General features: G+C 44.0%; 1 protein-coding gene across 3 annotated transcripts; it reads right to left on the bottom strand.

The window, feature by feature from the left end:
* Positions 1-13,299: 13,299 nt before the first annotated feature.
* LOC144823893 (uncharacterized) lies at positions 13,300-56,183 on the bottom strand. Of its 3 annotated transcripts, XM_078682806.1 has the most exons (9): positions 55,981-56,183; positions 55,259-55,395; positions 54,673-54,820; positions 52,491-53,458; positions 27,880-27,975; positions 21,369-21,473; positions 20,704-20,799; positions 18,732-18,821; positions 13,300-14,841 (listed from the first exon to the last, which is right to left on the bottom strand). In XM_078682806.1, exons 4-9 carry the CDS (start codon positions 53,146-53,148, stop codon positions 13,499-13,501), a joined length of 2,388 nt encoding a protein of 795 aa, XP_078538932.1. In that variant the 5' UTR covers positions 53,149-53,458; positions 54,673-54,820; positions 55,259-55,395; positions 55,981-56,183; the 3' UTR covers positions 13,300-13,498. The 3 variants fall into 3 exon arrangements, with proteins under 3 accessions (XP_078538932.1, XP_078538923.1, XP_078538913.1); XM_078682797.1 differs by lacking the exon at positions 55,259-55,395; XM_078682787.1 differs by lacking the exons at positions 54,673-54,820; positions 55,259-55,395.
* Between the last annotated feature and the right edge of the window lie 15,906 nt (positions 56,184-72,089).

Here is a 72,089-nt window from a genome sequence, read left to right as displayed (position 1 = left end):
GGAAGTCTGCGAAGGGCATTTCCTGTAGGCAGTCAAAGCAGCAAGATGAACCTCAATAGAATGGACATTAAGGCCAGACTGCGCCAACTGTAGAAGATAAGGAAGGATGACATCTTCCTTACAAGTCGTCGGATCATAGTTCTTAGACTTGCACCAGATACAAAATCTCTTCCACTTGGAAGCATAGGAAGTCCTAGTGGAAGGTCTCTTAGACTCCTTCAGTATGTCCATACACTCTGCAGGAAGATTTAGATGACCATATTGTACTAACTCAGGAGCCATGCTGTCAAACTCAAAGACGAGAGGTTGGGGTGCAACATCAGCCCCCCGAACTTCGTGAGAAGGTCCAGCCTGCACGGCAGCCGAATGTGAGGAAGGAGAGACCGGTGAAGCAGGTCCGTGAACCACCACTGTCTGGGCCATTCCGGGGCAATCAGTATCATCCGCGCCCTGGACTGGGACAGCTTGATGAGAACCGTCGGAATCAGGGGAATGGGTGGAAAGGCGTACAGAAAGCTGTTCGGCCAGTCGATCCATAACGCGTTCCCCAGCGTCCCCGGCTGGTAGTACCTGGAGGCGAAGCCTCGGCATTTGCTGTTTTCGGCGGTGGCGAACAGATCTACGTCTGGAGTCCCCCACCTTGCGAAGACTTCTCCTAGTACTTCGTCGTTTATGACCCATTCGTGGTTTTCCTGAATCAGTCTGCTCAGTGCGTCTGCCTGAACATTCTGCACACCTGGCAGATGGGTAGCCGTTATCGTCAGTCCTCGAGCCAGAAGCCAGCGCCAGATCGCCTGCGCCTCCTGCGACAGAGTGCGTGACGTCGATCCTCCCTGCTTGTTGAGGTAATACATCGTGGTCGTATTGTCCGTTTGCACAAGTAGAGAGTCGGTCTGGAAGGACGGGTGAAAGGCCTTCAGTGCCAAGTGAACAGCTCTGAGTTCCAGGAAATTGATGTGGTACGTGGACTTCATCGGGGACCACGTCCCCTGAATCTGAAGGTCTCCGGAATGCGCTCCCCAGCCCTGGAGAGAAGCATCCGTCACGATACCCTGAGTGGGAATGTCCTTGTGGAAGGGAACCCCTCTGAGGAGATTCTCCGCTGAACACCACCACTTCAGAGACTGAAGAGCATGCAGAGATAGACGTATCTTGTCATCCCAAGATCCTCTCCTCTGATCCCATTGATCCTCCAAGCACTCTTGCAACGGTCTCATGTGCAGCCGTGCATGTGGCGTCAGGAAGATACAGGAGGCCATCGATCCCAGTAGAGAAGACACCGTCCTCACTGTTGTGGATGGAGCGGTCATGAGAGCCCGAGCCTTCCGAAGCAGTGATAATCGTCGCTCCTCCGAAGGAGACACGCTTGCTGACAGCGTATCGATGGAGGCTCCCAAGTACTGAATGCACTGGACTGGAGTCGGAACCGACTTGGACATGTTGATGTGCAACCCCAGCTTGTTCAAGAGAACGCACGTCTTCTGGAAGTGTGCTTGCGCTTCCGTGAAGGAGGAGGCCTTGATCAACCAGTCGTCCAGGTACGGGTAGACAAACGCCTTGTTCTTCCTTAGGTGTGCTGCTACCACCGCCATGCACTTTGAGAATGTTCTCGGCGCAGACTTCAGTCCGAATGGCAGTACTGTGTATTGATAGTGATTGGCGCCGACTTGGAACCGCAGGAACTTCCTGTGTTTGTGTGCAATGGGCACATGGAAGTAAGCATCCTGGAGGTCGATGGCACACAGCCAGTCTCCCCGTTGCAGCTGAGGATAAATCTGATGCAACGACAGCATGCGAAACTTTTCTCTGCGAATCCACTTGTTTGCTTGTCGCAAATCCAGAATGGGCCTGAACTCGTTCTTGTCCTTTTTTCGAACCAGAAAGAACCAGGAGTACAGACCTCTTCCCCTTTGAGACAGAGGTACAACTTCGATCGCCCTTTTCCTTAACAGGATATCGGCCTCCGCCTGGAGCTCGCGCAGCTGATACTGCGAGCCGACCGGGGGATCGATGGAGGAGGGCTGGTGAACCGAAGACTGTATCCATTGCAAACAATATTCAGCACCCACTTGTCCTGAGTAATTTTTCTCCACTCTGCCAGAAAAGATTGAATGCTTCCCCCCACCGGAGCGGGTAACAGTTGTCGGGGAAGTAAGTGCTCAGGGCCTAGACCCGGCCTGGCCCTTAGTCGCTGGTGCCAACTGATGGCCGCTTCTGCCCCTCTGGCGCTTCTGGAATGGTCTTCTGAACTGCTGCTGTTGTTGTTGCTGCTGTTGTCCAGAAGACTGGCCACGCCCTCTGCCTTGACCACCGAACCGGCGTTGGAACGGACGGTATGTCTTCTTGGTCTCCTTGGGCTTCTCCAAACCCACCGCTGTGAGCGTTTCAGCTTCCGCCTTCATGCGGGCCATTTCGTCATCAGCGTGCTTCCCGAACAGGGTGTCGCCAGAGAATGGCAAATTGGCAACCCTCTGCTGAGCGTCCGGTTTCAGAGACGTAAGACGGAGCCATGCATGTCGTCGCTGGTTTATTCCGTGGCAGAAACCATGCGCCGCCAGAAGAGAAGAGTCGGCTGCAGCGCTGATGACTTGATTCGCCACCAACATTCCTTCGTTAAGCACCTCCTGGAAGTCTTCCCGCTTGTCCCGCGGAAGGAGCTCCACAAATTGTTGAAGGGATTCCCAGAGGGCTCGGTCATACCGACCCAACAAGGCAGTGGCACTAGCTGCCTTCATTGAGGTCGCCGAGGTCCCACAAACTCTTCTCCCAGATGAATCCAACCACCTAGATTCCTTATGTGGCGGAACTGTGGAGGAAGGCGTGGTGGCATGCTGTTTGCGCGCCGCCATCACAATCACCGAGTCTGGAGGGGGCTCCAGCCTTAGAAAGGCCGGGTCCGAGTCCGGAGCCCGGTACTTCTTCTGCAGTCTGGAAGGTGCCGCCTTAGTCACCGCTGGAGTGAGGAAAAGATCCAGGGCCGGTTCTTCCAGGCCCGGCACCAGCGGCAGTAACGGCCGAGACAAATGCTTCTGATGGAGCGTCTCGAAGATGACCGAAGTCTTTGGAGTAGGTACCGTCAAAGTAATGCCCAATTTCGCCGCACCCCTTAACAGCACGTCCTGGAAGGACACCAGATCGTCGACCGGTGAAACCCTCGTGTCCGGCGAATCTGACAAGGTCTGGGAGTAGTCCCTGGTCCCAGACGACCTGGTCCGTGAACGAGACCTGTGTCTCCTGTGGCGCCGTCTAGATCATGTGGAAGATCTGTGACGCGAACGTTCCCTTCTCCTGGAGCGGGAGCGCGACCTCCCAGCACGTGGGCGCTCCACCGGTTTCCGTGGAGGCGTCTTCCGTGGCTCATCCTGGGGCTTCGTGTAGGCGTACCCTTAGGAGGTGTCGGAAGCAGAGGCAGTGACACCGACCTCGGTGGCCTATGAGGAGGGACCGGCGGTGGAGGATGCCCCGCAGGAGACGGCGGAGGCAGGGAGGGGAGCGGCGGCTTAGCTGGAGGAGCCTCCTTTGGTAGAGGAGGAGGGGTCATAGGCCTTGGCGGTGTATATACCACCGAGTACACCGTGCCCGATGACTTGTTCGAGGGAGGGGCCTGTGATCCAGACCCTCCAGAGCGTGAGCGACGCCTCCTACGTCCTTCACCAGATCCAGCGTGACTTTTGGCGCCAGAATCCCTCCTGCGCCTCTTAGAGGAGGTTGAGAACCTTGGTGACGCTGATCTCTTCCTGCTCGACGTCGAGCGTCGTTTTTCAGGCGTGGAACTCGACTCTGGCGTCGAACGCCGTCTCCTCGACGTCGAGTGTTTCTTCCTCGACGCCGATAGTCGCCCCCTCGACGACGAGCGGTCAGACCTCGACGGCGAGCGTCGACTCTTTCTCCTCGATGACCGTTTCCTCACGGTCCTCGACGCCGAGGAGCCCCTCGACGTCGAACTGGTCGACGGCGACCGGCGGTGTCGCTTCGACGGCGAGCGCCGGTGTCTTCGTCGACGGCGATGCCTCGACGACGACGTCGGCGGTGACTTAGACGGCGGCCTGGCCAGGCCTCTCGACGTCGATCTTCCACGCTGTCTCGACCCGGAGCCCCGGGGAGAAGGGGAACACACTGTCGTCATCCCTCTCGACGTCGTCGTCAATGCTATCGACGTCGACGGAGACCGGGACCTTTTGCTGGTCTTCCTGCCTCTGGGGAGCCCCCCAGAGGCCTCAGCAGGGGCAGAGGGAACCTTCCCAGCCTGCCCAGACCCACCTGCAGCCTGCAGTCGCCTTTCTTCCAGGCCTTGGAGCCTAATCTTCTGCCTTTCCCTCAGGGTCCTTGTAGAAAAGGCCTGGCAGATTTCACAATCTCTGTCTGAATTTTGTTTGTGCACATCGCGCTTCCTGGAAGAAGCTACTTGCTACAGGGATTTTTTAATCATACCCTTTTCTCTTGCTTATGCTGTTTAATTCAGCCGCTTTTTCCCCCGTTTTAAACAACTGTTTAGTATTTTAAAATAACGGTCCCCGCTTCCTTACCTGGGTCCTAACCTCACGGAACGCTTTCTTGCACAGCGGTATTACGCCGCAAGCACCGCCATTAGGGCGGGCCGGTCCCCGCGCTTTGATTACTAGGGGCGTCATCTTGGGTGGGGTGGAGTGAGACTCCTCAGCTACTCGCTGAAGCCAGTCACGCGGACTGGCTAGAGGCCGTTCTCCTGGGCCTTACTTATCACGGGTAGGTGGAGAAGCTCACTCTCTGTCTGAATTTTGTTTGTGCACATCGCGCTTCCTGGAAGAAGCTACTTGCTACAGGGACTTTTTAATCATACCCTTTTCTCTTGCTTATGCTGTTTAATTCAGCCGCTTTTTCCCCCGTTTTAAACAACTGTTTAGTATTTTAAAATAACTGTCCCCGCTTCCTTACCTGGGTCCTAACCTCACGGAACGCTTTCTTGCACAGCGGTATTACGCCGCAAGCACCGCCATTAGGGCGGGCCGGTCCCCGCGCTTTGATTACTAGGGGCGTCATCTTGGGTGGGGTGGAGTGAGACTCCTCAGCTATTTGCTGAAGCCAGTCACGCGGACTGGCTAGAGGCCGTTCTCCTGGGCCTTACTTAACACGGGTAGGTGGAGAAGCTCACTCTCTGTCTGAATTTTGTTTGTGCACATCGCGCTTCCTGGAAGAAGCTACTTGCTACAGGGATTTTTTAATCATACCCTTTTCTCTTGCTTATGCTGTTTAATTCAGCCGCTTTTTCCCCCGTTTTAAACAACTGTTTAGTATTTTAAAATAACTGTCCCCGCTTCCTTACCTGGGTCCTAACCTCACGGAACGCTTTCTTGCACAGCGGTATTACGCCGCAAGCACCGCCATTAGGGCGGGCCGGTCCCCGCGCTTTGATTACTAGGGGCGTCATCTTGGGTGGGGTGGAGTGAGACTCCTCAGCTACTCGCTGAAGCCAGTCACGCGGACTCGCTAGAGCCCCTTATAAAATAATGGAAACGACGCGCAGCGTGTACGCGCATCGTGGGCGCCGCAGTAACGCCGGAGTCACGCCAGAGTCCAGCCCGTCTGCGCCCGTCCGCGCCGAGGACGCGCAGGACGCCTGGACTCTGGATTCTGTCGATGCTACATCTTCTCTGCACAGCTATTCCCGCCAGGAAATGCTGCGACTGAAACCCCGTAGATCTGGATGTATGCATTCTTTGGAACCAGACAACCTACTCCTTCCCTTACGTTGTGGCTGCTTCCCTAACCCTAGGCCTTCCAATCTCCTACGCAGGTCTTCTCCCGGGTTCCCTGGCGCTATTGGGCCTATAACTATGATAGCAGAAGGTATTCTGGTCAATGCCCGCTCTCTTGTTAAAAACAAGATCATGTTTAGGGAAATGGTCTTAGATAGAAATCCGACCCTAGTGTTCATTACTGAAACCTGGGCCAAAGATTCATCGGGCCCTGATCTAATCGAAGCGGTCCCTGATGGGTACTGCTTGGCTAGATTTGACAGACAGGGTCGAGTGGGAGGTGGTATAGCGATCCTCCATAAAGACCACCTTCAATGTCATACTTCATCTATTTTGGACTTCCCGGACTCTTTTCAAGCTCTTTATTTTTCCATTAGGGAAGCACAGTGTCCCCTCTTCCATGGAATTTTAATATACCGACCACCAGGTCCCCGGACTGATTTTACCTCTAAACTTCTTCAGGCTCTGGAACCACACTTTGGCCAAGAAAACTTTTCCATCCTGGGTGATTTCAATTACCACCTAGAACAACAGGACACTCCTGATACCTCAGGACTTATTGAGGCTCTGGCTTCCTGTGGGCTTACGCAGCGCGTCAGCGGTGCCACTCACCGGGCAGGCCATACGCTGGATGGAATTTTCTCGAATGACAGTCGTATAACCACTAAGGACCCAGTGCATCTATCCTGGTCCGATCATTTTGCAGTTCCATTCCATCTGGAATATTTCCGGAGAAATGATAGTAAAAAAGGGAACCATGCAATGGTTACGGCTAGAAACCTTAGGGACATTAGCAGCCATTCTTTTGCGCCCTGGTCTGCTAGCCTTTCTATTAAAGGCAAGGACAACGTACAGACTGCAGTTGGTCATTTCGAACGAGTTGTAACTGAAGCTATGAATGAGCTAGCTCCTATACAGACCCGACGCCGAGCAAGGAAGAGACCTTCGGCTCCATGGTTTTCCGACTCCCTTAGACTCCTCAGGCAAGAAGTAAGGAGGAAGGAAAGGCTTTGGCACTCTAGCTGGGATTTTAAGAATAAAGAGGCCCACAAACTCCTTGTCAGGAGATATAAGGCCGAGATCGTGCAGGCGAAACAAGACTACTTTGTTTCCCTGACAACCTCGCTGTCCTCTCCGAAGGAGCTTTTTACAATCGTTGACTCGTTAGTCACACTACAATCCCCGGACCCTGTGATTCCTTCGCAGGATTTATGCGATAAGATTGCCTTATTCTTCCACACTAAAATATCTGATATCCATCTAGCTCTTGAGAAGCAAAGAGCTTGTATTAGTGTGCCCACTACCCTGGTCTTACCGAATGTACCAGCTCTCGACGCCTCCCCTTTGGACATCTTGGATTCTTTTCCACCTCTAGAATTGCAGGATCTTGAAGCACTGCTTAAAAAGATCAAGTCTGGCTCCCCTTTGGATACTTGCCCTCTGAAAGTCATCAAGCAGTGTGGGGAGGTCCTTCTACCACCATTGCTAGACATTATGAACCTAGCAATAAGAGATGGTGTCTTCCCCTTGGAATGGAAGAAAGCAGTAGTAAAACCTCTGCTAAAGAAGGCCTCCCTGGATCCGGAAGTCCTGAAAAACTTCCGACCAATTTCGCTGCTTCCCGCCCCTGCGAAGATGCTTGAGATACATCTAAATAAGCATCTCGCTGCCTTTGTAGAAAGCTCGGGCTGCCTTGACTCTTCTCAGCATGGATTCAGGAGGGAACACAGCACCGAGTCGGCCCTCACTGTCGTGCTTGATAACATCCGCTCGACAGTGGATAGAGGCCAGACCACCCTCCTGGTCCTGCTAGACCTAACGGCCGCCTTTGACACCCTCTCTCCCTCAGTTCTTTCATCTCGTCTGAGGGAGGTGGGGGTGAGGGACGCAGCTCTGGACCTTCTAACCTCCTTCCTTACTGGGAGGGAACAGAGAGTCAAGTTGGGTGAGTTTCTATCTCCATCCCAGTCTTTGCTATGTGGGGTCCCACAGGGGTCGGCTCTCAGTCCGACCTTATTTAACATCTACGTGACCCCACTGGCCAGACTCATAAGAACTTTTGGGATGGAGGTAGTTTCCTATGCTGATGACACTCAAATACTCGTCTCTCTCTCCCATTCAGATATGCAGACCGCCTCCAAATTTAGATCATGTATGGAGGCGGTTGGTCACTGGATGATACAGAACTCCCTTAAACTGAATGGGGAGAAGACTGAGGTGATGGTGTTCGGCGGGAACGAAAACATCTGGTCTTCTAGCTGGTGGCCTGACTCTCTTGGAGTGTGTCCCTCCCCCACTTTATCCGCAAAGAATCTTGGGGTGATGGTAGACCCTGCCCTGGATATGAGCAGACAGGTGAGTAGGACCATCTCCACCTGTTGGGGCCTTATCCATACCCTGCGAAGGATCAGGAAATATCTTTCTGCGCAGTCCAGAAAACAAATAGCCGTTGCGCTCATCAGCTCTCGTCTGGACTACTGCAATGCGCTGTATGCGGGGCTAAATAAGACCCTCATGCAGCGCTTGCAGGTAGTCCAGAATGCCGCGGCCAGATTTGTCTTGGCTGTTCCAAGCCGCTCATCGGCCACTCTGGCCAGAAAAACGTTGCATTGGCTCCCGGTAGAGTACCGAGTACGTTTCAAGGTCCTGTGTATGACATACAGGGCTATTGCCAGAAACTGTGTCTCTGGAGTAGGTTCTATCATCTCCCCCTACATTCCTGGAAGGAATCTGCGTTCCTCCGGGAAACTGCTTTTGTCAGTCCCTCGGGTGCGAAGAGCAAAATGGGGTGGTAGGGCTTTTTCCACTTTGGCTCCGAAATGGTGGAACGACCTTCCCCTGGATCTAAGGTCCTTACCCTCCCTGCAGACTTTCCGCGGTGCCTTAAAAACTCGCCTTTTTCTGAAAGCCTATGTGTAAAGATGATTGATTCAGACTTTCGATATTATTGTTAGGCGCCTTGATACCTGCGGGTTATTGTTATTGCGCAATATAAATTTTTATCAATCAATCAATCAATCACAATCTTCAGGGACATGTTCATCAGGAAGGCAAATAATGCAGACGTCGTGTGGATCAGTCTTGGCCTTCTTCCTTCCACATGCTGGGCACTTGTCGAATAAAGCAGGCATTTTAGATCCCTAAAAGCCTGAACAAACACACAGAAGTGAAAAGGAAACACCAAGAATCAAATGAGAACACTTTTAAATCCAAAAAGTGTAACAAATCCAATAAACCCTTGAAAAAGGGAGAGCTCAATGCACAGGGTCCTGTAAGCAGGAGCCGGAAAAAAGAACTGAAAGTAAGTTGGACCTGCTATGCATTCTGGGATACTGGGAGAAAGTTCTGGAAGGTTCTCTTAAAGGCACAGTATCCTATATAATGGCAGCCTATGGGGCTTGTCTGTCCATGCCTTCCTCTCTATCATTTTTGAGGGGTTTTGCAGTAAAAGCAAGGGAAATCTGGACAGGCTTTGCTGTTTGTGGATTTTTGGTGGAATTTTCTAGATGAAGTACTGGACAGTGTAGCCTGTGGATATAGGCTGCATTATTTGTCTTTAAATTTTCTCTTAAGTGTCTTTGCAGTTCTGCTATTTTTTGACAATTTAAGAGATTATTTTTGATTGCCGGGGTCCTCGCACATGGGCGGGACTATTCACTAGATTATGACTATACACAGAGATCCCCTACTACAGAAACTACCTGATCGGTGTGATTCCTATCGCCCGCTATCCCTCATAAACACGGATGCAAAACTCTTGGCAAAGATAATGGCTACGAGACTCACACCATTGATGCCCCTTCTAGTGTTGCCGGAACAGTCCGGCTAGATAACCGAGAGATCCACGTCGCACAACCTTCGTATGCTGTTTGCAATGTACCACATTCTCAATCCCGATATTCCAGCTGCGATGCTCGCTGCTGCCCAAGCCTTCGACTCCATAGAGTGGAGTTAACTTTTTAGTATCCTTAGACAGATAGGTTTTCCACCACTTTTTTAATAATTGGATAAGACGTCGCTGCTTCAGCAAGGATCCGTATTGAAGGCATCACCTCAGGCTCCATTCCCATTCACAGAGGGACGAGGCAAGGCTGCCCCCTTTCGCCGCTCCTCTTTGCACTAATGTTAGAACCACTCGCATGTATTATCCGGCAGCGGCATAGAGCGGCTGCGCTCCAATTCGCTCACCGCCCTGTGAGCATCTCGCGGTATGCAGACGACATGCTGCTGTTTGTAAGGGAGCCACACACTTTTCTATCCACGGTGCTTAGAGAATATATCCGCTTTGGCAGTTTCTCTGGGCTCACCATTAACTGGTCAAAGTCACTCGTTGTTCCACTCACTGTTTCCACTTCGCCTCATGTGCTGGAATTCCCTTTATTGTGGTCAATAGAACCGGTGAAATACCTTGGAGTGTGGGTCCATCATGACCCAGATGTTGTGATTCGAGAAAACTATGGAACTGCTTGAACGAAGCTAGAACAACAAGTAGATGGGTGGATTCGCCTGCCGTTGTCACTTGCCGACCGTATGGCACTTCTAAAAATGCTCATTCTACCCAAATTCCTTTATCTTTTTAATAATATCCCCATAACGATGCCCACCACGTTGTTCAAAACGATTCGTACACTCCTAATTAAATTGATTTAGGCTGGTAAACAGGCACGAGTGAGTTTGTCGACCCTTATTTTGGATAATGATAGGGGTGTTTTTTAGTGTCCCTTACACCTGTACCACCTGTGTGAGCAGGCTCAGTACGCATACTACTGGTACCGTACCCACGATTGCATACCGCACGTGGCTGTGGAAGATGGCGACGCTCACCCGGTCCCTTTAAGTTCTATACTTACCCACACACGCAGAGGTAATCCCCACTCAGAAATCAACACCATTGACACCACTATCGTTCCTTGGCAGACACTGGGCCGTAGAGAGGGCAAGCTCCTGCTGTATTCTCCACTTATACCGTTGGAACATCACATAGGAGATGGGGGCTATGCGAACTCTAACCCTCACCGGCATTGATAAAATGCAAGATCTGTTCCCAAACTGCAGCTTTATGCAACCAACAGATCTCAATTATATCCGAAACCAGACACCTCTCTTTGTCTTTACTATCTATAGGCTTAGGAAGGCACTACAGGTACACTACCCCACGTTTCTGGCAGAGCCTCCAACACTGCAGCCCCTACATGCTTTGCTTGCCAGCAAGACAAAACATAAGTTAATGACTAAACTATACTGAGCAGCGCGGGATGACACCCCACTCCCGCACAATAAGAGTCTGGAGCACTGGAATAAGAAGCTAGACCCTCCACTAACACTACAAGATTGGGAATACTGTTGCCAGCTCACCAAAGCACTCACATTTAACATCAATCAGCGCATAATCCACTTCAAGTACTTACATCAAGTCTACCACACACCCTACAAGCTCCATAAATGTGGATTTAGAGACCATGATAGGTGCAAGCGATGCAACGTCCCGGGTGCGGACTTCTAGCATCTGGCGTGGGAATGTGGTGTTGTGGCGGAGTTTTGGAAAGCTGTGATCACCATATTACATGACATGACCAACCTTGCCCTAGAGTGGTCCCCACAGGTGTGTTTGCTGGGTCTGGTTCCATCTCTGCGAGGGGTGCTGAGCAGATTTATCAAAATAGCGCTATTACTAGCTAAGCGCAGGGTGGCACGTGTTGGGAAAGTTGAATTCGCCCTTCAACCACACTATGGATAAAAGACTTGGTGTATTGTCGTGAAACTTTGACCTTATACACTGAAGAATTGCCCGCTACGTCTCGACCCAAGGATATTTGGGAACCGTTATCAAACTATCTTAACTCGCAGGCCACTGCTGCAGAATCGGACTCAGAGACATAGAATGGCCGCCTAACATCATATTATCAGCACATGTAACCGCATTTCACGGTTCATCGATTACATTGCATATATGCATTACTGTACCTTTTTCTGAATGCCGCATTTTTTGTTTTATTTCTTGTTTGACACGATTCATAATGCTTTGTATGTATGTTCCAAGCATCACTATCAATAAACTAACAAAAAAATAATAATAATAATTCACGTCAAAATGGCAGAATGCATTAGATACCAAATTCCCTACGTGCTTAATGATGGAAGAGTCCATTATCCACATTTTGTTTGTATGTCCTGCATACAAGTGCCCTAGACATAAATGGCTTAAGACGATCTGTCTAAATCTCGGCACAAGATCATGCCAAACAGCGCTGCGTATTTTGAAAACTGATACTCGCGAAGATTTAGCAATAGCAATGGCGAAGGTCCTGAGTTGGATGTGGGACATCCGAAGAAATAGCTTGAAGGTTATAGCCAATATTGCTCCGCAATAATTAGTCATGTTTCATATTTAGTGAGGGGACTTCAGTGTGCACTGATTCTGTATCAATAATCCATTTATTATGCTGGTGTTTTACATTTTATGGACATAATAATCCTAGTGATTACTTGTGTACTATCATCCAATGCCATTATTTTTAACTTTTATAATATTTTTAGCATACTTAATCTTACATTTTAACAAGAAAAATTCTTTAATATCATTGTTTGTCTTCTAAGGAATCCTAATTGTAATTACATTTTATGCACTGTTATTGTGTCTTTTATGATTGAAAAATATCGAAATAAAGACTAAACTTGAAAACTTGAAGGTACACTATCAAATACAAAACTGCAGCAGTTGACAACTATCTTTGGGCAATAATGGCTAAGAAGGTTGTCATCAACAAAAGAGTACAAAAAATTGGTGGATAAAAGCTGCTCACAACTGGTATGCGTCTGTACTGTTTTCAAGTGTCAAAGACACATACATACACTATATTAAATCTTAATATGTACAAGAATCCCAGACTAAAATGTTTTCTGCATAGGTTAGCAAGAGCAGTTATCAGTAACCCATGTTAGACTCAGATTGTGAAGTACTAACATATCTGTTTTAACAGTTATGAGTTTTAAAGGAAAGAAATACCAAGTACTGAAAAATGCAACCCAGGATTTTAGTTAGGATAAATATTTATGGGGCTGAAAATTACTATACTGTTTCATTTTTACATGTTTAAACATGTAATTGATTGTTTTTTTAATTTTCAATTGTTTAAAGAAAATCCAAACATAAAACAATGACAATGATAATATACTTTATACAACTAGATTTACATTTTGTTAAAACTTTCAACAATGGCAATACAATGCGCGAGATCAAACCTTTTGTCACAGACAAGTTTCTAACTCTAAATTAGTTTGAGACTTTGAATCCATTATAGCGTCACTGACTGCACTTGAGGCTGTTAGTGTGAAATAACCATGACCACAAGTAAGGGTGGCACATGATTAGGAAAGGGCCAGTAACCAATGGGAAGAGAACTGTAATAAATGTGGTTGTTATTGCTGTTCAAGACCTTTAGCAGTCTGTAGATTCATCAGGCCACAGATTCTCATATTAGCTGCCATCGAAGTACATTATCATGCCACATAAAGAGGGAGATATCTGAACAGATACATGAAAGAAAAAAAAATCACGTGAGGATCATCGGCAGCATGTTTATTCAGGTGCAAAACAATGGTAAAACAAAAAAACACTAGTGGCAAGAAATAAATAAATAGCTTATTACTGACCGGAAATGGAATAGAGTGGAGAGGGCTGTGAGGGATGTGTCTGGATCAATGCTAAGAGAAGAGAGAACAGCCATCTTTAAAAAGTGTAATTGATGTAAACAAGGGTGGGGCTAAACCAATTTAAATTGGACATCTCCTGCTACATTTAAGGAACAATATGAAAAGGAGGAGGGTGAAACGGCGGAGGAGGAAGGCTCGTTCTGACTGGTTGGTACAGCCAACCATAGAGGGTTCTGAGAAACAGCCACCTCCTTTCTAATAGCAATTGGTCTCATGCCACTCTGCTGGAGTGGGGGTGTAGAAAGTGCTGGTGTCTCTACACCAGCAGAGGAGAGAATGCCAGACCAGCTGCTGCGTTGCTTTTCATTGGCTTTCCAGTAGTTCTTCACAGATGACGCACACCGGTGGCCAGTCACTGCCATGATCTCTCGCGTCTCCAGACCGGCATCACTTAGCAGCTGCACGGTTGTGGTTCGGATACAATGGTTTGTATACATTTTAGATAAGCAGGCTTGAACGCTGAGATTCTTCATAAAGTTACCAAGTGCATTTTTGCCCAGTGGTCTCACAGTATACCACACCTTTTCACGAACAGCTTGATGAGCAGAGAGTTTACGAGGCTGCAAATAAAAGCATGGAGCACCAGGGGGCATTTTCGAGATGTACAACTTTAGTGCTGCTACTGGACAGGAGGGACTCTTGGGTTGGGCGTACATTCTTCCCCTGAGAGAGGCCTTGCTCCTTTCAGAGGAACCATTTTGATTTTTTGAAGCCTCATAAGTGGGTGTTGCATATTCATGTCCATCTTCATCAGTTACTATAGCGAAAGCATCAGGTGGTAGCACCCTGAGGCCTTCGCGACCCCTCCGCGCTAGGTGTAACTGGACCTCAAACCAGACCTTGTTCAGTAATGTGCTTGGCTCTGTTACGCCGAATATTGGGCTCGAACGGAGCTTGATCAAGTCCTCTCTTGTAATAGCACCGTGTCTTTCTGCAGTGTGCTTCGCCTCTCTCCGCTTCCGTTTGATGATGCCAAGGAACACATTGTTGGCTGCTATGAAACTGGGATCGTGCATGATGTTTATGGCCCGGCTGAAGGGAGGACTGTTCAAGTACCTATTTATTCCAGCCCGGACACACACAAGACTTTGAATGTGATATTCTTCTCCCTTTGCATTTCTGACCTCCGCATAGAATGTTCTTAATAGCTGGCACAAGCTGTCGCTGCTTACATTTTCAAAGGCCACATCACGCTTACTCTCTTTCAGCCAACCTTTGAAGAGGTCCACAGCCCACTTGGTCTGCAGCTTTGTTCTCAATTCATTTCTCTCAATTTCAAGAGAATCCAGCTGGTTTTCGTCAGCAACAGCATGCCGCTTTCGGGACAGGAAGTCCGCTGTTTCTGCTGGAGATGCCAAGGTGGCATCGGCTGTCAGTGGCACTTCATCCTCATCTGTAAAGCAAAGGTTGAGTCGTTGCATGAATGTTAAGGCAGCACAGTTAATTGAAGATTTATCACAGCAGCAAAGTAAGCATTACATAGATCTCAAAATAGTCCTGCTTTTCAACATGTTCTAAGCTCAGTAGGAATCAGAAACTGAAGTCTTTTGATGTCAATTATGACCAGCATCCCAGTATGATGATAGCCAATGGTCACCCCACTACAAGGTTTGCTGTATCATGATGGACTGTATAGCCAGCTAATAATGCTAGTTACTGGACCCCACTCACCTAAACGCACAGGGATCATAACTAGCACTAATGACCAGCTCCAAGATTAATACTGCACCTAGTAAATCAATTTTGAGTCGTTGCATGAATGTTAAGGCAGCACAGTTAATTGAAGATTTATCACAGCAGCAAAGTAAGCATTGCATAGATTCCAAAACAGTCCTGCTTTTCAACATGTTCTAAGCTCAGTAGGAATCAGAAACTGAAGTCTTTTTCTGTCAGGTATGGCCAGCATCCCAGTATGATGATAACCAATGGTCACCCCACTACAAGGTTTGCTGTATCATGATGGACTGAATAGCCAGCTAATAATGCTAGTTACTGGACCTCACTCACCTAAACGCACAGGGATCATAACTAGCAATAATGTCCAGCTCCAATATTAATGCTGCCCCTAGTAAATGAATTTGCCAGTGCCCGTCTCCACATCTCTCTTGTCCCTCTAAAATGAGCGAGATTCAGCTCTAGCCTGTATTTTCATATAATGAGTGCATTCTGGCAAATAAGATTGACTGTCTGCACTTCAACTTTCTTAGGATTTTTTAATGTTAAAGATTGCTTCGAAACACTGACCTCAGCTGGTTGCAAAGGCTCATAAAAAGGAAAGTACCAATAAAAACACAATATTGCATAAGCCAGGAGGATAATAAGGCTATGGCAACATCCTGTCTTTCTCCTTCCCTACCAACCCTTACCATTCCTATCAACCCTTCACTCTATGCAATAGGACATCTGATGTGAAATGTGTCATGTCAGTAAATCACGACCAGTGTGCACCAGTGTTAAGGGACGCAGGAAAGAGGAAGACAGTAAAATGGATGGTTACGTTTAAATGACAGGTGAAGGGAGACTGGGCAGATGGTCTTAGAGAGCAAGAAAGTGAACAGTAAGCAGGGTATTGGTGAAAAAGAAAAAGTTAATAAGCAGAATAAGGTGATAGCAGGAGGAACTCTAATGTAGACTAACTGCTCACTGCAGAGTTACAAATGATGTTCACTCACTGTAATTTTTGAGCACTTTCCACATAGTTTTATTAGCAGCCAAGGGCTAGATGTAGGTAATTGTAAATTACAGATTCGAAAATACCGAATTTTACCGATTCAGTATTTTCGAATCGGTAATTGCTATGTAGATAAAAAGATTAAAAAATCTGTAAAAATTACCAAATCGTTAAGATTCGGTAATTACCGAATCGGTATTTACCGATTCGGTAATTGCCATTCATTCCTGGAGGCCCATAGGAATGAATGTCAATTACCGAATCGGTAAATACCGATTCGGTAAAATAGGGAAAGAGTCAAGGGTGGCAGGGTGTCACTTTGACACCCGGTTGCACCCCTGATTAGTGCTTGAGTGCTTGTGTGCACATGTGGTACACATACATGCCCTAAGGGCATGTATGTCAGCGCCAGGATGCTCCTTTCGGAGCGACAGTTAGCACTTTAGAAATATCCCATACAAATATGTCTGCCACATGGCACAGTTGAAAATGCATTGATTTGCATTTTCTAAGGTATTCCTTATTTACCACCAACTAATAGCTGGTGGTAAAAAACGAGTCCTTAAAGCACATGAGCACTGTTTAAAGTGCATCCTACATGTCATTTACCGATTCGGTAAATACTGAATCGGTAAATGATGATTCGGTACATACCGAAATCGGTAAATGATGATTCGGTACATACCGAATCCGTAAATACCAATTCGGTATTTACCGAATCTGTAAATTGGCCCCCTACATAACAAAAGCCTATTACTGGTTGGTAATGGCCAAAATTCGTTAATTTCGGCCGTTACTGACCGGTAATAGCCATCCTAGATCTGGCCCCAAGTGTTTCCCGTTCCAAATTATGTAGTAATATCAAATTATTGTATAACAAGCACTTGCAATGCCAATAGATCTGACATTGACTGTGATCATTTTGGCTTTGTCAATGCTTGTTTTTGCCAAATAGTTTTGTGGTGCTGCCGGGCCCTTGTGAAAGTAGAAAGGAAAAAAAAAATTGGCTTAAAGCATAAATATGTTTTGGGGTCTGAAAAATCGAACATCATCCCAGCCCTGAAAGGATCTACTTTGTGTGAGGATGTGCTCCTTGTGAAAGGACAGAATACTATCACTCAACGATAAGTTAGCTAATGGTTGAAGTGGGCTGACTCACTGCCCTGTGCCTTGGGAGATGAAAGAAAAATATGAATGACAAGAATCGACCAATGGATGAAGAGGGCTGGCTGGAAGGCTCTATTAGTATGGTATATATACTTTTAGTAAAAGCAAACGATCTTGGCTTAGACTATACCTAAAAATGAATTATGAGACACCTGTGTTTACCACTCTTGTTTTTTAAAGTTATTTTTCAAATACAAATATAAATTTTTACACAGCTTGTACAAACAGCTAATATAAAAATGTTCCAAACTATAAGCAGATAGAGGACCAGTGGCAATGAGATAAGGAGATGCATTACACTAGGCTGTCACGAGTGGAAGCTGGGGATAGGAACCAGGTCAAGTAGTTCGACAGTGGACAACTTCATAGGTAGGCTCTTCTAAAAATGCATTTTCCTCAATATAACATTACATATTCTTGATGTTAATCCCTCCTTGAAATGATGATGATGTTGCCCCCCCTCCCCAGAAACATTTTGGTAGAGGCAGCCAAGAATGAGGATAATTTCTGAAAGAATAACCATCATGCATTGTGTAATGGGATGGACATATTATGAAGCATTGACTAAAGCAGATATGTCTTACAACACTTTCTTTCTTTCTCAGGATGGAACTGGAACTCACAGATCACACCTCAGTCATTTGTAATGCTGAACACTTTGAATGGGTTTCTTAAATTATTCGTTTTGTGAAACTCAAATAAGGGGAACACGTGGTTTAAAAGGTCGACCCTGCTCACAGAATGGCAGAAAGGGTAGGGTTGGTGGATGGACTTTGGGCAGTAAGAGTAAAGTATTTCGAAATCCCACTCAATTGAGAGATCTTGGAGTGTTTTGGCCGCTTCAAAGCTTCAAAGTGCTGGGATGCACAAGTTTTTTCTTCGAATCAACGTTGTGGTGGCTACTGGTACTAGAGGAGTAACTTGGTGGCACCAACGTCCCTGGCCAAATGGTCCAGTTTCAAGCCCTTCATATGAATAGTTGTAGAAGGGAGAAATGATTATGACATGTCAGTCAGCAAATCTATGATAAACCCAAGTATGGCTAGTATATGACAGACTGTGGTTGAATGGCAGTGAACCCTACGACTTCACACCTAGACTCTTCTGAATGGGGCATCATCATGGACTTTGATTTACAATTATCCGCATGACCATCAAAAACATACCCATGATTATAATGAAACATTGAAAAAGTCTCCCTTCTGCCTCGCAACTGATAGCTGTCCAACCCCACACAAAATATTTACAAGTGTAAGCCTTACAAGGAATGTCCCCAACAAAGGTTATTGTTCTAAAAGGTTCCCAGGTACTAGAATCACCTGAACAATCAATGTTTTAGGAGTACAACACACAGAGGAGGAGACAATGTCCCAGATGAAAGACGCAAGCACCCAGAAAATGCCAATTTCTGGCGTTTTTAGTTCCTCAGAACCTTGATTACTCACCTGTTGGACTCTCGCTGTTTTCTCCTAGCTCCATGTCTGGATGATCCATGTCTGATGCGGCTTCCTCGTTTTTGATAATGACTGGCACAACTGTAGGGGGAAATTAAAGGTATTAAGCCACTAAAATTAATATATGTCCGATCCGTGAAACAAGTTATCATTGATTAAAACATCAAAAAGCTGTAACCAAAACCACAACTTAATGCTTAGATACAAACTTAATTGGAATTTAAAAGAAATAGAGATGTATATAAAAAGCCAATATATTCAAAGGAACTGAATGTAGGACAGGGACTGAGCGTTGTGCAACAAGGCGATCTGATTCTATCATTTTTCAAATAAGTTCATAAAATGATGAGTGCCATTTTGTATTTTGTCTTACGATTAATGTTACATCGTAATGTTTTGCAGCTCCATGCTTGACTTCGAAGCTGCGTCTTCGTGGCCTTTCTACCTTTATAATAAAGAATTCTTGCAATAAAAGGGAGTGTCCTGAGAGATCCTTCTTCCTCCAGGTCATACTCAGACCCCTGCTTCCAGGCAATGTTGCAACTCATTATGCTAGCATTGGAAAGACGTACAGACTTAGTTAACCCCTCAAAAAACACACAGACAATATTTTAACTTGAGAACCTATTTTTTAATGATCCATCATGCACTACCTCTTGACTAGGGTCAGTGAAAATCAAACAAAAAAACTTCCTGGTTACTAGAAATAAAATAACTTTATAGAGGTACCATAAGCTATGGTATGACTGACAGTTCTCAGCTTCACTGAGCAGAATAATTAGTTGTACCACAATGGGTTTATTTAAATCTCCACTTACATTTAAATAGCATTCGCCTAATAATTGCAATCGTGGACTGCAGAGTTATCTGCTCATATACAACTGCTGAGGGAAACGTAAATTCCACTGAAATATGTTATTACTCAAATCAGAACACAGTAAAAATAAAAATAAAATAATTCTATGCTTCTCTTTTAAAGGAAATATCACTTCTCGTGAAACGTATATCAAAGAGTGGTTATCTGCAGGTTCTGGGAGGTTTCCCACAAGTTAATTGAAAAATGTGTAGGCACCAGTGATGCTCTGGATCAGACAGTTGTCCTCTTGCCTCTGCATCAGCTGACCTGAATGCCCCACCTGCTGCAACATATTCATATGCATCTCCAAGTCACACTGGTTTAATCACCTTATGAAGCCACCTTGTGCCATGCCTTTCACTGGCATACTTACCATTTCTAGAAGTTAAAGTGCTGTTCTTGGTCATCAGCCCATTAACTGTTTATTTCAAGGTCTTATTTGCCGCTACATCACCACAAAGTATGGCAGTACACTTCACATCCAACAGATCTAACTGGGTGCAAGACCCTTATGTGCACCGTTGCAATGAGAATGAGGTGAGGATGCATAGAGAAAGACATACGTTGGGGCCAGAGGCAACCACGTGAAACAAGGTAAAAGGAATAACCAGCACTTCAGAGACAGCCAAACATTGAGGAAACATTTAAGCAACCGCTGCAGCGGTCCCTGGGAAGAGTACAAACGTTAACCAGGATATAGTGTTAGCCTTTTAGTTTTCTAACAACAACCTCCAAGGTGGTCGGATTCAGAGCTCCTTGTCTGCACAAATGCCCTAATAGTAACACATTTTCTCTTTATATTAAGATATAAATAGACCTTAACATAAGCATTTGAAGGGCCTCTCAGCCAATTTCTAGAGACGCTATAAAGAGTCACATGGACGAGCTTTGCAGACCCAGTGATCCAGACCTACTTTCAGGCTGCAAGTTACCAATGGCAGCTAGCACGGTTCTACAGAAAAGGCACCTAGGACAGACAGTATTGGTGAGACATGCCATTTATGTCGACTATATGAGCTGGGATGAGTGATTGGGAATAAGTAAAATGACCCAAAATGAAAAGCAACCCTGCATCTACCTCCAATTAAGACCCACGTCCCTACTCACCACTAATGTCTCCTTCAGACTCCATCTCTTCCTGAACGTCAGCTCTGTCCTCATCTTTAATACTCTCTGAAAACACAGGTTCTGCTGCTGAACCTTCTGTAATAAATACCAAACATTTATTCATTAAGCATGGTGTAAATCTAATAATACACACCTGACAACATGGTTTCTACTCTTGGAGGAATTCAGTAGCCACATAATTCTGCCCCGTGCCTCTCCACCACAAGGTCAGTGGCAAAGTTTGACAAACTTGATTAAATAAGGTTAACTGTGTAGTTCGGTGTAATGTGTGCGCGGGGCCTGCCACTCTAAACATTGGGCAGATATTTGGGAACTGTGGGTACTTCTTCACTTCTTCACTTCTTACACCTTTCCAGGTCGGCCATTGTACAGGGCTCTAGAAATTCAACATCAAACATATAAATATCACTTTAAAAAGCAGGGTCACGTTTCCTTGAGGACTCTTTCTCTACTTGCTAAAAAACATAGTGTGAGGGTAAGGTCACAACAGCTAAAGCGTTCTCAACCATAATGAAATCACCCACACTATCTTTCTCCTTCATTCAACGACGTTTCAAGATCCTCTGGGGAGAGTAAATGTTCCCAATGTCGACAATAATGAACACTTGCCCATCCTCCCAGAATAAAACCTGGTCGAAGCTCACCCAAAGTTCTTTGCTCGGACTTCATCGCCTCAGGATCCTTAGAGGCGCAGACTTCTTGCTCACATTTTATGTTCGGTGAAAGCACAGCATTGACAGGGGGGCAATCTGGAATAAGGAGACAATTATGACCATGACCGTGTGTCGTAACAACCAAGCATCTAACATTCAGAGTCGGTTCCCCTTATACATTCGGCTCCTTCAAATAGGACAAGTGAGTGTTGGAATGGAACAGTCGATGAAAAGTCAAAAAGAATTTCCTGCTTGAATCCCACGCATAGAGAAAACCATGCACACTTTACAAATGTAACTTAAAATAAACCAACATTTGCAAAAAAAAGTATTAAAAGGACAACTGATGCTGTTCCTGACATCTGTCAGATCTCGGGCAGTTTCTTTTTTTCCGAACTTGTTTGATCATTTTATAAAACAGACAAAGATACAGGCTTATGACAAGTCGATATGCAAATACTTGATACAATACCAGTATGGTCATTCTGAGGATTAGTAAAGGCTGAAACATGTTGGTACATGAAGACAGGGTAATGGAGATGTTTCTTCTCCCACATAACAGTTTATAATAATTTTTTAATTCTGCCAAGTGGGGCCCATAATAAAACTTACGGGGGTACTCACTTCGATAGTTTTAATGGTCTTTTTTTCTAAAATAGTGATCCCTCTCATGAAATACTGTTCTTAAAAAACACACATGCTCCACCCTGAGCAATGTGTAAATGTAAAGTGGTGTAATGCAGGAACAACCTCTTATGTTGTTAGTTATCCAATAATTATAAAAATTAATCACCAGCACTATCTGCACAATTTCTGCAAATTTTGCTATCTGCACAAATTCTGCGAATTTATTTTAACATTTTTGATAAACTTATAAAAATCACTCCTGGAACGGATGCCTGGATTCTACAATGTTGCAAAGCACGTTAAACATACACAAATAAACCAAATAAGCAAAACATGTTTAAGGGACAAGCAACGCACAAAGTTGCACATTCATAAAACATATATCAAAAGCTCAACATCAAATGTACCAATTAGGAAGGTATTTTCTTCGCCCTTCCAGTTGTTTTTATCAAATATGGCTGTGTTATTTGCTTTTTACACGGTCCGTCAGGGAGATAGTCTGTGGATTGTACAAATGTGAGGAGCAATTTTGCTCTCTATATTCTTGGATGTGTATCAAAATGTATTTCAAAATTAATGAAAATTATAGAGACTCCTCCATTGGAAGTGTTGACGTTTTTCGTCCTAGAAACTGCAGGCCACTTCAGGACAGAAGAAAGACGAAGTCCTAACTTGTGGATGGGATGCCGTAATCGTCGGAGGAGGATTAAAATCCTAGGAAGAAAAAGGTGCCAGGCATCCCGTCTAAAGGAAGAGGATCGAGGAGGATGAGGGATCTGAATCCCTCAAAAAGCTCCAATGGGTTACCCAACTAAGATGGACAAAGCGGTGTCGATTACATCGACATAGTGAGGCATACGGGCCATCTGACGTATGGCTCCAGGTACCCGCAAATGTTTTTATTAGAGGCTCGGCCGGCGAGCAGCGGGAGCTCGTAGCCGGACTGGACTGCACCAGACGCTGGTCTGCGCCAGGATGTGTCAGCAGCACTGTGATGAAGCATACCAATATTTTGTGGATGAGGGTAATTTTGGAAAACGTATGGTTTTCCCCACTAAGGTCTCTTCTCTCTTTTATTTCAACCACCCTTTTTTGATTCGGCCACAGGAGTAGGGGGTTTTCTTCTCGTGCAGTGAGTTCTTAAGACTTCTTGGGAGAATGAGGTAAGGCTGAATCTCTTGTCCCTTTCAGTTGTGTATATCATTTTGAGAAAACTTGTTGCCTTTAACATGTCTTAGAATGAGTGTGTTCATAAATTATGTACACATCCCTGCTGTGGGCACTCCACTAGGGTTTGTCGAAGACAGACTCCACTATGTTTTGAAGTAAACAATCAATGACGCTATGAAGAAAGTATCAAATATCACTCGTGAAAAAGTATTAACAAGATCAACCAAAAATGAAGACACCAGGATGGTGTTAGTGTCGAAATACTCTACATTGAGTGGAAGATACAAAAAAATCATACTGAACCACTGGCGGATCTTAGCAGCTGAACCTGAATTCAAAAATCTGTTCAAACACCCACCAATATTTGCATACACCAGAGCAAGCAATTTCAAAGAGATTCTATCCAAAGGCATTGTCCCACAAACTGAATACAAAGGTACAAGACCATGCCTTAACTGCAATAGTTGCAACAACATTATCAAGGGTAATAAAATCAATCATCCCATGAAAGGCACAGAGATCAAAGTTAACGTGAATGCGACATGTGATTCTTCCAATTTAATTTACCTGCTGAAATGCCCGTGTGGGAAAATTTATATTGGAAAAACTGAGAGAAAAATAAAAATTCGCCTAAACGAACACAAGTCTAATATACGGACCAAGCAAGAAAGATCTAGCATTGCAATGCATTTCTTAGAACACAACCACAATGTGGCGCAATTAAAATTCATGGTTCTGGAAATAATCGAGAAAAAAGAAGGCAAAGACAACAATAAGACTTTGCTACAGAAAGAGACAGCATGGATATATCGAATGCAATCTCTGAAGCCATTTGGTCTGAATGACCGGATTGAACTGAGTTGTTTCTTATAAGTACCCTCAGTGGTACATATGGACACCTTATTCGATTGTGAGACTGTTAATGACATTTATACACATTTCCAATCTAATGTTTCACATTGTCACATTAAGGGTGTCTAATAGTATATCACGTATATTTCAGCAATCGTTTCGTCTAATACACATTCACGTTATACTCCATCCACACTATTCTTTCTTTGAGCACCCTTCCAAGATGGCCGACACTGTTTTGGTTGTAAGTCCATCTTCGATGTTACCACACTTGATCGAACCCTCGGTCAACAGTCCTTCGTTCATTTCACATTGCAGCGTTTATTTCACATCGTAGCGTTAAACAGATTTAGGACACTCGGATGCCGAATTATGTTTTCGCAACCCGATTAAACCCGAAGGAGGAAATTCGGAACCCCGCAACAATTTCAGTAAGTCGGGTTCTCCCGCCTACGTATTAATGTTTATGAATTCATTTTTACTATTAAAACAATAGGTGATAGTGGAACCGATTTTTACTTAGTCTTTCTATTACAGCACCGCTGAATATTTCGAATCTAAAGATTATGTGAGTTTCTCATTTTTTTCGTTATTTATTCCACACGAACGATGGGTATTCCCCAGCCCCCCACCTCACTTTTAACACTTACGTTAGACGAACGGCCACTTCCTCTTGGGCGAGCACGTCATTACCCCAACAACATTTACACGGTATATTATGCACGAAAAATGACTTGTGGTCATTCTGACAGAAACGTTATGAAATGTTATAAATGTTCTTTTTGTATGTTTTCATGTTGTTCGTTATGACGATGGGTCATGTAGCAAACTAATGTTATTTTGAATTTCAGGGCTCCTTGAGAAAGGGCGATTCGTTCCCGAAATGCATCGGAGCACCGTTCTGAAAAGATTATACTGTTAAAAACAATGAATAAGGAAATTAAATAAACACGAAGGTTAACATTTGATGAACACCAAATAAATATACTTCAAAACATAGTGGAGTCTGTCTTCGACGAACCCTAGTGGAGTGCCCACAGCAGGGATGTGTACATAATTTATGAACACACTCATTCTAAGATTATTCACCAGCGTAAATGGACGGTTACGCCTCCTGCAGGAGCACCCATACATAAGTAAACCTCTCAATAAACCCTCCAAAACACAAATCTAACTAAGCTGTGCACCGCACCTATTGTATTTGTACGCCTTTAACATGTCCCCATATAGGCATGCAAGCCAAGTCCTGGAACACCCTTCCCCTCCACCTCCGAACAGCACCCTCTCTCCCAGAATTCAGAAAGGTACTCAAGACCTGGCTTTTCAACTGACTCCAGCAAGACCAAAGCACCTGAAAACCCTCACAGGACATTAACCGCGCTCTGCAAATCTGAGTTGATTGACAGAGTTGATTGATGCGGGTGTTTCAGGAAAAGGAGCACTGAAATCTCTCAAGGAGCGTGTCCATCCTGATCATATCCGCCAGGGGCTCAATTGAAAGCACAAATAAAAGTGGAGACAGGGGGCATACCTATTTGGTGCTCCTCTCGATCAGAAAGGGGTCCAAGAGTGCGCTGTTGACCCTCACCTGCACCCAGGCAGAGTTCCGGGGTCTTTTCAAAACATTGGCACTTTATATTTTATTAATGGGGGACGGCAGTTGTGGTGTCAATACCTATGAAAGAAGGGACCAAATTGGAATTGTCAACTACAAACCAGAAGTCGAAGTCTTTTTAAAGAAGGGATACAACAGCAATCATAAATCATCTGCTCTGCTTAGGAAGTTTGTGAATTCTTGGTAGACGATGGGGAGAAGCCGTGTTTCATCTGAGACATTGTGCCTCTGTTGTGAGGAACAAGAATGGAAAGCTGTACAGTCGAGAGATGTGTAGTGTTCCCTCTACTGCTGTTTTGGGCCCAAGCAAGGGGCACGGCGATCCGACAGCAGTAACATCAAGTGCAGTAGAGATGCCCCTACTCTACTGGGCCAGTGGAGAAACAGGTTGATCATAGAACAGTAAAGTTAATGCTGTATCGTCATCCCTTCCCTACCTTCCTGGGCCCAGCAAAGGGGAAGGGTGATATCAGCCTTCTAACTCTTTAAGGGAAGCCTGTCTCCCAGCAGTAGAAAATACATTCCATAGATTGCATGATTCACACAAGAATGGTACCATTTCAAGTCCGACCAAACAAGTTATGTGGGCACACAAAATGCTAGCATTCCATTTTGGTACAAGAACAGCAAATATCTGGATAATGGCCCATTAAAATTCCAGGTGGAGGGAACCAGAATTAATGTCAAATATTTTTCTTTGTGTTTATATTTCATTTTACAACTACACTTCCCATGCAACTAAAAATGAAGAATAACTTTGCTCCACTGTATCATACCATCCAACAAACCTTTGATAAAACATTTGATAAAAGAGTACCTCTCCTAACATACAGTCCTGAACTTTTGTAGTCATGAGTCATCAACCCATTGACTGGTCAAAGAGTTCAGATGGTAATTACAGACCCAAAAAAGAGGCAAGTTTTTGGCACAGCCAGGAAACATGAATAAAAGGCGCATCACGTCCGTGAACTCTAATAAAGCCATTCAATCCCAAATTCGTTCCAATAATGGGGTTTGAAAACATCACAATGGGGCCCATCAATTAAATGCCTGCCATCTTGTCGAGCCTGTATATGTAGCCCAACTGGCTTATTACACTGCAGTCTTCAGTGTCACTTTGATCATTCTGTGTACAGCAAATGTGCATGGGCACCAGCTTGTGTGTCCAGCTGCTCACACACAAAGATGGCGAGAAGCACTTTCCACAATTGTAGAGTAATTCACTACTCATTAATTTCAAATCATGAATTTACTGCACTTCAGAGCATTTCATAGCAGTGCGGCAAAGGTCCTCCTGCCCGGATATAGATGAGAGGGGAGCTGTACATTTGTGACCTCCTCCAACTTCCTTGGGAGACCATTTCCTTCGTAACTGGGTCAAGACCCCCCCGAGCCCAGTGAGGTGTATATAGGTTACCTCACTCTGATGGCAAACAGTATTTCTTGAAGGAAAAAAATAAAAAAAAGAAGAATAGGACAAGCGTAGTCATACCTGTTGAAGTCCAGTTGTCTATGAAGAGGTTGCCTTTGAACACAAAATAACTAATTATGCAGTGGTGGTGCCTCCGCTAAGGCGGAGGGGCGTCAACCCACTGCTCTGGGCGCAGTTTTGAAAGGAAAACTAAAATGATAATAACTACAGTTATTTTCATTTTTGTTTTCCTTCCTGCTAAGGTGCGGGGCGGGCCAGGCTGCCAGATATGGGGTCAGAGGAAGAGTGTAAGTAATGCACACTCTAAAGTGCGCAGGACGGTTTTGCCGGCCCTACCAGGTTGCATTACACAGCCTGGTAGGGAACATGCCTAGCCTCCCTGTCCCCGTCTGAGCGCCGAACCACGGCGCTCAGATCAATCACACCGCGTTGTGATTGGCCATGGGATTCTGGACTTCCTGTTGCAGAGCTGAGAAGATGTTGGAGGACTGCTGCCAGCAACCAGGTAAGCCTTTATTTTTTTTATTCCGCTTTAAATATTAATGTTAAAAAATTGTTTAACTTTTGCTTTCACAGTATACTTTTATTGGCATGTGCTCCCGTATCCATGCAACAATGGTGCTTAAATTAGGTGGCAAAAAAAACAAATGTTTCAGGCTGTAGCAAGAAGATCCAGACCATCTACTGCACATGATCCCTTTTTATGTGTCTCCAGAGTGTGCAGAGAGGGTGAGTCAAGTTCCGCAGACCCCTTCCAGATATGAAGAAAGGCATGCTGTAACTAATGTCATGGGTCACTTGCTCACCTGCTGGTCTTTTTTTTAGATCAAACTTCTCTGCCAGACATTTTTCTTTCTCGTTCTTTACATTCGGAGACACTGGGCTTGGGGCAACTGGAGAATCTGAAAGAAGGCGCAAATAATACAAACGAGAGTATTAAAAACTATGCAATAGCAAAGCTTTGATTGAAAATGTTGTGCATACTCCTGTGAGCAGCAAAGTGACATCGGTGGTCCCATACCATGACACAGACACAATAGCTTTGTATCGGACAGTGTCCTGGGCTTCTCTACATCCAACACACTACCCATGAGGGTGGACAGAACCAAGTGCATTCTGCATGGATGCCTAGGACACCATCCGTCACAAAAGCCGCTTAAATTAAGAACTCTGATAATTCACCCATCTGTCAAAGAAAACACCTGAAACACTGATACCACAGACATCCTTCTAGTACACAGACATACACAGGACATCGTTCATCTAGCGAATTAACTACAATGCAGGAAACAATACACTTCTCTCTTTCCACCTAGCACCAATGACACTGACAAAACACAAAGTAAAATGAATAACTTCTTGACATGTTTCACAAAAATAATATGCACAAAATAACATTGCTCAAAAACTATGACCCCAACTAACTGCAACACCTACAAACTTCTACATACGTGTACAGCAATCAGGCACTATGTTTCTCTCAATTCTTCTTGCGGTGTCTGGAAACGCTTTATTAAAGATCACTGAGACAGCTTATATCAATAATACCGTAAACATCTGGCTACCTCTCGACAAACTTGACATCAGGACCTCTTAGTTCCTCAGAGTGTCTGGCAAGTCTCACATCAACTGCACTCTGGCACTTTCAGTCCATTGAATATTGTTGACGTTCAAAAAAAAATTTTTAACAACTGGGCACCTGGCTCTGGCGCTTCAACTCCTCTTCACTGCCAACCAGTCCAGGGACCAAAGTATTCGCTGGTACCCAAGAGTCCCAGGAAAAACATAAAATCCCTAATAAAGATTTTATCATCAGTTAATGTTTCCCTCTCCCAAAAAGTGCAATTTGTAGAGCAATGTATTTTTAGGTTTCGCTGGAGGGCGGAGCTCTTAGCTCCGCCTCCAGAGAAATCTCTTGATTTCCAGTAAGGAGAATGGAATACGCCCCCCTGTCCCATTGGCTAGCTCCATAAATGGAGGCTAGCCATTGGAACAGAGATCTGTCTGTCATTCACAGACCAGATTCGTGGGCGTTCCCTCCATTTTTTCCCTGGGCGTTCCGCTATCCACCCTTTTTGCATCGTCATTGGGCGGTGGGCGGAGTTTCGTTTTTTTTTTCTTCTGGGTTTGTTGTTGTTTTTAAATCTTGCCTTCCCTCGTCCTTTCTCTGTGTCCGTTACTTTCCCGACCCCCTCCCGCTCTCCGTTCCTTTCCCGCCCCCCCCCTCTCCGTTCCTTTCCCGCCCCCCACCCCCCCCCCGCTGTGCGCTTTGATTGATACTCTCTCCCTTCGGTAAGCGGATGGCCCGTGTTTAAAATACTCGTCACCACCATGGCTAACAATGACGTCTGAATCCGTGTAGGTGAACATGCATTTTCTAGAATATCCGTGGCAACTCATTTTGCACTCATGGTGGCAAGGGCATGAGTTGTCCACAGTTTGCTATGCAGCAGCTTGCTCTTTGTTGACTTTTAAGGCCCTTCTCTCTCTATGCAGTAGTTACTCGTGACAAAGTCGCTCGATAGCCCCTCCCTCCCTCTCCTCAGGCCGGCCAGCCGAAGGAAGCAGCCGTCCGCCTCCAGCCAGGGCCGCGCTGGGATTGGCCCAGCCAGCCGAGCCTCCGCCGCGTCATCGGGAGGAGGAGTGGAGAGCAGGAAGCAAGAGATCTGCCGGAAGATGTCCAGGTGAGTGTTTTGTTTTTTTGTTTGTTGCTTTGTCCGTGTGTGTGTGTCTGTTCCCGCCCCTCACCCTCCCGCTGTCAGTGTGTGGCCGTTCCCGACCCCCCTCCCCCTCCCGCTGTCAGTGTGTGGCCGTTCCCGACCCCCCTCCCGCTCTCCGTGCCTTTCCTGGTATATCTTACACTTCCCACTAAGTAGGCACAAATACGTGGTGATGCCTTTAGGTATACGTGTACCAACTACCAACCAGTCTGTGAGTGAGAAAACAAACCCTTGCGATCGGGGGCCAACAGGACCGGTGTGAGGACCTCCAGGGGGGCAACCATGGCTGGCTGCGCGCCCACCCCCCAGGGACTCGCACAGCGCCTGGAACAGGACACCTCGCTTCTCAGCTCGGCGCGGAAACACAGCGTGGGATGGGACTTCCAGACAGACGCACAGACAGGAAACAACAGGCGCCCATCACCTCACACCGGCTCTGGAAATAGGTCACGGAGGGAGGTGGGGCCGGGAGGGGGCGGCACGGGGCTGCCATGGAGGGAGGTGGGGCCGGCCGGTAGAGTGTGACCCGAGGGGGGCTCGGGACAGGCCCTCGGAGGGGGGCAGCGTTCAGTCTGCAGAGACAGGAAGGGAGGAGGAGAAACGCACTCACAGCTCTGCAACAAAGTCGCCGAACGTTTTTGTGCCATTCATGGGCCCTAAGGAGATGTTTGGGAAGAGCCCCTCCCCCCTCCTTCAGTGCACCCCCTCTGAAGGATGAAGGCAAGAGACTGCGCCGCGCGCAGGATGGTGCAGACACGGGGGTGTCCGGATCAGGTGTTCCCAACATGGGGGGTCTGCACCCCCTGGTTCCCAACATGGGGTGCCCGCACCCACAGGGGGTGCGAGATGGGATTTCAGGGGGTGCAACAAAGAGGGGAAGAAAGTATGTACAGCATGCATGATAGGAAGCAGGAAAGACTTCTGTAGAGGCGTGAACATTAATCATGCATTTCCAAGGGTGCGGGACATAGAAGAGGTTGGGACCCCCGGTCTAGGTTCTATCCAGGGTCTGAGTCGGGCCTTTCTCTGGGGCAACCACATTCCATCCCACCCACTGGGCCTTGCCAGGCTTAGAAAAGGCACTGGCCCCCTCTTTCCTCCACTCGCGGCCAATCCCCTGCTTTACCTGTGGAGCCCTTACCCCTTGTATCTAGTCATAGTTGCATCTAGGTAAATCACATTTGTGGCTTTGACAGTGCTCTAGAAAACAACTTCCTCATCAGGGGAGTGTGAGTACGGTGCCTCCCTGCTGGAAAGTCCAGTTCTTCCCGACATTCTAGTAGACAAGTGCTGTTGCAAGACGGTATAGAGGCTCGAACCAGGGTTAAATCTCATATATCAACAAGGAGAGAGGTAGGGAAATTCAAAGACACTCTCTTAGTCCCCGGTTAAATGTCAAACAACAAAAGAAGAGAGGTCTAATCTGGTCAAGTACACGACTACCAGAAATGTGGAGCAAAAGGATAAGTGGATAGTATTGATCACAGTCACTCTAGTTGAGTGGGATCACAGTCACTCTATTTGAGTAAGAAAGCCCTCACACACCGACCTAGTCAGTGTCATGCTTCATCATCGGGCCCCACCGAAGAGACCGAGTGTCTCTTCGGTGTGCTACGACGCCAGAAAGACTGCGGAGCTGGTTGTGTGGGGAGGAAGTGTTGTGAAGATTTCTCAAATTAAAAGTGACTAACAGGGTATCAAAAAAACTTTAATGAGTGATCCCTAAGACACGTGTAAGTGGTATATGTGTCTGAATTTAAAAGCCAAGGTTATTAGGATTTGGTTAAATTCAGCTAAATACCACAAATTAATTAAAATCAGTCAACATGTTTCTGCCTTCAGTGTGGTATGTATTCACCATGGCATTCTTCAGGACTATAACCCCGGCGGTGTGGACACTCTAATAGTCCACCCTGACCTGGGGGCGTGAAAGTGAAAAGGAAAAGTGAAAAAAGTGCTTAAAAAATTGGGAGAGCAAATTGCTCAATCCAAAAAACCCAAATTATGGGTGTATCAGCACCTGTAAGAAAAAACATACAGACAAACAAATATGGACAAACATACAATTAGTATATGCCAGCGTAGACTTATCATAGTGCTCCTAAGATGGTGGCAAACCTATGTGTGCACACAATAACAGAGAACTTATGCACCTTCCAAGTAGCCCTTAGGGATATAAGTACTGGCTAGGAGGTGAAGTGCTAGAGGTGGTTAAAAACTACTGCTTGTAGTGAAGGAGATAAAAACGCGGTGTGAAATCTCCATGAGAAGGGATCAATTTGACCAAATGGTCGGTGACCCCCACAAGATGGTGAAATATGGAGAACATCTCACTTTAAAATTGGGCGCTACTTGCACCATGGGTCTCGGGAGGGGGGTTGGAGCGCGCTTGGCACATCCTACGAAAAAACGGGATGAAAATGTCAGCATAACCCATACAATCACACAGGCACTTAGCTTTTGTTAATTGTAGTAACCGTTCCGCTGGGGGTGCAGACTCACGCCCTCTGCGCTCACATCCCGCTTGGCAACCTGCTAGAACCCTCTTGACCGGACCCCGACGATGGAGAGCGGGGCCGGTGAATGCGTTTAAGAGCGCTTTGTTTACGCGCTCGATTCCGGGTTGGGCGTGCCTCGCTGGGTTCGGGTTGGGCGTGTCACGCTGGGAACGAGGCTTGGGGCGCACACGCCCACTTGGGCGGAGCGCGTTTGTGATCAGACCGAGGCTTGGATTGAAAAGCCTATCCCTGCGCTAGCCTAAGGGAGATGGTTACACGCTATTGGTTACTGTTAGGACCATGGGTGATTATTGTTTTCCAGTACATAGAACGGGGAATTTGGTCGTTTTCCTATGCTTTCAGGATATTGGTAATGATGCCAATCAAAGGGTTGTTGTAAGAAGGGCAGGACGAAAAAAACACATACTTATACAACACAAACTTTCAAAAGGATTGGGATTTTACTGTGGACAAGATGTTAAAGTGCACAGAGTTTTTATGAAAAACATGTTGAATGTTGCATGTTTTAAGCAGACCAGTTCTGTGTGATGTCTAACAGCCTACTGGGGTAATGGAGTTCATGTTAGGACTGTGTTCCAGGGGACATCATCGTTGAGCCCAATGATATTTGTCCCCAGACGGTAAACCCAACGCTGTTCTTTTTCGAACAGTCTATTTTGTATATTCCTTGTACCATCAATTTCCTTTAAAAAGGGACGCAGTCTAAGAGATACGCTGGTCCACACACGCCCAAAAGAGAATCCACTGAATGTTACACCATCAGTGACAATGTCGTGGGGACTCCCCAAAATCACCGGGCATTACCCCTGCTCGGACTGTAGTGTTTGCCATTTAACACAACCTACAAAAACCTTGGCATTGGAAGAAGGGAAAGTGTGGACGCAACGTGATCATACTAATTGCAACTCATGCAATGTGGTCTATCTAATCACATGTTCCTGCAATCTTCGGTACGTGGGCATGACCACTAGAAAAGTGAAACAACGGATCTGCGAGCACCGAAGTAACATAAGGTGCAAGAAAGTAACCACAAAGCTGAGCCGCCATTTTCTAGAAAAGAATCATACCACTAATGACATGAAGTGGACTGTCATTGAAACCGTTGATGGTACAAGGAATATACAAAATAGACTGTTCGAAAAAGAACAGCGTTGGGTTTACCGTCTGGGGACAAATATCATTGGGCTCAACGATGATGTCCCCTGGAACACAGTCCTAACATGAACTCCATTACCCCAGTAGGCTGTTAGACATCACACAGAACTGGTCTGCTTAAAACATGCAACATTCAACATGTTTTTCATAAAAACTCTGTGCACTTTAACATCTTGTCCACAGTAAAATCCCAATCCTTTTGAAAGTTTGTGTTGTATAAGTATGTGTTTTTTTCGTCCTGCCCTTCTTACAACAACCCTTTGATTGGCATCATTACCAATATCCTGAAAGCATAGGAAAACGACCAAATTCCCCGTTCTATGTACTGGAAAACAATAATCACCCATGGTCCTAACAGTAACCAATAGCGTGTAACCATCTCCCTTAGGCTAGCGCAGGGATAGGCTTTTCAATCCAAGCCTCGGTCTGATCACAAACGCGCTCCGCCCAAGTGGGCGTGTGCGCCCCAAGCCTCGTTCCCAGCGTGACACGCCCAACCCGAACCCAGCGAGGCACGCCCAACCCGGAATCGAGCGCGTAAACAAAGCGCTCTTAAACGCATTCACCGGCCCCGCTCTCCATCGTCGGGGTCCGGTCAAGAGGGTTCTAGCAGGTTGCCAAGCGGGATGTGAGCGCAGAGGGCGTGAGTCTGCACCCCCAGCGGAACGGTTACTACAATTAACAAAAGCTAAGTGCCTGTGTGATTGTATGGGTTATGCTGACATTTTCATCCCGTTTTTTCGTAGGATGTGCCAAGCGCGCTCCAACCCCCCTCCCGAGACCCATGGTGCAAGTAGCGCCCAATTTTAAAGTGAGATGTTCTCCATATTTCACCATCTTGTGGGGGTCACCGACCATTTGGTCAAATTGATCCCTTCTCATGGAGATTTCACACCGCGTTTTTATCTCCTTCACTACAAGCAGTAGTTTTTAACCACCTCTAGCACTTCACCTCCTAGCCAGTACTTATATCCCTAAGGGCTACTTGGAAGGTGCATAAGTTCTCTGTTATTGTGTGCACACATAGGTTTGCCACCATCTTAGGAGCACTATGATAAGTCTACGCTGGCATATACTAATTGTATGTTTGTCCATATTTGTTTGTCTGTATGTTTTTTCTTACAGGTGCTGATACACCCATAATTTGGGTTTTTTGGATTGAGCAATTTGCTCTCCCAATTTTTTAAGCACTTTTTTCACTTTTCCTTTTCACTTTCACGCCCCCAGGTCAGGGTGGACTATTAGAGTGTCCACACCGCCGGGGTTATAGTCCTGAAGAATGCCATGGTGAATACATACCACACTGAAGGCAGAAACATGTTGACTGATTTTAATTAATTTGTGGTATTTAGCTGAATTTAACCAAATCCTAATAACCTTGGCTTTTAAATTCAGACACATATACCACTTACACGTGTCTTAGGGATCACTCATTAAAGTTTTTTTGATACCCTGTTAGTCACTTTTAATTTGAGAAATCTTCACAACACTTCCTCCCCACACAACCAGCTCCGCAGTCTTTCTGGCGTCGTAGCACACCGAAGAGACACTCGGTCTCTTCGGTGGGGCCCGATGATGAAGCATGACACTGACTAGGTCGGTGTGTGAGGGCTTTCTTACTCAAATAGAGTGACTGTGATCCCACTCAACTAGAGTGACTGTGATCAATACTATCCACTTATCCTTTTGCTCCACATTTCTGGTAGTCGTGTACTTGACCAGATTAGACCTCTCTTCTTTTGTTGTTTGACAGGGTTAAATCTCGACATGGGGTCGGATGAAAGCAACCGATTGCCCAGATGTTCATGAGCACCCACCAAGTTCTTATTAGAATGTATCAAAGATTCTAATACAAACACAGTACAGTGACTAATAATGCATATAGTATGACAATGCCACAGTACTTCCATGTTCAGATAATAGGAGCCATAACCCTGCTGATCAGTTGTTATGCAAAGTTTCAACTACAGTGAAATAATGTTTTTTTTTTCTTCCTGTAATACGTTTTACATTTCTTTATATACTTTTCTTTCATGTTTTATCGGGTTTAGGTACCTTTTCAGGATATTGCATTATGCCCTTTTCCGAAAAGATATTTGTCTCTCTGCCGGAATAGGTCATAGGTTTTTCCAAATTAAGGTCATACATTGTATTGGACCACATGACACATTGACGTATTTTTTAACTGATGAATTCCTACGTATATAATGCTTACACGCACCTGGCACCTTGAAGCAACCTGTATGTTTTTTTTGTGCGCTAAGATAAATGCAGTTTGATTTTTAATCTTGATGGATTCTACATAGTCGTATTGTGGAATGTTTTCACATGGCAGTTTGACATATATAATTTTTTAACGCTGATGAATTTTTACGCTTACAATGTTTACCAACACTCATCACTTTGAAGTAACCTGTATGGTTCTCTGAGGATTAGGACAAATGCAGTTTTTTTATTTACTTTGATGCATTTTATGGTTATTAGTTCTAATCGAATTGCCGAATGAGCCGGTAATGTATGATAACGTCAGATTGCAGGATATGTACTATAATATGTCATTTTGTGATGATTTTTATTAATTCTGTAGTGTAGTGTGGCCTGCATCCTGCCCAATAGTCAGTGGGTCAGTTTTCAGTTTTTTTTATTTTCCTGTTTCCTGTTCTTGTGTCAGTGGTAGAAGGCCCTCCTCATCTTTTATTAGCAATGATAACTTCTTACATAGAGTTTCAAGGCTGTTGTTTCTAGATGCTGTAAACAACAGGTGTTACTACTGCCCAATTCAATGGTGCTCATTGTACCCACCTCCGAAGCATAGGGATCGGAGTTGGCCTTGCAGGGCTCAATGTTATGACCTGCAGAAGATGAATATGTAATTACTGACCGGTATTGCAGGTTAACATTAGTGGGGTGGGTCCCCAATTCCTTCCTTATTAATAGCAGGGTCTTCATCGCCCTCCTTCGTTTTCGTATGCTGTAAAAGATTCTGCATTCCACCTCCTTCATAAGTGATGCCTGCCTCTCTCTTCTATCGTGAGGGGTAGTGGTAGCGGTGTCTGTCTCCCTCTCCCTTCATTAGAGGTAGCAGGGTCTCTCTTCCTTCATTAGAGGTAGCAGGGTCTCTCTTCCTTCATTAGAGGTAGCAGGGTCTCTCTTCCTTCATTAGAGGTAGCAGGGTCTATCTTCCTTCATTACTGATAGCAAGGTCTGCCTACATCTCTCTCTTCATTCCTGGAGGCACGGTCATTTTACCTCTTCTTTCATTTCAGATAGGAGGGTATGTCTCACCTCGTGGCTAACTCCTCACACAATGCCACGCATGCCGCTCTTATAGATTACCAGCCTCTGTCCATTGCAGAGTCTTTATTCTCCTATCATGAAGCCCCGTCCCCGCGGCACGGTAAGCATCTAAAGAACTAGCCCAGAAAACAGCTTACTCGCCGTCACAGTTACTCCCCATGCTTGAAGCTGCTCCTCGAGGCTGGCTGTTTCTGCGGCCTCAATAACAAGAAAAAACAATTTTTAATGAACTGCATTTGTAACACGTTGCCAGGACTTCAACCCCGCTTCTATTTCTGGGCAGTTTTAAATAACGCGAAAGTAGGTATTGGAGTGCTTTACATGAGCACCAACTACATTACACAAGTACATTAGGTAATGTTATTCTTTCTGTGCTGTGGCATTTCTGAAGTAGCGTCCAAACCTGGGCCTGTGGTGTTCCTGGATCCAAAGCACAGTGGTATGCAGTAGTGTACGAGGTTGTTATTCCTCCACTATAGTTGTACGCCGTCTTCTTCCCAGTTCAGTGGTATTTGTCCCTCGCAGTTACAATTGCAGCCTCTCTCGTGTAGTCAGGACATAATGTTTCTACTTCTGAGGTTTCATTTAGCTATTTAAGGTATTCTGTAGTGTAACTCCTATTTTCCCAATAGGCTCTGCGCATTGGAATAGTACCTACAGCAGTAAAGGCCTAGACCAGACGTTAACTAGGTCTACTACTGTCGATACTAGACTTAATTTTTGGGTTTGCCAGCTAAGCTCAGAGTTCGCTAGAAACTTTCTCGAATGTTCAAGGAAGGATTAACTCCCCTGATTAGACAAGAAGGGATTTAGTTTCTGACAACCATAGAACATGACAACTTTGCTCTCCCCTAATCAAGAGTCAATCTCAAGAGTCGTGTGAGCACAAGGCAATTATTTTACTCAGTCAGTACGTGCATTCTTAGTCTCATCAGAATGTAGAGAAAAGGAAGAGACGGGCGTGTTCAATAAAAGATGTTATTTATTGATCAGTCTCTTTTCTCGTAAAAGAGAAATGGATCGATATTATTGCAATACTTATAGTTAAGTAAAGTGCATACCTTAAAAGCAATAGTATAAAATAATACTGTAAAAACATTGATATGGTTTCTGAGCCATATGATGCTTTAAAATGATTAAAATATATTTACATACACATATACATTTGACTAAACGTACTCAACTGGTGTTTCTAAATACGCCTACCCCGTGTATCTGACCTAAGTCTAATGCGTGGGCGGGAATAGAAAGTTACAGTTTAAGTTAAGTTTGTTTTTGCCAAGTGAATAACTAAAGAATTCTCTAGGAGGGGTTATTCAGTTCGGTACCTGGAATTTAGGATGAATGAGGAATGGTATCTCTTTCTCTGCTCTCGATATTCCAGGCTGCCTGCGAGGGCTGCCCAGAAACGCCGGTGCTGGGTCTCTCGGCTTGAGATAGCAGCGCGTCTCTCAGCGCGTCAGGAAGGCGGGGCTGCTGCCTGCGGGGTCTGCTTCTGCTCTCGGCTTCGGCAAGTATGGCTGCTCCGTCTTGTCACCACGCGTGTGTTTGCATAGGGCAAGGTCGGCAATATTTATACCTTAAAGGTGCCGGGATTGACGTAAGGGTGGACATAGGTACGTCAATAAAGATGTCATACGACTTGCTCGTTAGCACATTCTTTACTAAAGTTCTCTGTGAAATCAAAACAATGGCCGCACGGATTATCCAGGTTGTCATAGGTTTGATTTGTTATGAGAACGTCGTATGCCTTATCAGGGGCTGGAGGAATGTTGCTTGTCTAATTAGATCTCAAGCGTTATGACCTAATCAGATAACACGTTCCTGTGCCGTAGTGTGACTGCGTCAGATAACGGTATCTGCATCATGGGGGATTTCTTGCCTCATGGGCTGACTGTTAGTTAACTAGCTAGGTAGTTTAACCAGAATAGGGTCAGGAATAGGGGGATCGATTCAGAACCTATAGAAATACACGACACCCACTCCACGCTAACTATGGTCATATCTACTAATCTATGCATAGTATAACATAGTACAACATACTATAGAGTATAGTGTATACCTTACCACCCCAAAATACATAAATGCATTTTGAAATTTTCAAATATACTGAAAAATTGCAGTCATATATATTGTATGCACTTAAGCTATGAATTAAATGCAAAAGTAAACACGCATTGTTATGCATTATTGCTTGTTGGTACATGAGAAATACACATGAAATGGCTCTTAATATGGCTATACAGAAAAAAAGTCGAAACCATTTCATCACATAAAATATATTGTGAACATACCAGCGGGCAGCTAAAGTCTATATAAAGTCTATAAAGTATCTAAAAAATAGAAATCTTAGTTCTCTAGGAATAGTTTCTTACTTTAAGCAGAAGATCAGTGTCCCGGAAAAAAATATATAGAAAAATATTTTCAGGGGCTTTCTGAAAAAATTGCTGTCCGTGAACTGGATTGTAATTGTTCATGTGACTTTATTTTGAAAGTTGAAGGCCGGATTCAGGGAACGCCGTGTGCGAGTTTACTCAAAAGTCTCTATTTCTGTTCCGGAGAGAACATCATATCATTCAGGCTTTAGAAAAAACTGTCAACAGCTTCATGGGAAAGTTCCACTAAGTCGGAAATAGGGGTAACCATGCATTCGTGCGCATGATTGTCTGCATTGACATTCTGATTTGCATTGCTGACAGAAGGTCGTACCTGTTCGATGCTGCTTTCATCTTGAACTTCACTACCCTTCAATCGCAGTGGTGAAGATTCCAGGAATGCCGTCATCAGAATTGGCAGCCTTTGAGGGCAGCACAAAGCGTGAACCTTGGTAGGAACCAGCAGTGTATCTGCATCCACCGGCGCATCCGATTGTAGCGTCAGACAGGTGTCTAACACGCATTCTTCTCCGCATAGCAGACACCTTAGTACAGGTAAAACACACCTTTGCCACATTGGTCGAAATGATAGAAACCAAGTCATGTTTAGGTCTCTAAGCCGGGAGAGTCCCAGGATTTTTGATATCCGGTCCCGGTATCCAATGGCTAGGATCGTATCTTCCATTGTCGCGAGAGTTTGATCTGTGACATGGGTTGCCATAACGAAAAATAAGGACTAGGAATAGGATTCCTGCAATTAGTCCCAGGATCAGGGGAAGTCCTCCAAAAATCGAATGGACGAAATCTGGAAAAATACCCAGTATGGCTTTGAATGGTGTTAATGCCATAGAAAATACTGTCTTAAATACCTTTGAGACCCCAGTGGTATCAGAAATATTTAAGATTTCGCTCAGGATTTCCGCGAAATGTACGGGGGAATTAGTTGATAATAATGTATGTATCTCTGCAGTCGTCCTTGCGACTCGTAGATCATACGTTTCTTTAGATGACGTGAGCCTTGTAGGCGTCTGAAGAAGCACTGTTTTCATTCTGCTTAAAGTGTCTATTCGAATAGAAGTAATTTTCAAACCGGGCCATGCCCTTGCCTCCCTGTCTGGAAAGGAGCTGGGGAACAAAGAACGTCCACAGCACTTGACCTTCGCCGTCGTAGTGACGAGATAAGGAGTCCCGGGCATAAGACTACAACATCTGCGGTCTACAATAAGAATGTAACTCCCATTATAGAGTCTTTGAAAGAATGGTTCTATTTCAGTTGCAGGTGCGCCTTGCTGGTGACATGAAAGGTTGTATGAATTCCCTTCACAGGCTCCGTGCAAACTAATACCGTTACACAGAAGCGTGCCGCTTAGTGACATAGCACAATTGTTGCCACTAAGAAACACTTTCTGTCCTTTGTTACTGACACATGCATGTGAATAGGGCAGGTTCCAAGTTGTTTTAAGGTACCCCTTTCCCAATTTCTCGTACATGCCAGCCTGTATATATTTTTGGCAGTATTGAAACCTGAAGGTTGAGATTGGAATATTTATGATTCCGTGGATTATCCATTCACTGACAGGTCGTTCTGACATTGTCAACGGTAATCTTTCTAGTTTTTCAATGCTCAAGATTGTATAATCAGCACCCTTCTGCGCCATACCGATTTGTCTATCAGTAAGGTTAAAGATTTGGAATAGTGACGTTGTGTTGATTAAACGCCAAGGCACATAGCCAGAACGCAGATTTTGTAACGTCCAGCCAAGCTGTACAACAGAACGCAATTGTGACTGACCATGTTGTAATAACAGTAAGTCTTGCGATAATATATCGATTGCTGAAGACACAATGCTGTCCAATGAAAAAATTCTGGAGGACAGAGTCATTAACCCATTGTCCACTACAGAAAGTGATTTTTCCAAATTAATACGATCAATTTCACGTATTCTCTCTGCTGTTTCAATTTGAGTAACCTTCCAGGCCTCATTGTATGCTGCATATACAGAGGCTGCTATGAAACGCTTTTGACGCTGTTTGCGTGGTCCCATTATGAAATCACGCAAGTCAGCACCATCAGTAAGTAAAGTTAGGTGTTGCTTAATTTCAGGCAGTGTGGAAGACTGTAGCCATTGAAGGCATAATTTGCCCACACTGTAGGTTGTTATTATCCCTGGGTGATGTCTTTGGGGATATCTAGGGTCTGGCCTGGTCATTTTGAAACCCTGTGTTTTATTCAGGAATCTATCTTGACAGTTATTTGTATCTGTGGGCCAGATCAACCATTGTTTCCAATCAGGATGTGTTCTGTTTTGGTTAAGTATATGGTTTATGTCTATTTCTTCATCTGTATCAGAGTTATTGCTAAACATTGTTGGCTTTGGAATAGACGGGTTATTTAAATCTTTGATTTTGGCTAAGCCAAGACAGGTGGTTTGTTGAACAGTGTCATTTAAAAATATCATTTGTTCTGGGATCATGCAGGCTCTAAACAAAGCTTCTATACCCTGTACTTGCCATTCTTTTGTACCCCAAACACTTTTCAAATCAATATTTTTGTCCCAATAATCGAATCCAAAAGTATTCATTTTTTCAAAGAATGAATCAGAATAAATCAATTTTGTGTTGGTTATCATGGTTTTGGTCCCTGTCTTGTTTGACAATTTATAATAAAATGTTTCAGCATTACTAGTGTTAAAACCTTGAAAGTATGAATATTTGTCATAAACGGTTCTAGAGCTCCCTTTTGGAGGTGTAGCACAATGTTCCCATTGATTATAATTTAAAACATTTCTAGGTTGTGCAGATTTATGCAAGAAATGGTTACCATAGTGGTTATAGCAATACATACTATCATAATTTGTAGAACCTTGCAAATAATCATGTTTTGTAAATTTAGCAGACATTACTAAGTCAGACATCATATTGTTTATACTTTCAAAGTCCCAATCATCAGCAAATGAGTTTGGTTTTGCAAAGTCACTCAAAGAGATCTTAATTTGGTGTGGATATTTCAGGATCTCGACCGGACCATAAATTTCATAGTCAGTGTTGTCCCAGGCTACCCCACCAGGTATTGGAATTGCTGTGAAGTTGGCTGAAGAAAGTTCTGAAGAAAGTTCTCTTTTCTCGACGTGTGAAGATGTGTGTGGTTTGAGGACCAAGTTGATGTTCTGACTTGCTGTGTCCATTTTAGCATATTTTCCCTCAATGAAGCGTCCCAAAGTAAATACCATGATGAGCCAAAGTATGAGGATAAATGCACCAAAACCCACCCAAAATTCAATCCATGGAGAAATCAGATATGTTTCTTTTAGTTGTTTCAAAAGTTCCTTCGCTTTGTCTTTAAAGGATTTTGATGATGGCTGTGTCTTTTGTTCACTGAAGCTGTCAGAGGAATCATCGAAGTTGATGAAGTAACCAGATGCAGTTCTGTCAATTGTTCCAATTGGTTCAGGATTTTTGTTTCTTGCATTTTCACTTGGTACTTCAGTATAGATTGGTGTGTCTCTGCTAAATGTCTTTATTTGGGTTTTCAGAGGTCTAAGTTCTATTGCATTGTTGCATAGTCCTTGTTGTTCTTCTGTAGGCGTTTCGAATGTGATGAGCCTCTTTGTTAGGACCTCTGTACTGGTAGCAAACCTTGGTGTTCTGCTACTTATTGGGAGTCCACTTGGCCTACTGTTTGTTATCGGCCACATGTTGTGGTTTTACCAGGTCGATGGATACAACTCGGTTCTCCTTTTTTCCAGCAAGTGGCGGTAGTACAACTGATCTTGTCCCGTTGACAGACAAGACAGGAACTGCTTTTCTGTAAGAAGGCCCAAATTCCTTCTTTACCGCGATCTTCTCCCTGACTAGATCCCCGACTTTTGGAATCCAGACAGGTCTTGCTGGGACAGGTGGTGATTCTTCAGTGGTTGTTGGCTGTTGTTTCAACTGTATGTTGCTCAGGTCTTTTCTTGTTTTGTTTAAGTCCTGCAAAATAGCCAAACGGTCTTTGACATCAAAGCTTTTTTCTATTACCACTGAAGTCTGACTATCAAGGTCAGAGATCAACATCCTAGTTCCGAATAATAATTCGTACGGACTGAATCCCTTCAGAGAATTTCTTGGCAAGTTATTTAGACTACGTTGGACACTTATTAGATGTTTGACCCACCCAGCTCCCGAACCTAATACCTTTGCCGTTATAGATTGCTTTATGTCACGGTTTTTTCTTTCAACAATTCCGTTCCCCTCAGGGTGAAATGGACAAGAGTACCGCAATTGCACGCCCATGCTGACCATGGCCTCCTTATAAGCCCGAGAGCTAAAAGCAGGACCATTGTCCGAATGCAGAATGCCAATTGCGTATGTGCCGATAAAGACCCGCAAATCTTTTATAACAGTTCTGGCGTCAGCCGTTCGCTGGGGCCACATCCATATGAATCTCGTGCATGAGTCCACTGCGACCAAGATATATTTATAGTTACCATCCCTTTGTAAGGGACCGCAGTGGTCTAGATAAACACAGGCTAATGGTTTATCCGAGATTAGAAGGGGCGTCTGTGCTGGACGTCTCACAGTTGATACTTTCATTTTTTGACATATTTCACATGCTAGAACATAGTTCCTTGTTTGTCTTCTCATTTGTGGCCACCAGTATCTCTGTTTTAATAATGATACTGTGGCTGAGACGCCAGCATGGGTAGAAGCAAGCCCTTCGTGTGCCGCTATTATTAGTCCTAACCTATGTTCCATGTTTGGAATTGCCCTATCCCCCACTCCAGGGATTTGAGCAAAAGGAACATTGTTTGCATCAGTTATGTATGAGTATTTTACTGGAAAGCCTTTAGGGAGTGGTTCTATCGAATCCTTTTCTGAAGCGCTGACAGCTTGTAATATTTCACTGTCTATTTTTTTTTTTGACCGGGTGACGGCAGCTACGGAAGCCGTTTGCACAGCTGCCTTCGCGGCCTCATCAGCCAATGAATTCCCTGCAACGTGAACGCCATCACGTTGATGACTCAGTGTATGTATCACGTGAGTCTTTGGTAGTTCTTTTTGTAAAAGAGCTACTTGTTCCCAGAGCATTTTGTGCTTGATTGTGCCACCTTTCGCATCCTTGAAACCATTTTGAAGACAGATCTGCAAGTATTCATTGTAAGATTGAACGCAATAATACGAATCGCACACTATGAGTGTGGGGAATTCTCGATCCGTATTTTCAAGCGCCATCTTGAATGCTAGTAGTTCAGCTCGCTGAGCTGTACAATCTCCTAGAGATTGTGTTTTAGTTAGGGTTGGTTTAAATTTCCCTTCGTGCCAACGACCTTTAACAATCGCGCACGCAGCACTGTAAGCTTGTTTACCCCCTACTGCGGGTTGTGCTGATCCGTCTGTATATATTATACAGCCGTATTGGTCTAGAGGCAGAATTTCGGTTGGCAGAGGACATTCGAATTCATATTGTAGAAATTCTTGTGTTTTTAAGTAAGGATCAAATTCGTACACCACGTCTGTTGCAGCAAGAGAGTTAGCCCATTGTATCCATCTCGGATGGAGTGCTTTCGCATTTGGAATGCTTGCCTTTGTTACCGCCTCTAAGGCTGGTATTGGTGTCACGATTATTATTCGTTTACCTTGTGCCAGGGCTCGTTCTTTTGCTATAGCTGTCTGTGTTGCTGTAAGAATTTTTTCCGTTGGGCTAAATTTCATTTCAGCCTTAGTGTACAAGTGTGATTTGAATGCAATTGGTACCTTTTCTCCCTCATTAGAGGTCAGGTATGTGAATCCGCATCTCCCTGGGATGACTCGGATCACAAGGTTGCGTGTATTATCACGTGTTTCTAATTTTGTCTTAATTAGCATGTCTGTTTGTAAGGATCTCAAAATGTCTGTGTGTGTTTGAGTCCAACTGGATCTTTTAAAATCTGGTTTAATTAGATCGTAAAGGGGTTTGACCCTTTCTGCGTAATTTGCAATGTAAGTTCTTCCGAAATTTAGGAAGCCTAGAATTGACTGTAGGTTTTTTAGTGTTTTAGGAGCTTGGATTACGGCACATTTCTCTAGGAAATTGTCTGCCAGGCTTTTGCCTTCACTTGATAACTCATATCCTAAGAATAGGACTGTCAGATGGGCAATTCTGGACTTTTTGAAGTTGAATTTGTAACCCTCTGCAGCGAAACCAAGTATTATGGTGTTCACTCTTTTCAAGTGAGTCTCCAAGTCATCATCTGTTAAGTAAATGTCATCGACATAAGATAATGCTTCATCATCATATTGTTGTAGTAATTCTGTTACTCTCGCTGAGAATACCCCCGGGCTATTCTTGTACCCCTGGGCTAACCGACAGAATTGTTTTTGAGTGCCATTTACTGAGAAAGCTGTTAAATATCTGCTCTCTGGTGCTATGTTTTGACAAAAGAATCCGTTGGAGATGTCCAAGGTAGTTTTGTATTTTTTGCGCACTATGTTATTCATTAGTGCAGCACTGTGTGAATTTTGCACTGCAAAGGTTTTGCAACATGTGTTAAGGTGTCGGTAATCCAAAACTAGACGGTATGAATTGTCTGGTTTGGAGACCGGAAACAAAGGATTGTTCATTTGTGAGGTGCAAGTTTCAATCACCCCCTGGTATTCTAGCTGATCTAGTATTTCATTTACTTGTTTTTTAGCTTCTTGCTTAACTGGGTACTGCCTTTGTGCAGTAGGTTGTGATTTTAACTGGATTTTGTGAGGAGGAGAATCCTCATCCCATCCTACATGATTTTTGTATAAGGCAGGTGCTAAGGCCACTGCCCACTTTCTAGCAAGTGTGTATTTTTTATGAATCGGGATTTGATTCGAGAAGGCAGGCATAATTACTTCTTCGCCATGAGGGCACTCCCTGACAAACTCTGGTGGCCAGTCTTTTTCAGCTAAAAGGATGTCATAACCCTTTGAGAGGTTATCCCAAAATAGTCCCCTTATTTTCCTAGTCTTATCTCCCTCTATACGTAATGTTATCTCGTATATTTTGTGGGGCTTGCTAACTCTGGTATCTGCAGTTTCCACTTGAAGGTATTCATTCGTGTCCACTGTCTCCAGATGATTCATAAGGACTTTGCAAGCTATGCTCACCTCTGCTGCGCTGTCTAGCATTGTCTGAGCCCACTCTCCGTTTTTCAGTTGTGTCCTCAGTATTCTCGGCATTGTTAACTACCTTGATACTGGCTACCTTCTTTTTTGGAAATTGTAATTTCTTTTTCAGTTGAGCAGGTTCCTTGTCTTTGGACTTGGCGTGCTCTTCTGATCGTCCTCTTCTTTCCGATTTCTGCGAGGAATTCTGAAAAGATTGAGAGGGACGTGTATCAATGTCTTGATATCTATCAGGTTTTTTAATATTATCCCTATTTCTAAGGTTATATCTATTCCCAGAGGGTTCACTCTGGGGTGACCTTTGTCTCGGGTTTGGAGATTTCTCTCTTCGCCTAGGAGACCTTCCTCTGGACTGGAATTTCTTTTCTTTAGGATTGGATTGTTTGTTCCCATTCCAGTTCTTTTTTGGTGAATTATTATTATTATTAAAAAACATTTTTTCTGGACTTGTAGTCAGTTGCGGTTTTACTGGTATTCCACCTAGACTATCTCTGCCTAGTTCTTCATAGGATTTTTCTATGATTCTCGCAATTTCAGCTGGTTGGTCTGCTATATCTGTCTCTTTTAACCTCTGGCGGATCGCCACGTTTGCTGCTTCACCTTTTATGTTGGCTAGTAATATAGCCGAGACCTGCTTGAAGTCTTTTAGTAATTTCATACCAAGAGTTAAAGCAGGTTCTGGACCGTATTCATCTTGAATTTGTTTTAGCACATCTGGTATCACCGAAATGGATGGAACACCGTGCGTTTTTGTGTAGATGGAAGCAAAGACTGTACCCCAAGTGTCACAGTCCTCAATGTGTGGTGCGATTCCCATTGGGAGACATATAGTCAGAATCCTGTGTTTTTCTAATGGGGTGGTGTCAGGAAACACCGCCTCTATTTGGGTAATTTTCTGTGCCAACCAGAATGGTATTTGTTCCCGTTTTGCTGGGACTTTACCTAGGCAGGATTGGATGTTCTGTGGTGTAATTGTGTTCCCCTGGTGAGGGGTCAGCTGTGGAAGTTTAATCGCTGGCTGAATTGTTGAAGTCCGCATTACATACTGAACTAATTGTCTGTGAATTTTTAGTAGTTGTTTTAGCTGTATTAACAGCTCTGCTGCAGGCATTCTTTCGATGTCTGGATGTGGTGTGTATCCGGCTAGGACCGGCCACATTGCTCCTGGTCTTCCTAAAGGACCGAGCCTTGTAATGTGATTGTTATGTATTAGGGCGCCATCAAATAAGAGCAAATGCTCTTGGAATTTGAGTGGTACTTCCACCTCCTCGAAAGGAGTGTACTCATTAGGAGGTTCCTCTACTTTGTAATAGTGGAAGTACTTTGTTACAGTATTAGCTGCTGGAAAATGTATCCATGTATAGTATACCTCTGTCTGCCGATATTCGTGTGCCTCGATTACGAATATGACTGTGCCACCTCTAGGTGTCAGTCCATTTTCTATAAGTTTTAAGGTTATAGATCTCCTTTTGGCGACCTGGATGAGTATTATATCCGGGTCTGCTGTTTGCATGGTAGCATCAGCATCTGCTATTTCAGTAGCTAATCTAGTAACCTCTCGTTCTTCATCGCTGTCCATTTCGCTGACAGGATGGTATTATGTTTATTTGCAGATCAGGTTTCTTTATGGAAACAGAGATTATATGCACAATATTTTGGAACTGTTTTATCCTTCAACGTTGACTAGACCAAGAACCATACATAGGAGTTCCCTCCTGCGAGGTTTTGGAGGATATAATAACCTTTCACCCACTCCAGACGTCTTTGGAGTATTTGGGAAAAGGGGTCTGAGTGAGAAAGCAGGACTGAGTTACTCTAAATGTCTTACGTTAGTTTTATCGCCCTTTCCAAACGCGTTGGGCGCCATGTAGTGTAGCTCCTATTTTCCCAATAGGCTCTGCGCATTGGAATAGTACCTACAGCAGTAAAGGCCTAGACCAGACGTTAACTAGGTCTACTACTGTCGATACTAGACTTAATTTTTGGGTTTGCCAGCTAAGCTCAGAGTTCGCTAGAAACTTTCTCGAATGTTCAAGGAAGGATTAACTCCCCTGATTAGACAAGAAGGGATTTAGTTTCTGACAACCATAGAACATGACAACTTTGCTCTCCCCTAATCAAGAGTCAATCTCAAGAGTCGTGTGAGCACAAGGCAATTATTTTACTCAGTCAGTACGTGCATTCTTAGTCTCATCAGAATGTAGAGAAAAGGAAGAGACGGGCGTGTTCAATAAAAGATGTTATTTATTGATCAGTCTCTTTTCTCGTAAAAGAGAAATGGATCGATATTATTGCAATACTTATAGTTAAGTAAAGTGCATACCTTAAAAGCAATAGTATAAAATAATACTGTAAAAACATTGATATGGTTTCTGAGCCATATGATGCTTTAAAATGATTAAAATATATTTACATACACATATACATTTGACTAAACGTACTCAACTGGTGTTTCTAAATACGCCTACCCCGTGTATCTGACCTAAGTCTAATGCGTGGGCGGGAATAGAAAGTTACAGTTTAAGTTAAGTTTGTTTTTGCCAAGTGAATAACTAAAGAATTCTCTAGGAGGGGTTATTCAGTTCGGTACCTGGAATTTAGGATGAATGAGGAATGGTATCTCTTTCTCTGCTCTCGATATTCCAGGCTGCCTGCGAGGGCTGCCCAGAAACGCCGGTGCTGGGTCTCTCGGCTTGAGATAGCAGCGCGTCTCTCAGCGCGTCAGGAAGGCGGGGCTGCTGCCTGCGGGGTCTGCTTCTGCTCTCGGCTTCGGCAAGTATGGCTGCTCCGTCTTGTCACCACGCGTGTGTTTGCATAGGGCAAGGTCGGCAATATTTATACCTTAAAGGTGCCGGGATTGACGTAAGGGTGGACATAGGTACGTCAATAAAGATGTCATACGACTTGCTCGTTAGCACATTCTTTACTAAAGTTCTCTGTGAAATCAAAACAATGGCCGCACGGATTATCCAGGTTGTCATAGGTTTGATTTGTTATGAGAACGTTGTATGCCTTATCAGGGGCTGGAGGAATGTCGCTTGTCTAATTAGATCTCAAGCGTTATGACCTAATCAGATAACACGTTCCTGTGCCGTAGTGTGACTGCGTCAGATAACGGTATCTGCATCATGGGGGATTTCTTGCCTCATGGGCTGACTGTTAGTTAACTAGCTAGGTAGTTTAACCAGAATAGGGTCAGGAATAGGGGGATCGATTCAGAACCTATAGAAATACACGACAATTCTGGGAGTTGTTTTCGTTTGAGTGGCAGGCCGGATACCAATGGTTTGTTCAGAATAGCCAAGCACTGGAAACATGGCTGTGCTTGCTTCCCTGCCCCCTGGCTGTGCTTGCTTCCCTGCCCCCTGGCTGTGCTTGCTTCCCTGCCCCCTGGCTGTGCTTGCTTCCCTGACCCCTGGCTGTGCTTGCTTCCCTGCCCCCTGGCTGTGCTTGCTTCCCTGCACGTGCTTGCTTCCCTGCCCCCTGGCTGTGCTTGCTTCCCTGCCCCCTGGCTGTGCTTGCTTCCCTGCCCCCTGGCTGTGCTTGCTTCCCCGCCCCCTGGTTCCCCTTCCCCTGGCTGTGCTTGCTCCCCTGCAACCTGGCTGTGCTTGCTTCCCTGCCACCTGGCTGTGCTTGCTTCCCTGCGCCCTCTCTGTGCTTGCTTCCCTGCCCCCTCGCTGTGCTTGCTTCCCTGCCCCCTCGCTGTGCTTGCTCTCCTGAGTTTGTGTGTGGCTCTGGGTGGGTGTGTGTGGCTCTGGGTGGGTGGGTGTGTGTGGCTCTGGGTGGGTGTGTGTGGCTCTGGGTGTGTGTGTGTGGCTCTGGGTGTGTGTGGCTCTGGGTGTGTGTGGCTCTGGGTGTGTGTGGCTCTGGGTGTGTGTGGCTCTGTGTGTGTGTGTGTGTGGCTCTCTGTGTGTGTGTGGCTGTGTGTGTGGCTCTGTGTGTGTGTGTGTGTGTGTGTGTGGCTGTGGGTGTGTGTGGGTGTGTGTATGGCTCTGGCTGTGTGTGGCTCTGGGTGTGTGTGTGGCTCTGGGTGTGTGTGTGTGTGTGTCTGTGTGTGTGTGTGTGTGGCTGGCTCTGGGTGTGTGTGTGTGGCTGGCTCTGGGTGTGTGTGTGTGGCTGGCTCTGGGTGTGTGTGTGTGTGTGGCTCTGGGTGTGTGTGTGTGTGGCTCTGGGTGTGTGTGTGTGGTAGTAATTGCTGTCTGCTGAGCTCGTCCGTAGGGTACAATAGGTCTCACATTTGCGAGAGATTAAGCTAATGGCAATGTAAATGACAATGCCATTTATTTATCTGTTTTCAAAACCAACACATAAATACAAATTTTGTCATTTACAATGCCAATAGCTCTAACTTTTCCAAAGGCGAAACCATTGCATTGTAAATGCTTGTTAAAACAGTTTTTGGGCTCAAGAAAACTAACCATGTCTTGGCAGCCGTAAGAGCTACATAGTGGCTCACGGTCCAGACAGCTTTGCTTTTAAGAGCTCTATCAAGGTATTCTGGTGTTTCCTTCAATTAACTCCTAAATATCTGGCATCTAAAAGCAGGTGGTAGGTCTGTAATCGTGATCTATGCAGCGAAATTAGGGTGAATTCTAGCAGGGCTCAAATATAAGGACACATGGAGAGCACCTATTCTCTCTAGAGGCCCGAAGACTGTGGAATTCCCTACCTGTGAACATCAGCGTTTCTGTCTTATTTTTAAGCTTCAGGAAAATGCTGAATACATGTCTTTTTGGCTAGACAGTGTTTAGACCGGTGCCAAGAGATTGTTATAGTGGAGGCTGATCTACAGGAGATCGTCAGTCAGATACAATAAAAAAACAAATGGCAGCTCTTCAGTCAAAATTAATCTTTTAAGACTATATTTAAAACATCAGTTCACGGCTACACTATCTCTGTTCAACCATAGGCTCCAAAGCAATCACAATTGTGTCATGTGGCAAATATCACACAATTCACACTGACGATTAATTATTTCAGTAGGTACTCAGTATCTGAAGAGCTTAATGGCACCTTGTGACCTATGTTATCTTTCACGATGCTTGAGCAGACAATGAATGAAGGCAGGCTTTAGGATTATAAATAAGGCTCCCGGTTTTCCGTTTAAATGGATTTCTGCATATAAATACAGACGGAAGAATATGTTTCCTTTGTATAAACAGAAACTGAAAAATGCCAATAAATATGCCTAACTTTGCTGCTGTCTGCCAGGAGAAGATGAGCCTGTCAGAGTCCAGGCGGGAAGAGGGCATATTGGATTTCAGCTGAGCCAATAACAAAGGTCGAGGTTAAGGTGCCATCAGGCCTCCTTTTGTTTAAGTATCCTGGCTGGGAGCTATGAGGGGGCTGGAGAGACGCACACCTAAAAGCAATTGAGGGAAAACAAATGCACACCGCTTATCACTTCACAGGTACTTAAGAGAGGCATGCTTTTGACTTTGTTCAATCCCTGGATCCAAGAGGTATGCACGCACTGTAGGAATGTTAGATGCGTTGGTCTGTCCCAGTATTTACACAAATAACAATTTAAATCCCACTACTTTGGTTTATTTCTTTTATAGCGCTACTCATACCAATGCATGGTGTCAAAGCACTTTACATCACACATTATACATTGACAATAAATAATGTGTGTGTAAATCAATGTGTAGGATGAGTTACATAAGACAGTGAGGTTTACAAGGCCCTTCATAGCCCACTGTGCTATATTAGGATTGCAATTTATTAACTGTAAGTAACAAAGTGATCTCTTTTTTAAAAGCAGTACCCATTTACCAATCTACATAAATCTATCTAAACCTATAGCAACCAAGTGTGCATTGCCTATTTAAATAAATGTGAAAAAATACTAGCTGCAGCATCTGTTTTTGCTTGCGACAAAATAAAACGTTAATAAATATAGATAAGGTGACCAAAAAATAAATATGGATAAATACAGGCGGAAATGTAAAAATATTAAATACCATAAAACCGGGAGCCCTAATTATAACCTGTACTCAGTAAAGCAGGTCTAGGAGTTGTTCTCAAGATGCCTCATAGTTCCTCCATCTAAGAATCCAATGTTCCTTATAAGAGATTTATAGATGAGGTGATAAAAAGTAACTACTGAATGAACAGGTTCTGCCTCACAAGAAAATCAATAACTTACATTGAGGTTGGATTTTAATATTTCCATAACCCACTTTATGACCAAAAATCCATAGTGTACCTTCTCCAACAGAGAACAGACTCATACCTTCTGTCACATGCACCTTCTCCAGTTCCAAGGTTTGCACACTGGACATTAAACCTCCAGCTGCATGCTTGTAGTGTTCCCCAGCGAGGATTCCCTCAATCAGCCGAACTGCACTCTCGAGCGACTGCACCTGGTGATGACTTAACCATTCTTTAGCATCCCCTGGCAAAATGTGGATGAACTGCTCCACCACGATGATCTCTACAATTTCTTCAGAGCTCCGCGTCTCTGGTTTCAACCACCTCCTACCCAATTCCCGCAGCCGATTAGCCACAGCCCGTAGTCCAGCTTCTGATAAGAATGAAACACTGCGAAACTTCCTCCGATAAATTTCCTCACTCACACTCAGGTGTCTAAGGAGAGCATCTTTCAACTGATCATAGTCCTCAGCAGCATAACTCGGCAAAGCTTGGTAAATGAGCCGAGCTTCCTCAGATAACAAAGGAGCTAAGCGCACTGGCCACTGATGCTTTGGCCATGGAGCACACTCTGCTATACGCTCAAACGTCCTCAAGAAATATTCTGGGTCCTCCCCAGGTTTCATCTGCACAAGATCCTTGCCTGGGATCTGAGTTTGAAATCTGTCCCAGTGGTGAAGCTGGGATTCTTTCTGGTCATTTTTCATACGAGTATGAACGTGTCCCAAAGGCCATGCCATTGTCCTCTTAAAAATGTTCAATGTCTGCACAATCTCCAAATTAGTAATGTGCAGACTTCTCCTATAACCATCACACTGATGCTTGCATTCTTCATACCATGAGGCAGACTTTTTGATTGAAGCGTCCTTCAGTGGTCCACTCTTAGCTGCACCAAAAACTCATCAACTCACTACTGTCTCTTAGTAGTTCCAGCCTATGCCCCAATGTAGGGTATATTCCTTAAGCATCACCAGTGACTACAGACTCTGGACACAGAGTGGCTGCAAATGACCATCTTTCCTTATCCCACCAGCAGTCAACAAGTGGTACCTGAAATGACAAAAATAGATAAATAAGATCAACTTCTTTTAGGAGCTGAACCCTGAAGATCTTGACAAACCAACTCTGTGTGCAGGTTTCTCAGGAATATATGATGTTGTCTCTAGGGAATCCATGAGCGTTCTAGAGATTCCAAAAACAGCTTATGTGGGTGCCTGGGTTGCGTGGTTTACAAACTATAAGTACCTTCCCTTCGTACACGTGATGTGAAATTTATGGAAACCTGCATGCTGCTTCCATGGCAATCATAGTGGAAAAAATAAGGGAGAGGGCAAGGCTTTACTAAAAGGAGCCCACTTCTGTTGTTACATAGGATTAGAATGCAAGAGGAAACCTCTCTTACTAGGCAAATAGTACACAACTGTTTATGCTTCGATCGGTTGGCACATATCCCTCAGTTACATTATGTCAAATGTGGTAGGCTTGGTAGACTGGAATTGTACGAGGACACTGAGTTTTTGGAGATACAAACATGAGTGAAAAGAACAGGTTCAACAGACAGGGCCCATCAAAAAGTAAGTTTCAATTTGAATTCCCTTGTATCAACTAAGGAAGACATACACCCTTACCTGGAACGGGTAATAAACATTAGGAATAGATTTGTGCTGACAACATTTAGGTATAATATGACCCACTACCTTGTGCCTTTTCCTAGGCAGAATGAATAGTAGGGTCTTATCCAGTTGGCCTGTGATGGGTATGCCACTCAAGGCTCCTTGCCCTTTAAAAGTTTTGTAAGTTCTATTGTGTGCTGACAGCCCATTTTATTATACCATTGCTAAAGAAATGTAATTTTAGACAATGCAAACTTGAATTAGTTTTTATGCAACAGTTAGACTCTCTAGAGGTCTACCTAGCAGCGGAAACGTTTATTTGGCAGGCAATAAGCATATGCAAACAGATGGGTGATTTTTAAATGCGTAAGAAGTTTCGTACTGAACTCTTTTAGACTACTAGATGTGCTACGTCATTGGATGTATTTTGTGTTATATTTATTAATGTCTTGTCTAGATTTTTGTAACATGTGAACATTTATGCTTTTTAATTATATGGAATAAAATTTCTTCTTGAGTTGAAGTTTCTATATGTCCAGCTTCTGTCCATTAAATGGCGCGATCTGATTTTCCCAAGTAAGCTCATAGTAATATTTTGTGTAGTTGCTTTATGGATTTGTAGGAATAGGAAATAAAACTGAACCGTCTTACCTATTAAGCACATGGTTTTATCTTACGAGGCACTAAAATTGGTTTCTCAGGTTGCCAGAAGATACGGTGGATGGTCTTTGGAATTACACTGCACTTCAGTAATTGTGCTGTGCTTTCGGTTGAAAAGGTATATTTTGGACTGGCTGACCTGCCATATAAAAAAAAAAGTTTTAGTTGCGTTTGCCTACCTTTGCAGACGTCAAGCTCTCCAAGTGCTGCACCGAGATGAGGTAACGTGTGGATATTTACACTGAGTGAAAATAATTCACGAAGAGCTGGTCTATAAGACAATGAGCCATGGAGTTCAAATCTACTGATAAATAATGTAGGGACATTAGGGTGCGGAATTTATTCATGGAGAGCAGAAAACATTTAATAACCAATAGATAATCTAATAAAGTAACATTTCAGGAAATAATAGACCTGAACGCTGAAAATAACTCACATAAACGTATTGTCAGCTAATAACTTGTGGACAGCAGTAGAATGGGCCACTGTTGACTGCAACAGTGTGATCAATTAATGGCGAACAGACACTTGAGGAATTTGTGAAATTTGCATAGAAAAATTACAAAAGAGGACTTACGAAATCCAGGTTTCCGAGATCTGGTCCCCAGTCTAAGACACATAATGCAGTTCTATGAAAGTACTTCATATTTTAGACACCTTTACTACCAACAATCTGTTAAGTGATCGGAAGTAGGCATGTTCTATTGCAAACACCTGAAATATAAGTAATAAGTACTTATCTGATTTGGGCCAGAGGCTGTTGCTAATAATAAGCTAGTTGGTCATACAGTTGTTTTCCATCTGCATTTTAAAATTAGATACCTATCGCAAGCATATAAATGTGCTAATCAGACACCGGATGCTCACATAAACATGCCAAAAGAAGCGCAGGCCTCTCCTTCGTTCCCCAACTGCAGCTCTAATAAATGTGCTCACCATACAGCGCTTCATATCACACTCCTGCCGTTTACTAAACTCCAACAATAGCACGCGCTACTGGAACCTAAGTTAAAGCTACTCTAGATAAAGATCTACAGTTTCTCCAACTATGATATAGAAAGGGATACTCTGGAGCAGTCTCTTCTCATTCCATAGTGAGGGTTTAACGGCCATTCAACGAGCGCCCACCCCTGTAAAAACATGTGTGTAGCCTTTAGTAGGTGAGAGTGGAGGGGGACGTTGTAGGTGCAACCTCACCCCCCTCCCGAACTGTCGGTCTTTGCACACCAATTCCTATGACTTCACTTATCGATTTTTTTCTCATTTTACCATTAAATGAGCTATATGAGTGGAACCCACCTGGATTATAATGAAGTAGGAGGGCACGTTGTTATATCTGGGGGCGACAATCTATGAAGCCTCCCGGGACAGGTACCCAGGACCTCCTCGGCGGATATACACAAAGAGTACACGCACAGCTCCGGGGTCTGGCGCTTCCGCTGCTTGTTCTGTCTCTGCCCGATCATCTGATCCGGAAGTGCTTGCCTCCATTCTATGACCAGGTGGTGGAAGTCGCATTCGTCTCAAGGGTCTTTCGTAGCGATTGCTTAATAATAACCGCGTTTCAAACAATAACGGACTTGGAAGTAGGGTGATCGGATGGATATTCGAACACCCCTCGCCAAAAAAAAAAAAACATTTGCATAGACATGAGGACCACACTAAGAAACCAACGAAAATATGACAGTATTGTATTGTTTATTAATTGCATTTATATAGTGCATTTATATAGAGCGTACTTTTTCGGCGAGTGGCACCCGCTCAGTAGGCAACAAAGTAGAATGGTAGGTGTATTCCAAAGGTTGTGGCCTTTCATAGCTGCCAAGGTTTCAGATTGCTATGTGTGATATTTTCTTAATTTCAGTGTAATTATGAGGGACATTTCAACGACTATGAGTGACACTTTCTCGCAAGCAAAATCTAACAATGAAGGCAAGATAAATATATACATTTCAGAATTTACACCCATTTGAGCAATAAGGAACTCTAAGAGGAGTCACATCATAATCCACAAGCTGTATTACTGAGCAGTGCGCACTGGACCTGCCAAACCCTGCTGGTGGCACAATCACCCCACTCGCAGTTTGTCACACAGAGCTACACTACAGGCTCTGCTGACTCAGTGATGCTTGGCGCACTGAGAGGTTACATTGGCAAGCACCAGTGGCTCTCACACTGTAAATGTAAATGTAATTTGCACTTGTATAGCGCCTATCACCCAGGGGTCTCTAAGCGCTGTACGAATACCGCTGTGGAACCCTTCCTGGCCTGTTCCTGTGAGGTGTCCACTCCTGGGCACCCCAAGGTGAAGCCAGGCATCCTAGCGTTGTTAGGGCCGGTGTGGAGATTAAGCAAGCTATTACCCAGAGTTGCAGAGTGGAACCCATGATTAGAGTAGGCACCGAGGCGAGAATTATCGGGTCCGACCACATTGAGCCCAAGACCCTGCCACGACGGGGATTGAACCCTGGTCAGACCTCTGCCTCAGGGTCTGCCGCTCTAATCGGTGAGCCACACTTCTCCACAATCACCTGACCCAGGTGTGAGCGACTACTAACACAGCTTACAGTCAGTGGGAAGACAGACTGCTATGTGATGTATAGTCAGTTCTCAGCTGTAACAGGGCAGACAGGTGGCAGCTCAGAAGAAAAACATGGCTGTGGCACAAGAAAAAAAATTAACTATCAGGGTATTGCCAAGCAGGCCTGCACACATGAACAAAAACAAGAAAAATAAAGATGCGCAGTTAAATTCGACCCAAAGCTGAAACTTGCACTCCATGAAAACTTCTCAGAAAACGAGCTGCTCAACGTGTCTCTATGTCGCCTCTGCAACACGTTATGAGATAAATTGCAATTCTAGCATAACGTGATGTGAATATAGAGCCTGCAAGCTGCCCAGATAAACAGAGAGCCCTATACACATTTGTTTTCAGAAGTATAACGGGATATATATATCCTCTCCAACGGTCTGGTTCTCCTTTTTCTTCATGAAGGGCAGGTGCGAACCATTTATACTAACTTTGCGACACGATTCTTCATACGGTCCGCACCTTGCCTAACGACTCCCGCCGCAGCAAACACCAGCCTGGACATGATGGTGTGGCTGACAGAAACTCCAATGGCTGCCCTGGTGTGGGGGCAGGGAAGGGGGGGGGGTGGTTCTCACCTGAGCCGCTAGTCGGGTCCCTTGCCTGTTTGAATAACCATTGCACAACTTTGTCATGCTGCGAGCAGCGCTGCCATTGCATGCTGCCTTCCACAAGTTTAATTGAACTGTTGCCACCCCGCACTTCTTAGTTTTGTGCCTGCGGCAATTATCACCACAATGTTGATAGCACCATTGATGATGCGCTAGCGGCCTGCGTCCATGAAAGACTCAAGTCGGGTTAAGGGTTCCTGCCAGCCCATGACACAGGTTAATCCTGTAAAGTTAGAGGGCCCTGCTTACACTGCATTTTAAGTGCAGACTTCCTATCACTGAATACCTTTTTTTGTCAAGATAAATGCCCGTATAATACCTGTGTGCTTATGTAGCTCGAAGGGAAACTGGAATGCGTTCAAAGAACGAATCCTGCTTTTCCCAGTTGTACACAGATGGCATTGGATCGGGTCAGATTTCTGTGCTCCATAAAAACATTTTGTCAAACAAAACGAAATAAATATTTAATTCCCCCAAAGCTCGGGCTCTCCGCGTGCACAGGCTTCTTCGAGGTTCATGTGGTGACGCGGCCTCAGTCATTAGTGCGGTGCCCCCGCGGGATGTTGTCTATCAGGGCACCACTTAATGTTTGCCCTCACCGCATGTCGAGGTTACCCGCGGGTGTCAGCTGTGGTCTCCTGTCAGACTTGCATGAGCATTAACATTTTAAATCCTTGACATTTACCCTCTTCTAAAAATACCTGTTGATTGCGCGTTGCAGTGACCTGGCAGCGGCAGTTTGCCTATTCTCGGTCCTCTCTTGTTTTTTAAACGCGAGGGATGCCAGCCTTCATTTCTGTTTTTCGTTTCTCTCACGTTTTCCTTTCTCCGATGAAGCTAGCGGCCTCGAGAGGGGCACATCGGATCTGACTATTTTTTTTTTAGTTAACCTTTTGTTGTGAGTGACTCGATGCTGGCCACCTCCCGCCGGTCCAATGCGAGTTTTATTAGGCAGAGAGCAGCGAACCACTACCAGGACTCGCAGACTCTTGAATACCCCGCCGTTTCTCTGACCTGCCAACCACCTTATACCTCACTTCCCCTTGGCTCCTCCAGGACGTGACGAGGTCCGAGGTCCCAATCTCGGGGCTCCACGGTGCCACACAGCTGCAAGTAGCAGAGTCAGTGGCGTCTGAAAGCCGCGCCGCGGCAGGAAATTAAATGCAGCCAGGCAGCAGGGGAGGCAGATTGTAACATTGTAGCACTGACTCCAGAGCTAAGCAGTCAGTTATTTAACTATTAACATAGTGAGCCAGAGCGCTGCTGGCAACGCACCTCTGTGGAAAGCAGCAGAGCCGAGGCACAGAATATGCTACAGGCACCGATTCACACTGGCATGATTAAAAATGCGTGACAATGCATTTCAGTGCGGTGATGCGGAACACCACACTGAAATGCGTTAGTGTCACACACGATGCGTGATACTTGGCAGGCATGGGCCTTTTGTTTCATTTCACTAAGTTTTCATGAATTCAGAACTTTCAAATGTTCCATATCAGGGTCAGACGTTAGGGGGCCTATACAGCCCTGCTTTTTAGGTCTTGCCTAGCAGTGTTTGCACGGTCTCTTCGAGACATGCTGTAATCAGGTATGGACTTGAAGCCCCGCCCACTTTCTGCCCATCTTTTTAATTAGCTGCTGTCACTGTCCTTTGCAAACTGTGGCTTTTCATTGGCCAATAGGCTTAGTAGTCCCTCCTTAGTACCGCCTTGTCTCACCTTGTAACCTCCCATGAGGACACCCCCGTTACATGTGTTGTTACTCAGTAGGTTTTCATTACAGCCTCCAAGCACTATTTGGTTAAATGGCTTTCTCCGCTCTCTTGCAACGCTAATGCGCCAAATTCCACACTTTCATTTTAATGGCAGCCGTGCCCCTTTCTTTAGACGCTGCTTGTCTAAAGAAAGGTGGGCTGCCGCTATTAAAGTGAAAGTGCACCATGGGACGCTTTTACAAAAAAAAAACATTTGTCAACTGTTGGGTTTAATATCTTATTTACAGCTCATGGTGAGAGCATCCGTGTTATGTCACCTGGTAGTGTGATGTAAATGGATTCTGTAATGGAATGAAGGGGTTGCTGGGGATTTGAGAGAGTACTTAGCAGTTGGTGGCAATGAAGGGTACTGTGCTGTGATGAATAATTCTTCTTCCTAGAACCTTCGTTTTGGTCTTTACAAGTGGCGCCAAGGTGGAGCAACACTTGTTACCCCTTACACAGCACACGAGCAGTGTAGTCGCCTACAGAACCCATGGATTTTAATGTATTTCTCTTCGTGGTTTGAAATACCAGGATTTACGAGGACCACACATGCTGGTAACCAATGTTGTGGTACCGTACTGAGTCAAGCAATATGGCTGTTTGCTTCATGATTTAATGCACAGCGACAATTGACTTTGGGATTCAGTCAGTCAATCCACTTTATTTGATTACTTACAATCATAAAAGTACAAACACAGAACACACATTTAAACAATGTTACAAATCTTTAGACATGACAATTAAAATACATGGGTGATATTTCAGTTCATAAAAACCCTATCACCAATTCAGACCCCTTAACCGGACGATAGCAGGAGACCACAAACAGTAGATTAAGGTGGCATCATCCTCAAATTCCTCTTATTCTTAATCTTCACTGCTGCTACCAAAAAAGATGCAATGTTAGAAATATCACCAGGGTTACACAAAGATTAAAGAAAAACTAACGCTGGTCTAACCTGAGTGAAACCCCTTCCTCTCAAAATAGGTAAAAAAAAAATCTCATGCGAATATGGGAAAAAAAGTCACAAAACATCCTAAAATGCAGTGCGTCCTGGGGCGAGAAATTATCACATTGGCAGGGTTCGGTATCTTCGGGGTTACATCAACCTTGATAATCCTCCAATGTTAAATGAATCAAATTGAAACAGAGCCTAGTTAGGAGCCATCGATGGTACAACTTATTGACATTTAACAAGTATGGTTCAATGTTAATGGATGTTTTTAATAACTAATGGGCCCTAACTAAAGTTTTACATAGCTCCTGTTCTTCTCGTCCCACCGCCAGGAGGTTCTTAAAATTCAGTTTCACCCACAGCACGTCCTCCTTTCGGATCCTATCAGGTTCCTCAAAAAGCTCTGGTCGACCTAATTTAAATAACATACTTTTAACGTACGCCAACCATTTGATTTTTACAGACTTATCCAGAGCAATACAGTCTCGTAAAATCATGTGATTCAGGGTTAATTCGGGATTCAACTAAGTCTTGAGCCAGCAAAGTAACGGAGCTGTTCTCAAAATATCGGTGACATAACCTATCCCTAATTCCTGATGTACAACGTACGATGGGGTTGATTGTGGGACAGACAAAAGACTCCGTAAAAATTTGTTTTCGGCTATCTGTATGCCAGCCTGACCTATATAGAGGATCCATAGGCCGCAATAGCCAAGCACTTGGCCTTATAGACCTTTAGGATAGCCCCTATTGGTCTGGCCCCCAGCCGCCGTGCAAATCCTAAAAGGGACGAGGAAGCTCGTGTGACGGTGTTCTTTTTGACTTTTTGTTGTTGGACCCAAGATGACCTGTCGTCAAAAAGGACTCCCAAATAAGTGAAGGAAGACACAGCAGAAACCTCCAGACCATTACAATAAAATGTCTTTCTGGGTCTATGTCCTACTGTCACGGTGTGTGACTTTCCATTATTCACAACCAGATCTAGTGAGTTCATAAATGCCCCAAGAGCATCTAAAAGTCGCTGTAAACCTACTGCCGTACGGGCTAAAACAACTGCATCATCCGCGTAGAGGAGAACAGGGATTGAGCACTCTCCCACTTGCGGAAAATTCAGTGCAGACTCAACAAGCGATTAGTCCAGATCATTCACATAAAGGGTAAAAAGCAGGGGCGCCAAAATGCACCCCTGCCGAGCACCCCTGCCAGAGTTAAAAGATCTGGTACAGTCGCCAGCCTGAGATAACCTAACGGAGGCTGTGAGGTCTTGATGAAGGTTAGCTAAAAAATAAAATAAACAGGGGTCAAGGCCCTTTTCCAATAAAATATGCCAGAGCTTTGATCTATTAACCAGATCAAACGCACTGGATAAATCCATTAAAGCCATTGTTAGACAACCCTCCTTGGCCATAGTATATTTACCTAATAAAAGATGCAAATTTAAGCACTGATCCATAGTACTCCTCCCGCATCTAAAACCATATTGCATGTTAGACATAATACCCCTTTCATTTGCCTAGTCTGTGGTTTTAGATAGGATAACCTTTCCCAGGATTTTCACAGAGGAATCAATGAGGGATATCGGCCTGTAACACAGAGGATCCCCTCACTGCCCCTTTTTAAAAATAGGAGTAATAATAGATTTAGACCATGAGGCCGGGAAGCCTACTGTACCCAAAGCACGGAAGACATTAGCAAGGATTTTAGCCCAGAATTGAGGGTTACTTTTAAAGAAATCTGCAGGGACACCGTCCGGGCCTGGAGCTTTATGACTAGCAGTCTCACTTATCGCTTACAATTTCCCCCTCATTAAACTCAATCTGGGTACTGGCCTGATATAGGGAGGACCATGGGGTACCATCCACAGTCCCCCTAAACTCATAAATCGCCTCAAAATGGGAAAGCCACTGAGCTTCTGTAATATTACAGTCCTGGGCTTCATTATCCTCCCCCGAAAAAAATGGGGTGCTGACAATGGTCCAGAACCTGGAGCTATCTCTTAACACCTCCACAGACAATAAGGAATTCCATGCCTCTTCCTTTATCTCATTTTTCCGCCTATGAAGGACTAACTTATACTCCTTTCTCCACCTGGCTATCAAATCCCTATCCCAGGGTTGTTTTTTCAGGGCAAGGGATAATGCGCGATGAGCATGAGAACATTTCTCATCAAACCACTTTGGGCCATATTTGGGTCTCATTTTGGTTTTAGTAGTTAAGTCAAGGCCTATCTGACTACAGATGCCCTCAAAACTTCTAAGTACCGATCTTCAAACCGTAATATTCCAGCTCAGAATACTGCATTTATGAGTATGGTCACCAGGTCGTTCAGCGATCCTCAACCCAGTGGGACAAGGAACAGGAGTACAATCCACAATGCCAGTATTAATGGCTTCAGATGTGGAGGTACTAAAAACCCCCTTATGCATCACTAACTGGGTATTTTTGGGAGTCACAATTTATTGGCTATTGTGGGATTAAATGGGAAGCCTGCGTTTTCAAGTATCACTGTATTTTTATTTTGTCCTGTGGCGATTCTATGGACTTTAGCAATTTTATCAGCTTTATTATTTTGTGACAGTTAAGCGCGAGTGAAGGCATGTACACGATAAATACCTCACGCACTCCTGAAGCTATGGCACAACGCTGCACGTTCATCTCAGCAGTCCTTAGCAGGGCGAGGATTCTACACTACGAGTTGCTCATGGGCTGCTAGCCTTCCGACACGGCTCCATTTCCTGTGTTTGAAAAGAGGAGTACGCAGCTATGTGCATTTGTGGGCGTTTCTGGTCACACATGTTCCTCGATTTATAGCGGCCATTTTTGCTTGGGAAGGTTGGCTGATTAAACTTGTGCAGCTGGTTGTGTTTCAGTGATTTGCATACTATCAAAGTAATGTGCAGATCGTTTTGGAGGTGATTCAGTGATTTGCACACTTTTGTCAAGTGCAGATTGCTTTGGTGTTGGGTCAGCGATTTACACACGTGTCATTATTAAGTACAAGTTATTGCAGTGATTGGCTCACTATTCTCAAACACAAGTGCAGATTGCTTTGTGGTGATTCTGTGATGTGCACACTATTGTCATGTGCAGATTTTTTAAGTGATTTGCACACTATTTAACAAAATTGTATTCCTACGTTTCTAATAATTTTGCCCACAATTTCTAAAAACCATGCAGTTTGAGCCTCCAACAAAATGACTCCAAAACAAAGGAGATCCACCTATTCCTTGGATGCGATGGAAAGAAGAATTTTTGACATACATGAAAGCTATATATGATGATGATGATGATATGTCTAATGAGAGCAATAAAAATATTCTCCTGTATTGTTTAGATTCAGCGGGACTTTTTGTACTCTACCACAAATTACTATGGAGAGAGAGGGAGATGCGGATGAAGTTGATGTTTTTCAAAAGGCATTGTTAAGGCTGGAAAATAGGCTCAAATCAACTGCCAGTGTGGCTTTGAACCGATTCAAATTTTATACCAGGGCACAAGGAAGTGAAGAAAGTTTTGATGAATTTCTGACTGCGTTGCAAGGGTTATCTTTACACTGCAATTTTGGAGTAATAACTGATGAAATGATCAGAGATCAAATAATAGTTAATGTGAAGAGTAGAAAAGTGCAAGAGCAATTGTGCGTCATCGGGGATCCAAAGCTGCAAGATGTGATCGCCACAGCTAAAGCGTTGGAGCAATCAGAGAAGTGGATGAAATCTGTGCATGTGTCTGAAAAGATAAATATGGATGAAACTGATGTTGTCGGTGCTTTAGGTTATGGTGGTTCTAAAAACCCGTGGGGGTTTGTAAAGAATAGGTTCGAGGAGTATGGTAGAAGATCACTGGTTTCGCCATTGCCTTAGTTATTCCCGGTCTACTTGACACAAGAATTTTGTCTTCACAATCAATGAGAACTTACTTGTTCTCTCCTTCAACAAGGGTATTCCCCTGAGAAGCCCTGATGAACTTCTCCATGAGAACAAAACGTGTTGGCTGAAATTTGCTGTCTTTTGTGAACCATTTAAATAATAAATACATTTTGAATATTTGCAGAGCAAATTCCTGGACATTCTTTATATTCCCGCGCACACCATTTAAGCATTGCCTGATGCTGAGAGGAGATATGCAGTCATTGAAAAGGAACTGTTGGCGTGCATGGGCCATTGTATATTTTCACAACTTTATATGGGGCTGACGTTTTGTTCTTAAAACGGATTATAAACCTGTGGTGGGGATTCTTTCTCCTGGTGGGGGTTGCAATGCTATCGCCCGGATTGCAAGATTGGTTTCCACTGCAAGAAAATGGTTTAATTGTGGAATATGCGCCAGGACGTAGTAATGTGATGGCTGACTGTCCGTTGCATCGTCCTGTGAGTGGGCAAATCGGATAAGCAAGTGTGGATGAAGATATTGTAGTTGCGATTTCAGAATATGTGTCCAATGAATTCAAAGGAATACAGAAAGATAAATGGATGAAAGATGATGAAGAAGATAAAGTGTTGTGTGAGGTCAAAAGGTACATGAGAGTGAGAAGGCTGGAAAGGAGGATTTTGACGGAAAAGATTGTTCAATGTTTTAGGATAGCTGAAGAATTGGTGATGGAGAATGACCTAGTTTTTAAAAGTGGTAAGTGTATTCTTCCCAAGGGTATGCAAGGAGAGATTTTAAGACTAGCACATGAAGGACATCCAGGTATGTCATTTATGAAAAGACTTATATGTACTACCTTTTGGTAGCCGGGCTGGATAGGAAGGCAGAAAGAGTAGTAAGGGAGTGTAGTGTCTGTGTGAAATGTGAAAAAATGTTGAAAACAGTACCTGCTCCTCCTCAACCTGTACCTTGGATTGATTCACCTTGGCAGAAAGTGGGCTTTGAAATATCTGGGCCATTTAATGGGCTTCTTGTTGATTCTCGCTATGCTTTGGTACTTGTGGTTTATCACTCAAAATGGCCAGAAGTGAAATTGGTACCTCATGCTACTTCGGGCGCTATTATTGAATTTTTCAAGGACATTTTTGCCAAGGAATGATATCCTGAAGTTGTGATCTCGGATAATAGTACTCAGCTGGTTTCCAGAGAGATGCAGAGTTTTTTTCACTTTCAGTAATATTAGACATGTTACCACTGCTTTTTATATGAACCTGAAGGCAATGGACAGGTCTTGAGATTCAATAGGTTCCTCGAGGAGTGCATTAGTTGGGGACGTGGTTTTGATGGTTTGTGGAAGGATAAGTTGAGGGAAAAGCTATGGTTGTATTGCATTATTCCTGAAGCTACTACTGAGGTAAGTCCTTTCAGGCTGTTGAGAGGTAGATCAACTATATCCAAATTGTGTCCTTGGTGGTTCAGGAGGGAACAAACTGTTACTCAAGGTTAGGTGAATGTACAGGAAACAAAAGAAAGGGTCAGAAGGAAGCAAGAAGGGATCAAGAAGGTGTATGATGATAAGTGGAAAGTCAAGTGTCATTCTTTTGTGGTTGGAGATTGGGTGAGAGTGAGACTACCTGAGTTGGTGAGGAAAAGCATGGCAAAGTTTGGCAGAGCCATGAAAGTAATCAAAGTTTATGGCAAGAGTGGTGACACAAGATGGAAAAGTCAAGCATGTGAGGCGGGTGGCTAGATGCAAGCCAGACTGTGGATTTTTCAGGAGTAAGAGAATGATGGAACTTTTGTGAGAGTACATTTGGGAAAAGATGCGAATTATGAATCTTGAGACAGTGGTGTTGGGAGTCACAATTATTCTTCTATGGATTTGAACATGGTGGAAAGGGTGGAGTATGGAAAGTGTATTGGAGGAGATTCTGTAGCCTCGCGTGTTAAGATGGGAACACGTGTGAGGCGTCTTCCAACCATGTTTGCAGACTTTGTGTGAGAATTTGGGTTTCAGTATTATATGTGATCACATTTTCATATATGTATTTTATTGTATATAGTTTGTTGTTTTAGTTTTGCCATTTGTGTAGGTGAAAGATGTGTTGGGTTTAATATCTTATTTACAGCTCATGGTGAGGTTATCCATGTTATGTCTCCTGGTAGTGTGATGTAATTGGATTCTGTAATGGAATGAGGGGGTTGCTGGGGATTTGAGCGAGTACTTGGCAGTTCGTGGAGTTGAAGGGTACTGTGCTGTGATGAATACATCTTCTTCCTGAAACCTTTGTTTTGGTCTCAACTTGAACTTTACATCAACTTGACAAACAAATGCTTTTTTTTTTGTGAAAGCACCCCATAACACGCTTTCACTTTAACGGCGGCCGTGCACCTTTCTTTAGACAAGCTGTATCTAAAGAAAGGGGTGTGACCGACTTTAAAGGGAGAGCCGGCGTGGGGCACTTTTACAAAAAAAATATGTTTGTTAACTTGACAAACAAATGCTTTTTTTTGTAAAAATGCCCTATACTGCACCAACCCAGCCAATCGACCTGAACATTTGGTTGTCCTGTTTGGTCCCAAAACTTGCAATAATGACTTATGATCGGTTCTTAAAGTGAACCTTCCACCCCAAATAAATACATGGAAACAGTTAGTAGCTCAGGCAGTTTCCACTGCCTCCTACTCAATGACCGAATAGTTCTTTTCTCACTCAGACAATGAGCGAGATACAAAGGCCACTGTTTTTCTATTTTACCATGCATTTGTGTTAGTACAGCTCCTATTCCAACAGCACTTGTATCAATTGTAAGAATCGTTTTCAAGCCAAACTGGAAAGGAACTAACATTTCTGCATGTGCAATGTCTGTTTTTAATTTCTCATTGGCTTCTTTCAGTGATTCTCCCCATTCAATTTTTCTTCCTTTCTTTAGTAGGTCTCAGTGTGGAGCAGATTTGTTTACAAAGTCTCTAACAAATTTGGCAGAGTATTTTAAAAGTCCCATGAATTACCTCAATTTCTCTTTTTCATTTGGAATTCGTACATTCACTATGGCAGTGTCCAAGTTCATAATTTTAGGCTTTATCCCTTGTCCTGTGATTAGATGCCCTAGATATTCCACTTCCTTAACAAAAAACTTCTCAAATTCCATATTCAACTATACTAATTCATCACTAATCCTTTATGAGTTCCAGAGTAGCGTGCCACTCGCCAATAAAGCGTCTCAACACCCCATCAAGGTTACAGGAGCTATGTAAATGCAAACCTTTTCCCTTTTCTACCCCTCCCCAACCCTTCTTAATCCAAATAACTGACTAACATATCCACCACTAAAATTACTTTCATGTTTCACCATACTAATTCAACACTAATCCTTATGGAATCCAGAGTAGCGTGCTATTTGCGCTTCAAAACCCCATCAGGGGTAGCAAGCGATATATAAATACAAATCTCTTTCCCTCTTCTATTCCGCCACCTACCCTTCTCTACCCAAATAACTGAATAACATATCCACTACTCAAATTACTTCATATTTTACTATACTAATTTTCAACACTAATCCTTTATGGGTTCAGGAGTGAAATGCTACTCGCCAGAAAAGCGTGTCAACACCCATCAGGGGTAACAAGTGCTATATGAATGCAAACCTTTCTTCCCCTCTTATCCCTCCGCTATCCTTCTCACTCCAAATAACTGACTAATATCCATCACTGAATTACTCATATTTCGCCATATTAATTCACCACTAATCCTTTATAGGCTTCCGGAGTAGTGTGCTTCAACACCCCATCAGGGGTAACAAGCGCTATATAAATACAAACCTTTTTCCCTCCTCTATCATTCCACATCCAAATAACTGACCAACCTATCCACCACTTAAAATGTACTTTCATGTTTCACTATACTAATTCAACACTAATCGTCTACGGGTCCCGGAGTAGCGTGCTACTCGCCGAAAAAGTGTTTTGACATCTCATCAGGGGTAGTAAGCGCTATATAAATGCAATTAAAATACAATACATCATTTATTCCATCCAATATGTTAGTCATAAACCTTTGAAAGTTTTTTGCCTCTCCCACTCTATCTTAAAAACTTTACAAGCTTCTTTGAGCAATCCACCTAATTCTCCATCATCGATTACAGAGACTTATGGCACATGCATCAAGAAATGCTTTTGCAAAAGTCCTTAATTGCGATTATTAAGGAATCGCAATTAAGGACTCTCAAAAGCCCATGCATGTATGAATCGCTATTAAAATATAAATTCCTAAACATTCCTTAATTGCGACTCGCAAATTGAGAGTCACAATTAGGGAATGGCTTCCCACTCATTCCTATGGGCCTACAGGCCCATAGGAAAGAATGGGAAATTGCATGCGCAATTTGTGATTACCAATTGGTACTCGCAAATTGCGCATGCAATTTCAAGAGTGCTAAGGTGTCAAAATGATACCCTGTTGCACCCCTGAAATTGTGATGTGTACCCATGTTGCACACATGTGTGTGTAACCTGAAACTTTGAAAAATGCGCTTTAGGGCATTTTTCAAAGTTTTTGCAAAATACAGACAACAGTAATTGCTCTGTATTTTATGGCCCCAAATAGCGAATTCGCTATTTCTAAGTGCTTCTAGCATTGTATTTAAGGAATCGCAAATTGTGACTCCTTAAATGCAATCGCAATTTAGGAAATCGCAATAAATTGCGATTTCCTGAATTGAGAGTCCCAAACACTTTCATGCATCGCAAAAGGCCATTTTGCGATCGCAAACGGCCGATTTTAGTGAATCGCACTGTTTGCGATCTCAAAAGGCTTTGATGTATGTGTCCCTTGGTCTATAGCATGAGGATTTACAATTATGTGTAGGTCCTACTGGTGGGACCAACCTAATATTGGAGGACCATCTGGTGCCACAAAGACTTTGCATTTTGTAAAGCGTTGTTTAAATCGGATATCTGCAATGAAATATCCTATCACCCCAATATCAGCTCCCTGATATCCCTAAAAAATTACATCGGAAACCTTCAATGTTTCCTTAGGCCACACAGCATCAAAAATGTGTTTGGGGTGATAGTGTACAATGATCCTGAGTCCACCATCAAAATAACTTCTTTATTATTAATTTTAAACATAGGCTTAGGACGTAACTTTCTGTTTCCCTGTTTCTGTTTTTGATCACCAATTATCAATGCTCTCTGATCCACACCATTGTCTGCCTCTTCCAAAACTGAGGTTCTTTCGTTAGTTGCTCTGCAGACACGCACAAAATGACCTTTTTTCTCACAAAGACGACACTCTTTGCTGATAGCAAAACAAAACTTTGAATCACCAATGTGCGAATAGCTTCTGCATCTGTAATACGAACAACTTCTTTGAACTTTTTTCACATTGGCTAAAGAATTAAGCTACCCATTGGCTTAAATTGATTGGTGTTTGAGACATAGTGTTTTCTCTTTACTGCATTGACCAATTCCGATTTATTATCAAGTTTAGCTACGGTCTGTTCAGACTTAATCCCTGAGTTTTGCATCTCCTCTGTACATTTCTCTGACTCCTCCATAATTTTTGCAATTTTGATAGCCTTTTTCAACAAAGGATCACTTGCATCCCAAAGTCTCTTGTATCTTTTTACTACTGCATTGAACAATTAATTGATCTCGGATCATTCCTCTGTCATCAAACCAAATTTGCATTTGGTAAATAGTTCCCTCAATCTGTTGTATAGCATTTTAGGACCCTAGTGTAATTTTCCTGATTCATGTCCTTATATAGGCATAGAAATCATAGCCATATTTAGACATAACCGATCCAGTCCAAATACGGCATGGCTACTTCCATTAGTTCCGAAAAGCCACAATGATTTCCTGGAAAACTCTGCTTCAGCAGTTAGGGACTTCCCCTTGCTTAAATATTGATTTGTCCAAGAACTCATGGAGTTTTCAAAGAACTACGACTCTTTGAAGATGTTATTATGTCCAACTGTACGTCAAACTCGGCACCTTCAAGGTATACATTTGTCCACACTTGCCCTAGCAAACACACGGTGGTTTGGAGCAGTTCGACTGTCTACTTGCCAGACGCATCTCGCTACAGCAAGTGCCGAAGGAAGCCGACCCTCCAGCAGACGCACTGAGAGAGACACTGTCTTTTCTCCTGCCATGAAATCCAGCTCCAGTGTTTCCAAGCTCCCCTTGCAGGGTGTTGGGAAATCGAGTCCTGAGACAGAGAGATACCAGACCTCCTTCATTCTAAACCAAGGTACGGAGCTGATTAGACCCTAAGAGAAATCTTGGATAGATTCTTGACAAAAGAATACTAAACTTATGCTACACCTCACTTACTTCTTCCCTCGTACTAGACTTAGGTTAGGTACATTGGGGTAGGCGTATTTTAGAAGCACCAGTTGAGTACTTTTAGTCTTTATTTATTTATGTATGTATTTTATGGCTTAGAAACCATGCCATGCTTTTACAGTATTATTTTATAATACTCTTCTTGCTGTACGCATTATACTTTACAGCCAGTATTACGATTGTAGCAGTTAATTTCTTCTGCATGATAGAGAAGATTGTTCAATAAATACTTTTTATTGAAAACGCCCGTTTCTCTATTTCTCTGCACCTCTGATGAAACGAAGCATGCACAAATGACTGAGTAAAATATCTATCTATTGTTTTCACGACTCTGAAGATACGTTTTTTCTTGGGGAAACAAAGTTGTCATGTTTCTGCGGTCGTCCGAAACGAATCCCTTCTTGTGAATTCGAGAAAGTTTCTAGAGACCTCTGAGCTAGCTGGCACTCACAATTAAGTTTAATATATTCGATAGAGACCTAGTAGACATAAGTCCTACGTCACATCTATAGGATATATTATTCCAATGCGCAGAGCCTATTGGGAATATAGGATCTACACTACAAATCTAGTCACAAACTCATCGATTGACTCCTGTGGTCTTTGAGGTTGGGTATAAAACTTGTGAAGTCTCTTTATCACATTAACTGTTTGCAAAACGATTTTGCAGACATACTTTAGCTTCTTTGTAAGCATCTTCTATCAGGTCACCATTCTCTTCACTTACCTCTGTCAAGTACTTGAAAGCATATTGCCCTACAGTGCCTAAACACCCCATTAAAATGGCGTTCTTGCGAATTGGTGAAAAAGTTGTGCCACCCAATGCCAACATATAATTTCCAAAATTTCAGACCAATCCTCCCACTGAAATGGGTGGATCCCCTTCTAGCATAAGAAAAGGAGGAGCACAGTAAAGGACTGGCTTACATTCATGTTGCGGGAAATTACTGAGACATAGTACAACCAAACTAAGTTATGACCACTAGATGGCAGTGTTGGGTTACGTGAAGCAACTGTAGAACTAAAGACTCCCTCGCTGCATCAGTCAAATGAGCTCTGGGAGTAGAAAGAAATACAGAACTCAACATTTGTAAGGAAAGATCTGCATCAGCTTAAGACGGTAAGAATTTCGTTTCACAAATTCCCAGTGGCGTAACAAAGGCCCACATCAACCCCCGCGGTGCGGGGGGGAGCCGAACTCCAGGGGGCCCCTGAGCACTCTGGTGTGACAGCTCCTGACTATGGGCCAGATGTAGGTAATCTGAATT

Source organism: Lissotriton helveticus, chromosome 1_1 (assembly GCF_964261635.1).
Source record: "Lissotriton helveticus chromosome 1_1, aLisHel1.1, whole genome shotgun sequence".
Lineage (NCBI taxonomy): Eukaryota > Metazoa > Chordata > Amphibia > Caudata > Salamandridae > Lissotriton > Lissotriton helveticus.
Note: the sequence above shows the minus strand (reverse complement) of the source record. Positions and strands in the feature narration are given on the sequence as shown.

Coding starts and splice junctions, on each gene's coding strand:
- LOC144823893 (XM_078682806.1), bottom strand. CDS start 53,148: ATGGCATGGCCTTTGGGACACGTTCATACTCGTATGAAAAATGACCAG. Junction 27,976..52,490: donor GAAGGTGCATGTGACAGAAG/GTATGAGTCTGT, acceptor GCCTTCTTTCAG/ATTCTCCAGTTGCCCCAAGC. Junction 18,822..20,703: donor GTCTGAAGGAGACATTAGTG/GTGAGTAGGGAC, acceptor TTCCCCCTACAG/TTGTGCCAGTCATTATCAAA.